At 44.1% G+C, this 72,089-nt stretch overlaps 1 protein-coding gene across 1 annotated transcript; it reads right to left on the bottom strand.

Moving 5' to 3' along the window:
- Positions 1-32,885: 32,885 nt before the first annotated feature.
- Positions 32,886-58,042, bottom strand: CYSLTR2 (cysteinyl leukotriene receptor 2). Its single transcript, XM_061434620.1, has 4 exons — positions 56,794-58,042; positions 38,737-39,035; positions 35,693-36,727; positions 32,886-33,578 (listed from the first exon to the last, which is right to left on the bottom strand). Exons 3-4 carry the CDS (start codon positions 36,724-36,726, stop codon positions 33,539-33,541), a joined length of 1,074 nt encoding a protein of 357 aa, XP_061290604.1. The 5' UTR covers position 36,727; positions 38,737-39,035; positions 56,794-58,042; the 3' UTR covers positions 32,886-33,538.
- Positions 58,043-72,089: the final 14,047 nt, after the last annotated feature.

Below are 72,089 nucleotides of genomic sequence, written 5' to 3'. Positions count from 1 at the left end.
TCTGGTATTCCCATGTCTTTCAGAATTTTCCACAGTTTATTGTGATCCACACAGTCAAAGGCTTTGGCATAGTCAATAAAGCAGAAATAGATGTTTTTCTGGAACTCTCTTGCTTTTTCCATGATCCAGCGGATGTTGGCGATTTGATCTCTGGTTCCTCTGCCTTTTCTAAAACCAGCTTGAACATCTGGAAGTTCACGGTTCACGTATTGCTGAAGCCTGGCTTGGAGAATTTTGAGCATTACTTTACTAGCGTGTGAGATGAGTGCAATTGTGTGGTAGTTTGAGCATTCTTTGGCATTGCCTTTCTACTCCAATGCAAAATTAAAAGTTTAATAAGAAAAGAAAAGACACTTTCAGCAGTTGTGAAAACAAGGACTAAGTGGTCAACACTACTACTCAGACTCATTCTCACCGAGTCGATGATGCCATCCAACCAGTGGGGTCTGCGGATGAGCAAAGTCGTTTCTTAACACACACAGCAGCCTTTACTTGGGAGACAGCTCCTCGGTGATGAGGTTTGGAAACTCCTGCAAGAAATGATACGTGTACCAACCAACACAGCACAAACCCTTCAGAAGGCAGAGTGGGAGAGACTCTGATCGTTAGAGTGCCCTGGCAGGCACTGAGGGTTCATGCAGAGTGCTTGCTCAGAGAAGGGTCAAGGGAAACTTGGCTCCCTGGAAGAGAACACGAAAGACTAGCTTCCCTGTTTTGCCTGGCACCCCACCCCAAACACACACATATTATCTAATTTAATCCCTGTTTCAATAAAAGGAAGCAGCGTCTCCAAGAGGGTTAGGAAATGAATTGTCCGGGTTGTACAGCTCCTCAAGAGCAGGGCCACGTGCACGGATGCTGGGCTAAGTTGCTTTGGTCGTGTCTGACTCTGTGCGACCCTGTGGACTACAGCCCGCCAGGCTCCTCTGTCCAGGGCTGCTCAGACTCAAGGGTTCTGTCTCTAGGGCTCAGGACTGCTCTGTTGCAGATGCAACACTTTTCAGAAGAACCTATTCACCCTCCGGGAGAACTGAAGCTGTGCCCTCAGCAGCCTGGGCTGGCTGGCTCTGAGGTGTGAATTTCAGAGACACTAGGGGGCTGCCTGCTGACCCCCTAGACTCCCCGCCCCGGCCCCCGCCGCACCCCCTATTACCAGAGACTTGGAATTAAAACCAAAACCAAAGAAACAAGTCTTCCCAGTCCTTAACTGGAGATGTTGCAAAATGCAAATACTGTTACAAAAGGTGGAAGCACTGATTTAAATTTGTACTAAAGGGAAAATAGGAAACACAGCCAAATGGGAAGAGCGTGGGCTTTGGAGTCAGAACTGAGTTCAAACCTGGCTCTCCTAGATGTGAGCTGTGTGGCCTTGGGTTTGTTGATTCACCTCTCTGAGCCTCAGATTCCTCATCTACAAAGTAAGAATTATACTACCTACATCTAAGGGTGAGCAGAGAGATTACATGAGAAGTGCACAGAAGTGACCAGTAGAGGGCCTGGCACATAATATATGCAGAATCCATGATAAGCGTTCTTTTTATGACTGTCACAACTTCTCAATATTTTTGAGTTCTGCAAAGTGTAATCTACAGAAGATAGAGAAAGGTGATCAGTTGACTTCAGTCCCACCATTTGGGAGCTCTGTAACCTTGGGCATATCACTTACCCTTTAAGCCCTAGATTCCTTACCGTAAAACCTGATCATTGTGAGGACCGAGGGAAATAACATGGTTTGTAACAGGAACATCTATGTCAATATGCAGGGAGGGTGGATATTTGAAAGTGAAGGGTAAACACAGTTATGTTTCATTTATGGTTATAACCTTACTGACTAGAGCACTAATTACAGGTCATAGAATGTTGATGGCAGAATCTTGCCTGAGTTGTAAAGAAATTTTGTGTTAATGCTTTGTCTCTATTAGTATGTTTATATATATAAATAGACACATAAATTGTATAGACATGTAATAATAAGTTGAGCAATGGTATCAGTTTGATTATGCATCACGTAAATCCAGCAATAATTTGTCCTTTTCTTTTGAACTTTTTATTTTGTATTGGGGTATGCAGAGAGCTGACTCATTTGAAAAGACCTTGATGCTGGAAGATTGAGGGCAGGAGGAGAAGGGGACGACAGAAGATGAGATGGTTGGATGGCATCACCGACACAATGGACATGGGTTTGGGTGAACTCCGGGAGTTGGTGATGGACAGGGAGGCCTGGGGTGCTGCAGTTCATAGGGTCACAAAGAGTCGGACACGACTGAGCGACTGAACTAAGCTGAGCTGAGCTAAACTGATAGCTGATTAACAATATTGTGATAGTTTCAGGTGAACAGTGAAGGGACTCAGTCATACATATACAGGTATCCATTCTCCCCCAAACCCCCCACCGATCCAGGCTGCCACATAACACTGAGCAGAGTTCCATGTGCTCTACAGTAGGTCCTTGTGAGTTGCCTATTTTAAATATAGCAGTGTATACATGTCCATCCCAAACTCCCTAACTGTCCCTTCCCCCTGGCAACCATGAATTCATTTTCTAAGTCTGTGAGTCTCTTTTTGTTTTGTAAGTAAGTTCATTCGTACCGTTTCTTTTTAGACTCCACATATAAGGGATGCCATACCGTATTTCTCCTTCTCTGTCTCGTTTGTCCTTTCCTTTTGAAGCACTTTCTAGCACTGCCCTCGGGCCAGTCTGGGAATAAGTGCTGCTGTACATGTTGACGCAAAAATACAGCCTGACACTGCAAAGCTGGGCCACCAGACACACACACAGATGGAGCCCTGAGGACACAGTCAGCTCTGAAGGCGGCTCATCCCTGAACAGATCTGAAAAGCCAGGATGGGTATGAACACATTCATAGACGTGGGTTCCTGTGAGGCAACCAGAAGCCAACTCTGAAAAAGCCATTCGAGAGTTTTCCCAGACTGCAGGCAGATGCTGGGGCTCTGGGGGTGGGGGGTGGGGGGTGTCCGGCAACCCAGCCCCTCTTTCAGGATCCTCACAGAGTCTAAAGGAAAAGCACCCTCTCTCATCTACCTTCTTCCATCTGCTGTAGCAAGGTGCTTAGTGTTCATCACTTTGCCACAAATCCCTGGGCTGTGTTTTACTAATGGATTCTCTTCCCTCCAGAGAATTTGCTCGTCTGGCCTGGCATCCCTCACAGTGTTACTCCAGAGAAGTGAATACAGTCTTTTAGGATGCAAAGAAGTGCAATGAGGGGAAACACAGATTGTTTTATGGAGCGATTGGCCAAGCAGATGTAGTTAGCAGCTATCAAGCCCTTGAAATATGAAAATTAATTAAATTCAATTTGATGAGTGAGAATAATCACTTCAACAGGTTAATTCGATAAATAACTCTTCACATAAGGGAAACAAACATTTCAATTTGGGGGATTATTTGGAGGATGGCTGAAATGCAAAACTATCCAAGTTTTGAAGAGAATGGTATTGACGATAATGAAGCGAGGCCTGAGGGTCAAACCAGCAGGACTCTTGCTTCTGACCACTGGGTGGGTTCTCACTTTCCACCAACTAAAAGTGTTCTGATCCCCCAGAGTGTATCCCCCTTCCAGTATTCATGTCCCCTTGCTGCTGGAACAAATTACCAGGAACCTGGTGGCTTCAAACGGTATTCACTTTTGTTCTCTTTCAGGTCCATAGATCAGAAGTCCAATATGGGTCCCACTGGGCTAAAATCAAAGGTGTCGGCAGGGTTGTCTTTCTTTTGGAGATTCTAGGGGAGAATCCGCTTCCTTGCCTTTTCCAGCTTCTAGAAGCCACTGACATTCCTGGCGAATGGCCCGCTCCTCCATCTTCCAAGTCAACAGCTTCCTATCTCTCTCCCTCCGACTCCTGCTTTCAGTTCAGCGCAGGTGCATTTAGCTCACATACATTTGTCAGAACCTACAGGAGTACAGCACCGAGTGAACCCTCAGGTGAGCTGTGAATTTAGGATGGTCATGATGTGTCTATGTAGGTTCATCCGTTGTAACAAATGTACCATCTGGTGGGAGATGTTGATGGCGGAGGAGGCTGTGGATATCTGGGAAAAGGAAGTATATAGGATATATCTGCACCTTCTGCTCAGTATTTGCTGTGAACCCTAAAACAGCTTTTAAAAATTAAATCTTGGGACTGAGACAGTCAATTTCTAGGTAGATTGATAAGAAGTCTGGTCCCTGAGGAGGAAAGAGAGTTCTGGGGCTCTCGAAGAGAAGACAGGAGTCTGGAATTCTAAAGGAGGAGGAAAGGATAAACATCTTTTTTTTTTTCCCCTCTACATTCCTTAGTCTTAGTCACAGAAAATGTTTTTTTCTTTAAACCCAGAACTAATGATTAAACAACAATACAACTCAGCTTAAACTCTGTATAAGGATTATATAACAACAATGTATCCTGCTTGAGGACAGTTTCTCCTTCCTGTTATCTTAAAATGTATATTATGAGAGTGGGTCTGGTTCAGTTCAGTTGAGTTCAGTCTCTCAGTTGCGTCTGACTCTTTGTGACCCCATGGACCACAGCACGCCAGGCTTCCCTATCCATCACCAACTCCTGGAGTCTACTCAAACTCATGTCCATTGAGTTGATGATGCCATCCAACCATCTCATCCTCTGTCATCCCTTTCTCCTCCTGCCTTCAATCTTTCCCAGCATCAGGGTCTTTTCCAACGAGTCAGTTCTTTGAATCAGGTGACCAAAGTATTGGAGTTTCAGCTTCAGCATCAGTCCTTCCAATGAATATTCAGGACTGATTTCCTTTAGGATGAACTAGTTGGATCTCCTTAAAGTCTAAGGGACTCTCAAGTCTTCTCCAACACCACAGTTCGAAAGCATCAATTCTTCAGCACTCAGCTTGCTTTATACTCCAACTCACAGCCATACATGACTACCGGAAAAACCACAGCCTTGACTAGACAGACCTTTGTTGGCAAAGTAATGTCTCTGCTTTTTTAATATGCTGTCTAGGTTGGTCATAACTTTTCTCCCAAGGAGTAAGTGTCTTTTAATTTTATGGCTGCAGTCACCAACTGCAGTGATTTTGGAGCCCCCCAAAATAGTCTGTCACTGCTTCCACTGTTTCCCCATCTGTTTGCCATGAAGTGATGGGACCAGATGCCATGATCTTAATTTTCTGAATGTTGAGCTTTAAGCCAACTTTTTCACTCTCCTCTTTCACTTTCATCAAGAGGCTCTTTGGTTCTTTGCTTTCTGCCATAAGGGTGGTATCATCTGCATATCTGAGGTTATTGATATTTCTCCTGGCAATCTTGATTCCAGCGTGTGCTTCATCCAGCCCAGAGTTTCTCATGATGTACTCTGCATATAAGTTAAATAAACAGGGTGACAATATACAGCCTTGACATACTCCTTTCCCTATTTGGAACCAGTCTGTTGTTTATTGTAATAACTAATTTAAAAAGTATACAGCTTCCTTGCTAAGACTAGCAGATAGGGCGCTCTCTGCTCCTCTGATGTCTGTGTCAGAAGCGTTCTCTGTCCCTTTTCACTATAATGAAACTTTTCCCACACAGGAGCCCTGAGTGGTCAAGTCTGGTCTCTGGTCCTGAAGCTAAATCTTCTTTGGAGATCGCGAATCCAACTTCGTTCACTGTAAGCTATCAGGACTTCCCTGGAAGTCCAGAGGTTAAGACTTCACCTTCCAATGCAAGCGGTGTGGGGAGCTAGGATCGCATCTGCCTCCTGGCCAAAAAAACCAAAAGGAATATTGCAACAAATTTGAGAAAGACTTGAAAAACGGTTCACATTAAAACAAAAAAACAAAAAAAAACTTTGAAAAATAAACTAAAGTCTTGGGAGTTCCCTGGTGGTGCAGTGCTTAGGATTCCACACTTCCACGGCAGGGGGCACAGGTTTGATCCCTGGTCAGGGAACTAAGATCTTGCAAGCCAAGTAGTGTTGCTAAAAAAAACAAAACTTTTTTTTTTTTAAGTCTTTTAAGAGAAGAATGAGCTGTGTGATGTTTGTGAAAACATTAGAAGGTACTGCATTAAATCTACCTTATTTCAACTTTATATCCTGAGAGCTGCACAAATCCCTGCCCCTGGTGGGAGCTGAATCTACCACAGAGACCATAGGGCAGCCAGGGTGTGGTGAAGGTTCATGCAACTCAAGGTCACCTTCCGTGTCAGCCCAGAGCAGAAGTAGGGAACCAGAGATGAGCAGTGTTCAGTGCCTTGTCAAGCACATTTGAACTGTCCCCCTGCAGGCCCACTAGAACACTACAAGGGAAATATTAACGTCTCCATTTTTAAAATGAGAAGAGTAGGGCTTGGAGAGATTAAGTAACTTGCCCAGCTACAGGTCGGAGGGCCTGGATTCCAACGCAGGTTTGTGTGGACCCAGAGCTTATGCCAGGCTTCCCCTTCAAGTCAGTAGAGAGGAGAAGACAGTCCTCTGTGGGTGTTCTGAGCTCTGGATGTGGAAAACGGGCAGAAAAATGGACCTGCAAACCAGGAGCGGCCCCAAGGGCGGGGTTCAATGCTGAAGGCTGCCTTTCATATTCGTATAAAAGTCTGGTTGCTACTGGAAGAATTCCCATCCCTTGAAAGATTCCGGGGGTCCTTGTGGGCTCTCGCCGGAAGCGGGAACCTGGGTCTAAGGCCGCCGCATGACACCAAGCGGTGCTGGAGCGGAGGCTGGCCGGCAGAGGGCGCTGTGCAGACACGGTGAGCTCACGTCTCAATCCAGGACCCTGCCCAGTTCAGACGCAACGAGTGCCCAGTCAAGGGTGGAGAGAGGTCACTTTGAATTAAGTTTGTTTCTTTCTCTTGAGACAAAATAACACACACCATGTTTTTCAGAAATCCTTTAAGAGTGAAGTTTGCCTCTTGCAAAATTGCTAAACGTTGTGGGTTTCTTTCTCTTCCATAAGACTTCCTTTTGCCACAGTGGATGTCAGCAGATACTGCAGAAAAGTGGGTGGAATAGAGAACTCGGGCATGTCCAATCCCAGATCTGCCCCTTGTTAGAAGTGAGGCTTTTCTCTGAACCTCTTTTGTGTCTTCTGTAAGCTGGAGAGCAAAGGCTTTATCTTACAGTCTGTTCTGAAGACTAAAGAGCAGGCACAGAGGTAAGTACAGTCTCTCAGTTTGCAATCATTTTGGTCTTATGACCTCTTTATAGCCTTAAAAAGTTATCACTCAAAGAGCTTTCTTTCTTTCTCTTTTTTTTGCCGTGCTGTGAGGCTTGCAGGCATCTCAGTTCCCTAACCAGGGAGCGAACCCTGGTGCCTGGCAGTGAAAACGCTGGACCTAACTACTGGACAGACTCGGAATTTCCTCAAAGACCCTTCCTTTATGTGGGTTCTATCTTATTTTGTTGTTCATTTGCTAAGTTGTGTCTGACTCTTTGTGACCCCATGAGCTGCAGCACGCCAGGCTTCTATCATATTTACTACATTAAAAACTAAGATTCCCTTTTCAATTCAATTTCTCATTAAAATATCTATTTCATTAGGAAAAAATATTAATTTAGCAAGAAAAACTGTAAAGCAAATATTAAAAAAAGAGGAACCTGAAACATGTATGCTGCTGCTGCTGCTAAGTCACGTCAGTTTTGTCCAACTCTGTGCGACCCCATAGACGGCAGCCCACCAGGCTCCCCGTCCCTGGGATTCTCCAGGCAAGAACACTGGAGTGGGTTGCCATTTCCTTCTCCAGTGCATGAAAGGAAAAAGTGAAAGTGAAGTCTCTCAGTCGTGTCTGACCCTCAGCGACCCCATGGACTGCAGCCTACCAGGCTCCTCCATCCATGGGATTTACCAGGCAAAGGTACTGGAGTGGGTTGCCATTGCCTTCTCTGAAACATGTATAAATATATATCAATTTTAAAAATATGGATCAATTTTTAAAGTAAGCAAAAATATATATCAATTAGCCCATCACATGCTGACTTAAAAATGTTTTTATGAAAAATAACTATATTTTCAAAATAAAAAATAGAAGAGAGATGTTTTCCATTTTTGCAAATGTCTTTAATGTCTGACATTCACACATATGTTGTACATGCAGACTGTTGTGATGTCACGTGTCAGTAATCTCTAGAAAAACTTATTGTAGATTAGTGAAACGATGGGAGTGCAAAATGCAAATAACATCCTAGTGAGGGCTTGCCAGATGGTGCTAGTGGTAAAGACCTGCTTGCCAAGCAGGAGACAGAAGAAATGTCAGTGCCATCCCTAGATCTGGAAGATTCCCTGGAAAAGGGCATGGCAACCCACTCCAGTATTCTTGCCTGGAGAATCCCATGGACAGAGAAGCCTGGTGGGCTACAGTTTCCGTTCAGTTCAGTTCAGTCACTCAGTCATGTCTGACTCTTTGCGACCCCATGAACTGCAGCATGCCAGGCCTCCCTGTCCATCACCAACTCCAGGAGTTCACTCAGACTCACGTCCATCTAATCAGTGATACCATCCAGCCATCTCATCCTCTGTCGTCCCCTTCTCCTCCTACCCCCAATCCCTCCCACCAATCAGTCAACTCTTTGCATGAGGTGGCCAAAGTACTGGAGTTTCAGCTTTAGCATCATTCCTTCCAAAGAACACCCAGGACTGATCTCCTTCAGAATGGACTGGTTGGATCTCTGCAGTCCAAGGGACTCTCAAGAGTCTTCTCCAACACCACAGTTCAAAAGCATCAATTCTTCGGTGCTCAGCTTTCTTCACAGTCCAACTCTCACATCCATACATGACCACTGGAAAAACCATAGCCTTGACTAGACGGACCTTTGTTGGCAAAGTAATGTCTCTGCTTTTGAATACGCTATCTAGGTTGGTCATAACTTTTCTTCCAAGGAGTAAGCGTCTTTTAATTTCATGGCTGCAGTCACCATCTGCAGTGATTTTGGAACCCCCCCCAAAAAAGTCTGACACTGTTTCCACTGTTTCCCCATCTATTTCCCATGAAGTGATGGGACCAGATGCCATGATCTTCGTTTTCTGAATGTTGAGCTTTAACCCAACTTTTTCACTCTCCACTTTCACTTTCATCAAGAGGCTTTTTAGTTCCTCTTCACTTTCTGCCATAAGGGTGGTATCATCTACATATCTGAGGTTATTGATATTTCTCCTGGCAATCTTGATTCCAGCTTGTACTTCTTCCAGCCCAGCATTTCTCATGATGTACTCTACATATAAGTTAAATAAGCAGGGTGACAATATACAGCCTTGACGTACTCCTTTTCCTATTTGGAACCAGTCTGTTGTTCCATGTCCAGTTCTAACTGTTGCTTCCTGACCTGCATACAAATTTCTCAAGAGGCAGATCAGGTGGTCTGGTATTCCCATCTCTTTCAGAATTTTCCACAGTTTATTGTGATCCACACAGTCAAAGGCTTTGGCATAGTCAATAAAGCAGAAATAGATGTTTTTCTGGAACTCTCTTGCTTTTTCCATGATCCAGCAGATGTTGGCAATTTGGTCTCTGGTTCCTCTGCCTTTTCTAAAACCAGCTTGAACATCTGGAAGTTCACGGTTCACATATTGCTGAAGCCTGGTGTGGAGAATTTTGAGCATTACTTTACTAGCATGTGAGATGAGTGCAATTGTGCAGTAGTTTGAGCATTCTTTGGCATTGCCTTTCTTTGGGATTGGATTGAAAACTGACCTTTTCCAGTCCTGTGGCCACTGCTGAGTTTTCCAAATTTGCTGGCATATTGAGTGCAGCACTTTCACAGCATCATCTTTCAGGATTTGAAATAGCTCAACTGGAATTCTGTCACCTCCACTAGCTTTGTTCGTACTGATGCTTTCTAAGGCCCACTTGACTTCACATTCCAGGATATCTGGCTCTAGTGATCACACCATCGTGATTATCTGGGTTGTGAAGATCTTTTTTGTACAGTTCTTCTGTGTATTCTTGCCACCTCTTCTTAATATCTTCTGCTTCTGTTAGGTCCCTACCATTTCTATCCTTTATCGAGCCCATCTTTGCATGAAATGTTCCCTTGGTATCTCTAATTTTCTTGAAGAGATCTCTAGTCTTTCCCATTCTGTTGTTTTCCTCTATTTCTTTGCATTGATCACTGAGAAAGGCTTTATTATCTCTTCTTGCTATTCTTTGGAACTCTGCATTCAGATGTTTATATCTTTCCTTTTCTCCTTTGCTTTTTGCTTCTCTTCTTTTCACTGCTATTTGTAAGGTCTCCCCAGACAGCCATTTTGCTTTTTTGCATTTCTTTTCCATGGGGATGGTCTTGATCCCTGTCTCCTGTACAATGTCACGAACCTCATTCCATAGTTCATCAGGCAGTCTATCAGATCTAGTCCCTTAAATCTATTTCTCACTTCCACTGTATAATCATAAGGGATTTAAGTCATACCTGAATGGCCTAGTGGTTTTCCCTACTTTCTTCAATTTCAGTCTGAATTTGGCAATAAGGAGTTCATGATCTGAGCCACAGTCAGCTCTTGATCTTGTTTTTGTTGACTGTTTAGAGCTTCTCCATCTTTGGCTGCAAAGAATAGAATCAATCTGATTTCAGTGTTGACCATCTGGTGATGTCCATGTGTAGAGTCTTCTCTTGTCTTGTTGGAAGAGGGTGTTTGTTATGACCAGTGCATTTTCTTGGCAAATCTCTATTAGTCTTTGTCCTGCCTCATTCCATATTCCAAGGCCAAATTTTCCTGTTACTCCAGGTGTTTCTTAACTTCCTACTTTTGCATTCCAGTCAACTGTAATGAAAAGGACATCTTTTTTGGGTGTTAGTTCTAAAAGGTCTTGTAGGTCTTCATAGAACTGTTCAACTTCAGCTTCTTCAGCGTTACTGGTTGGGGCATAGACTTGGATTACTGTGATATTGAATGGTTTGCCTTGGGAACAAACAGAGATCATTCTGTCGTTCTTGAGATTGCATCCAAATACTGCATTTCGGACTCTTTTGTTGACCATGATGGCTACTCCATTTCTTCTGAGGGACTCCTGCCCGCAGTAGTAGATATAATGGTCATCTGAGTTAAATTCACCCATTCCAGTCCATTTCAGTTCCCCGATTCCTAGAATGTCGACGTTCACTCTTGCCATCTCTTGTTTGACCACTTCCAATTTGCCTTGATTCATGGACCTGACATTCCAGGTTCCTATGCAATATTGCTCTTTACAGCATCAGACCTTGCTTCTATCACCAGTCACGTCCACAACTGTGTATTTTTTTTGCTTTGGCTCCATCCCTTCATTCTTTCTGGAGTTATTTCTCCACTGATCTCCAGTAGCATATTGGGCACCTACTGACCTGGGGAGTTCCTCTTTCAGTATCCTATCAGTTTGCCTTTTCATACTGTTCACGGGGTTCTCAAAGCAAGAATATTGAAGTGGTTTGCCATTCCCTTCTCCACTGGACCACATTCTGTCAGATCTCTCCACCATGACCCGCCCATCTTGGGTTGCCTCACGGGCATGCCTTAGTTTCATTGAATTAGACAAGGCTGTGGTCCTAGTGTGATTAGATTGACTAGTTTTCTGTGAGTATGGTTTCAGTGTGTCTGCCCTCTGATGCCCTCTTGCAACACCTACCGTCTTACTTGGGTTTCTCTTACCTTGGAAGTGGCGTATCTCTTCACGGCTGCTCCAGCAAAGCACAGCCTCTGCTCCTTACCTTGGATAAGGGGTATCTCCTCACCGCCGCCCCTCCTGACCTGGAGCATGGAATAGCTCCTCTAGGCCCTCCTGCGCCAGCGCAGCCACCGCTCCTTGGAGGTGGGGTTGCTCCTCCCGGCCGCCGCCCCTGGTCTCGGACATGGGGTAGCTCCTCTTGGCTGCCCATGCTAAGTGCGCCAGTCACAGCTGGCTACAGTTTATAGGGTGGCAAAGACACAAACAACCAAAGCGACTCAGTACACACACACACTTTCTGTGGAAATGGTTTTGATCCAGGTACTCATGAGTGATAGTGATTACATTGTTCCTGTGAACTAAAGATGCCTAACTTGAGAGTTTCAAGTTAAGTCTTGTTTGGGGCAAAATGAGGACTGCAACCTGAGAGATAGCACCTCAATTCTAGAGCCTGCTCCAAAGAGGTAGTAGGGAAAAGTCAATATATAAGATTTTGGTGAAAGGAGTGTTCAGTGTAGTCAAGCTCTTACTTTACAAGAGCTTTTCTGCTAGTCACGAGGATCTGATGTCATCATGCAGGGATTTAGTGTTTTTCTAGATGTGAAAACATGCAAAGATTGGGATCATGAAATCAGTTCCTGAAAATATTTAACTATCTAAAGACCTGTCCCTCCAGATTCCCTGGCGCACAGAGTGCCTCACTCCACCCTGAACTCCCTCAGGGGTGTTAAAGGTCAACAGCAGCAGCACAGGGTGCAGTCTCCGCAGAGGCAGATGGCAAATGCCCTTGTTGCAATTCTTCAGTCACTGGCAAATGTTCTTGCCAAGTGCCAATCTATAGTTGACCTTCCCCAAAAGAGTTCCTCCCAATCTGGGGTGACTGCTCCAGCATGTAACACAGGACACTCTGTTCACAGGAGGTAAGCTGGTCCTTGGAGAAAGTGTCTGACACAAGGGCTATGAGAATTTTCACTCAGCATGCAAAGAGCCTGATGAAAAATTAAGTCATGGATGAAATGACTCAGATCCTGCACAGCTGGAATAAGCCTGAGTTCAACAGTGCTCCCGGTGAGTGCCAAGGTGATATCTATCTTGAACTTACAAAATCCAGAAATCATAAAAAAGAAAGAAATTCTGCCATTTGCACCTAAGTGTTTGGACCTAGAGAATATTAAGTTTAGTGAAATAAGTCAGACAGAAAAGGACAAATGCTAAAAATAGAACTACCATATGACTCAGCAATTCTACTCCTGGGTATATATCTGGAAAAAAATGAGAACAGTACTGTAATTACCAGAGAAGGCAATGGCACCCCACTCCAGTACTCTTGCCTGGAAAATCCCATGGATGGAGGAGCCTGGTAGGCTGCAGTCCATGGGGTCGCTAAGAGTCGGGCACGACAGAGTTACTTCACTTTCACTTTTCACTTTCATGCATTGGAGAAGGAAATGGCAACCCACTCCAGTGTTCTTGCCTGGAGAATTCCAGGGACGGGGTAGCCTGGTGGGCTGCCGTCTACGGGATCACACAGAGTCAGACATGACTGAAGTGACTTAGCAGCAGCAGCAACTGTAATTACAAAAGATACAAACATCTCAGTGTTTAAAACAGCACTATTTTTAATAGCCAAGACATGGAAGCAATCCAAGTGCCCACTGACAGATGATTGGATTAAAGAGATGGTGTGTGTGTGTGTGTGTGTGTGTGTGTGTGTGTGTGTGTGTGTGTGTTGGAATATTACTCAGCCATAAAAAGAATGAAATACTACCATTTGGAGCACCATGAATGGATAACAGAGTATTATGTTTAGTGAAATAAGTCAGACAGTGTTTGCTGTATATCACTTACATGTGAACGGAGAAGGCAATGGCACCCCACTCCAGTACTTTGCCTGGAGAATCCCATGGACGGAGGAGCCTGGTGGGCTGCAGTCCATGGGGTCGTGAAGAGTCGGACACGACTGAGCGACTTCACTTTCACTTTTCACTTTCATGCATTGGAGAAGGAAATGGCAACCCACTCCAGTGTTCTTGCCTGGAGAATCCCAGGGACGGGGGAGCCTGGGGGGCTGCTGTCTATGGGGTCGCACAGAGTTGGACACGACTGAAGTGACTTAGCAGCAGCAGCAGCAGTCTTCTCTATAACCCTCATTTCTCACCGAGTGAGGACATGTATCAGGCCCACCTCCTTAATATCCTCCCAGCTCCATTGAAAAACCCCTTGACATAAGCGACCTCATTTTATTTCACCTTTCATGTGGGTGAGGTCTGTCTTCCTGACTTGTAGACAACTACCTTCTCACTGGGTCCTCATATGGCCTTTCCTCTGTTTGCATGGTGGGCATGTGTGTGTGTGGGGACCCCAGCTTGAATCCTTTCCACCAACTTCTGGCTCTCTCCCTGTCCAGCCCCACATCTCCACTTAAGCCCTTCTTACCCTCTCCTCTCTCCTCTGCTTGCAGTAGACTGCCCTTTGCATGTCAGGGCCATGCTGGGCTCTTGCATATACAGTAATTAAGATGCAAAGTGAGTAACATTTGTACCCATTTTCCAGACCAGAAAAATAAAGCACAAAGGAATTAAGTAATTTGCCCAGGTTACTTCGTCAAAGCTAAGTTTTTTCCAGTAGTCGTGTTTGGATGTGAGAGTTGGACCATAAAGAAGGCTGAGTGCTGAAGAATTGATGCTTTCCAATTGTGGTGCTGGAGAAGACTCTTGAGAGTCCCTTGGACAGCAAGGCGATCAAACCAGTTAATCCTAAAGGAAATCTACCATGAATACTCATTGGAAAGACTGATGCTAAAGCTGAAGCTCCAGTCCTTTGGCCACCTGATGCAAAGAACCGACTCATTGGAAAAGACCCTGATGCTGGGAAAGATTGAGGGCAGGAGGAGTAGAAGGTGACAAAGGATGAGATGGATGGATGGCATCACCGACTTGATGGACAGGAGCTTGAGCAAACTCTAGGAGATAGTGAAGGATAGGGAAGCCTGGCATGCTGCAGCCCATGGGGTCGCAAAGAATCAGACATAACTGAACAACTGTATAACAACAGCCAGGTTCCTATGGCCACTTACCACTGGGACCAGGCTGTGACCCTATGGCTGCCTGACTTTCCATTTCATCACGGATGCCTCTTTTAAGCAGCTCTTTCATTTGGGCACTGTCCATCTTCAATGTATTTACCGTGTGCCACCTTTGATAGGTCTCATCTCATACATACCTACCCAGTGCCCTCTAAACAAATCTTCCAACAGACTACAAGTTGATGGAGTCCGTGTGATGTGCCAGGAATTGCCCTAGGACCTGGGAGAGAGTGGTGAGCAGGCCTTCTCTCACAGAGCTTCTAATCTCTTCCTTTTTGCACTGATCCTGGGGCTCATTCAGGCACTTTCACTTCATCTGCTGTCTTCTGCCTTTTTATTCCAGAGGCACTTTTATCTTGGGCACATATGGACAGGACAATGGATTGCCTTGTGCTGTGTCTTTCGCAAACCCCTCCCAGCCTCTCCTCTCTCAAGGCAACGCCTGCCATTGCCAGTTTGGTTCCTGGCCTTTAAGAGGTCAGCTGGCCCTGAGCCTCCTGCTTTTCCTCATCCACCCCCCTACCCCCTACCATTTCAGGGGAAAGCCACCATTTTGGGGAATCTGGACTTTCTGGAACTTTCATACAACTCATGGCAGCCCGCCACCCATTGTCTGCAGAAAGCAGGAAGCTGACATGGCCCTAGAGGCTGTGGGGTGATGCTGGTCAAGGTCGGTCTGAGATGAGAGAGCTCCGTGAGGCCAAGGGCAGGCCAGAGGCCCCTGAGAGCAGCACCTAAGTGAGGAAGAGCCAGCTCAGGAAACAGGAAACAGGTTAAGTGCCTCATTCATTCATTTAGTGCCTTCTTTGTCTCAGGGACTATTCTAGGCCTGGGCTACAATGAAGAGAACCAACAAATCTGCCTTTGGGAGGTTTATAGTATACTGGGGAAGACAAACCATAAACCAATAAATATATACAAGAGTGTCAGGTGGTGATAAATACAAGGAGAAATAAAACAGTGTGTGGGGACAGAGCTGATGGACATGAGGGGAGGGTGTGGGTAGAGTGGTTTTGGGTAGTGTCGTAAGAGAAGAGCCTTTCTAGGGGGGAGGAGTGGCATTTAAGTGAAGTAATACATGAAGAAAGCTGAGCGACAAAGAATTGATGCATTAGAATTGTGGTGCTGGAGAAGACTCTTGAGAGTCCCTTGGGCTGCAAGGAGATCAAACCAGTCCATCCTAAAGGAAGTCAGTCCTGAATATTCATTGGAAGGACTGATGCTGAAGCTGAAACTCCAATACTTTGGCCACCTGATGCAAAGAGCTGACTCGTTGGAAAAGACCCTGATGCTGGGAAGGATTGAGGACAGGAGGAGATGGGGGCCGACAGAGGATGAGATGGTTTGATGGCATCGTCAACTGAATGGACATGAGTTTGAGCAAACTCTGGGAGATGGTGAAGGACAGGGAAGCCTGGTGTGCTGTAGTCCATGGGGTCACAAAGAGTTAGACACGATTTAGTGACTCAACAACAATAAATGAAGTAAGAGAGTGGTCCACATGAATACCTGATGGAGAGATTCCAAGCAGAGGAAATAGCTGTTGCAAAGTCCCTGTGGTGGGAGCGTGCTTGTTGGCCTCATGTGGAAGGAAGCAGGAGACCAGCATTGCTAGAGGGAGTTAGAGAGAAGAGGGGTCAGGAGTGAGGGTGAGGGAGGGCACGGAGTCAGAGCCCCAAACCTGGAGGGGCTTATGAGTTACAGAAGGCTGTTAGGATTTGAGCCCAGGACTTCTGTTCCCAGGTAGAGGGCTCTTTACACTGTGCCATGCTGCCTCTGCAAGAAGTTATCATGGGACTTCCCTGGAGGTCCAGTGATTGGGACACTGCTCATCCAATGCAGGGGCCATGGGTTCAATCCCTAGTTAGGGAACTAAGATCCCACATGCCTTGTGGTGAGGCAAACAAAAAAAAAAAGTCGTAAGAGAGAGTCTGGCTTTGAAGATCAGCAGAAATGATGCTTTGGACTCTGTATGTTCTTCCCTTCAGTTTGCTTGCAAACCAACCAACAATCAGAGTGAAAGTTATGCACAAGATCAAAAATACAAAGAACAAAGCTTCCTAACACCTTTCTTAGTCTTCATAGACTCAATAAACTGCATATCCCAAGCTCTGAGTTCATACAGCCCACGAGGAGAGTGGAATCTGCCATCAAGAAGCATCCAGAACCATTGGGCTGAGGAGGGTCCTGTTGCCTTCAGGGGCTTGGCCTCCACTTAGTTGTTGCATTCTCCTATGGATGAACTATGTCAACACCAAAATCCATATGTTCAAGCCCTACTGCCAATATGACTTTACTTGGAGACAGGACCTGAAGGAGGTAATTAAGTTCCTAAGGGTGGACCCTAATCTGATATGACTGGTGTCCTTATAAGAAGAAGAGAGCAGAGCCCCCTTCCCACCCTATTCCCCCAACTCCCTCACACTCTGTGCAAACAGAAAAGGCCATGTGAGGATACAGGCAGCAGGCAGTCATCTACAAGTCAGGAAGAGAGACCTCACCAGTGTGAAAGGTGAAATAAAATGGGATCACTTATACTAAGGGGCTTTCAGTGGAGCTGGGAGGACATCAAGGTGGGCCTGATGTATGTCCTCACTCGGTGGGACTACGAACTTTTGAGCTAGGCCAAGTTGCAAATATTCCAACAACTCTGCAAGAATACTTGCAACTTGCTCCAGTTAACAGGCTTCTGTCTAGTGACCGCCTTAGCAACCAAATCTTGTGTAGCCAAGGCAAGCTTTCTGCACCAACATCAATAAAATTTTTTTGTAAACAACTTATGCAAGCATTTCCTTTTGTATTTAAAAACACCCTGACTGTCACTTCCTTAGGGGACACTCTTTAGGTTTCTAATCAAATCTGTGTACCCTGAATTGCAATTCTTTGATCCCAGATAAACAGTTTGATTGATCATTGCCTCCTGAGAATATAATGTTGACACCAGGAACCAATCTTGATGGCACCTTGATCTTGGACTTCTATCTTCCAAAACTGTAAGAAAATGTAGTTTAAGCCACCCAATCTGTGGAATTTTGTTATGGCTGCCTTAGCTCATACACATCCCAGTGAGTTATTTGTGTATTCTGTTTATTATGCATCACTTGACCTCTGGCAGGCCTGGCAATGGCTTACCTCTCCATCAGATTAGAGAAGAAGGAACCCTCTGACTAATAGGAAATGCAGCTTTGCTTGCAGGAGGGTTGAGCAAGGGGCTGTTTGGAATCCAAGATACTATAACTTGTTTATGCTTCTATTTCTTCATCTGTAAAACTGGAGAAGATAATACCAGTGCTTTGAGGAAAGTTCTAAATATAAAATCCAGTTGAATAAATAGCTGTTGACATAATTTATGCATAAGGTCTTGTGCTGGGAAGGATGTAAGGGTAAATATGTACATTTCACTTGTGGGAAATTTTTCTTGATAGTAAGGTGCATTGTTCAGTAGCTGTAGAATTATTTTTTTAATTAATTAATTTATTTTAATTGGAGGCTAATTACTTTACAATATTGTGGTGGTTTTTTGCCATACATTGACATGAATCAGGCACTGGTGTACATGTGTCCCCCATCCTGAACCCCCTCCTACCTCCCTCCCCATCCCATTCCTCAGGGTTGTTCCAGTACACCAGCTTCGAGTACCCTGTTTCATGCATCAAACTTGGACTGGCGATCTATTTCACACATGGTAATATACATGTTTCAATGCTGTTCTCTCAAGTCATCCCACCCTTGCCTTATCCCACAGAGTCCAAAAGTCTATTCTTTATATCTGTGTCTCTTTGGCTGTCTCACATATAGGCTCATCATTACCATCTTTGTAAGTTCCATATATATGCATTAATTTGCTGTATTGCTGTTTTTCTTTCTGACTTACTTCACTTTGTATAATAGGCTCCACTTTCATCCACCTCATTAGAACTGATTCAAATGCATTCTTTTTAATAGCTGAGTAATATTCCATTGTGTATATGTACCATAAGTTTCTTATCCATTCATCTGCTGATGGACATCTAGGTTGCTTCCATGTCCTGGCTATTGTAAACAGTGCTTTGATGAACATTGGGGTACACGTGTCTCTTTCAATTCTGGTTTCCTCAGTGTGTATGCCCAGCAGTGGGATTGCTGAGTCATATGGCAGTTCTATTTCCAGTTTTTCAAGGAAATCTCCACACTGTGGCTGTACTAGTTTGCATTCCCACCAACAGTGTAAGAGTTCCCTTTTATCCACACTGTCTTCAGCATTTATTGCTTGTAGACTTTTGGATAGCAGCCATTCTGACCAGCATGAGATGGCTCCTCATTGTGGTTTTGATTTGCATTTCTCTGATAATGAGTTATGCTGAGCATCTTTTCATGTGTTTGTTAGCCATCTGTATGTCTTCTTTGGAGAAATGTCTGTTTACTTCTTTGGCCCATTTTTTGATTGGGTCATTTATTTTTCTGGTATTGAGTTGCATGAGCTGCTTGTATGTTTTTGAGACTAACAGAATTAATTTTTGACATTTTTAAAAGAGGAGGATTTTCCCCCCATAATGTTAACAATCTTATTACTTGCTTAGTGTAAACTTAACTGATTTTTAATCACTATGATACTTTAAATATTGTCTCTTAAGGTGTTAAAACATTTACAAGTCTAATATATTTGTGACTTCAACTTAACATTTAGAAGTATTAGATTAAATAGATTTGCAATGTCTAAATATTTGAAACAATTCACTTTATTAAATTTATATATTTGATTTATTAGTTATGTAATTAGCCTGAGGATATTTAGAGGATTGTTGATTATTTAACATTCAAATAAATGGTGGTCATTTAACACATTGCATGTGTAAGATCATTTCAGGCTTCCCAGGTGGCGCAGTGGTAAAGAATCCACCTGCCAATGCAGAAGATGCAGGACACTCAGGTTGGATCCCTGGGTCAGGAAGTTCCCCTGGAGGAGGAAATGGCAACTCATTCCAGTATTCTTGCCTGGAAAATCCCATGGACAGAGGAGCCTGGAGGCTACAGTCCATGGGCTCAAAAAAGAGTCAGACATGACTTAGGGACTTAACTACCACTACCACCCCAATGGCCTAAACCTAAAATTCCTGCAAAATGACTGTGTTCAAGTTGATTTATAGATAGAGGTTGATGGTATTTAGATCAGAGCATTTCACAAAAACCACAAAGGCTGGAACTTTCATCCAATGCTTGAAATGTTTCCCTTTTGACCTACAAAATGACCCCACACACTCACACACACACACACACACACACACACACACACACTGAGCTGGGATTCTTTATGTTTCCCTCTTTCATTACTATCTTACAATACTATGAAAGTTCAAATGTTCTGACCCTGCGGTTTGATGGAATTCAGGACACAATATATCAAAATATGGCATCTTGGCATATTGAATATTTGGAGCCGAGAAAATTTGAAAGAACAGCAAAAGCAGGAAGGTCACTCCAATGCTTTCCTTGACCCCTCTTCCCTGAAAACTCCTCACAAAACTTTCATGTTAGGGGTGCCCTTCTCATACCCACAGGAAAGAGGCATTCTTCTCTCCGAAGATAAAGGGACTCCAAGAAGAATCTGAATAGGACTTGCCAGGTTTCTCCAAGTTTACTCCACTCATCTCATATTCCTTAACCTGTCATACTTCTGCTAGCTCTTTATCAAACCTAGCATGAAAACACTCAGGTCTAAACGTTTCTTCCAGGTCTTCAATTCCTTCATTTCCTGTGACATGTAACAGTTATATTAAATAATTGTGTATATGCTCTTTCTTGTTTATCTGTTCTAATGTGTGTTTTTCCAATACCACAAAGCAGTAAACTCAGTTCTAAGCTAATAAAGTAATGCTCAAAATTCTCCAAGCCAGGCTTCAGCAATACGTGAACCATGAATTTCCAGATGTTCAAGCTGGTTTTAGAAAAGGCAGAGGAACCAGAGATCAAATTGCCAACACCTGCTGGTCCATGGAAAAAGCAAGAGAGTTCCAGAAAAACATCTATTTCTGCTTTATTGACTATGCCAAAGCCTTTGACTGTGTGGATCACAATAAACTGTGGAAAAATCTGAAAGAGATGGGAATACCAGACCACCTGACCTGCCTCTTGAGAAACCTATATGTAGGTCAGGAAGCAACAGTTAGAACTAGACATGGAACAACAGACTGGTTCCAAATAGGAAAAGGAATACGTCAAGGCTGTATATTGTCACCCTGCTTATTTAACTTATATGCAGAGTACATCATGAGAAACGCTGGGCTGGAAGAAGCACAAGCTGGAATCAAGATTGCCAGGAGAAATATCAATAACCTCAGCTATGCAGATGACACCACCCTTATGGCAGAAAGTGAAGAGGAACTAAAAAGCCTCTTGATGAAAGTGAAAGAGGAGAGTGAAAAAGTTGGCTTGAAGCTCAACATTCAGAAAACGAAGATCATGGCATCAGGCCCCATCACTTCATGGGAAATAGATGGGAAAACAGAGGAAACAGTGGCAGACTTTATTTTTTTGGGCTCCAAAACCACTGTAGATGGTGATTGCAGCCATGGAATTAAAAGACGCTTACTCCTTGGAAGGACAGTTATGACCAACCTAGATAGCATATTCAAAAGCAGAGACATTACTTTGCCAACAAAGGTCTGTCTAGTCAAGGCTATGGTTTTTCCAGTGGTCATGTATGGATGTGAGAGTTGGACTGTGAAGAAAGCTGAGCGCCGAAGAATTGATGCTTTTGAACTGTGGTGTTGGAGAAGACTCTTGAGAGTCCCTTGGACTGCAAGGAGATCCAACCAGTCCATTCTGAAGGAGATCAGCCCTGGGATTTCTTTGGAAGGAATGATGCTAAAGCTGAAACTCCAGTACTTTGGCCACCTCATGTGAAGAGTTGACTCATTGGAAAAGATTCTGATGCTGGAAGCGATTGGGGGCAGGAGGAAAAAGGGATGGCAGAGGATGAGATGGGTGGATGGCATCACCGACTGGATGGACGTGAGTCTGAGTGAAGTTCGGGAGTTGGTGATGGACAGGAAGCACAGGTAACAACTTGGATTTGCAACTGACATCTCACATGGGATGGAGGAGGGCAGTCTTGAGAGACTGAGCCCTTAATCTGGGAAAATAATAAACTCTTTCCTGGAGAAGCCCATGGACAGCGGAGCCTGGTGAGCTACCGTCCATAGAGTTGAATAGAGTCAGACATGACTAAAGTGACTTAGCTAACACTTTAGCAACTTAACCAAACTGAAGGAGGAGGTCAGGGGACCCTCCAATGTATAGCCAGGAAAGAATACTGCAGTGGGTTGCTATGCCCTTCTCCAGGGGATCTTCCTGACCCAGGGATGGAACCTCCATCTCTCATGTCTCCTGCATTGGCAGGTGGATTCTTTACCACTAGTACCACCTGGGAAGCCCATAATGGCTCACAAAACTAGGAGAAGCATTTACTTATATTTACCAGTTTATTGAGTTTCTCTGGTGTCTCAGTGGTAAAGGATCTGCCTGCCAATGCAGGAGACCTGGGTTCGATGCCTGGGTCAGGAAGATCCCTTTGAGAAGAAAATAGTAATCCACTCCAGTATTCTTGCCTGGAAAATCCCATGGGCAGAGGAGCCTGGTGGGCTACAGCCCATGGGGTCACAGAAGAGTTGGACAGGACTTTGAGACTAAAGAACAACAAAGAGTTTATTAGGGAATTCCCAGGTCATCCGAGTGGTTAAGGCTCTGAGCTTTCACTGCAGGGGCCCAGATTTGACCCCTGGTCAGGTAACTAAGATCCCACAGGCCTGACAGGGCAGCCAAAAAACAAAAGAGACAGATTTCTGATCATTTGGGGGAAAAAAAGGAAGAATATTAAAGGGTACAGATGAACGGCCAGATGAAGAGGTACAGAGGGATCCAGAAGGGTCCCAAGTGCAGAGTGTCTGTCTCCATGGAGCTGTTTGTGCACTGTCCTCTCCGCACGTGTCCCAGACACTCATCACCCTAGATGTTCATCAGCTTTCACTGTTCAAGGGCATTTCCGGTGTTTCATCTGTAGCCCCACCCACTCCACCCCCGCGTCTAGTGGATGGTGCTGAAAGTTCCAACCCTTAATCACTTTGTCTTTCTAGTGATTTCCCTCTGCCCCCCTCCCAGTCACCCCAAGGCTGTCTAGGGATCCTACTCTAAGGCACCTCGTAAGCATAAACTCTGTGTCCTTGAAAGGGGCACTTGTGAGAAACACACTCTTATAGCTCAGGAAATGGCAAGAGATCCCAGTTCGATTCCTGGGTCGGCAAGACCCACTGGAAAAGGGAAAGGCTACCCACTCCAGTATTCTGGCCTGGAGAATTCCATGCACTATCCAGTCCATGGGGTTGCAAAGCGACTGAGCGACTTTTCTTTCAAGCTAGGATCCAGGGACAAAAAACAAATAGATTTCTTATTTTACTGCATCCATCTTCAGTTTAATTAAAAAAACTCTCTTTTCTCCCCTACAGGTTCACTCTACTACAATAAGCACGACTCATTGAATGCCTCCTCTGTAGCCAGTACTTGGCTAGCTAATGTCATACAGATTATCATCTTCACAACACTGTGAGATTTCAATATTTTCAGTTTTACAGATTAGAAAGTCAAAGGTTCTAGAGATTGCCTTCCTTGCCCGTGAATCCAGAGCCACAGTTCAAATGCTGGTCTCCCAGACTGTGAGTCCACAACCTCCCTCCCCATCCCCACTCCCAACTCCTCCACCCTCTACCCACCCCCACTCCACCCACCTCCCCTGACTCCCCCATACTCCTACTAAACTGTTTTTGAGAACCTTAGCTTTGAGTCTTGTATGTGACCCATAGCTTAGTCCTCACTATTCTGAGTGCAGCCTTGTGGTAAAATGAAAAAAAAAAAAAAAGCAACACGAAATAAACCCCATAACCTCTGGTTTAAGGTTATGCATTTCAAGCTTCCCTAAAGAACCAATAGTCAGGACTGAATTCAGCCAGCTTTGGATCACTCTTAATTTCTAGCACACAGCTTCGAGAGTCTAACCTTTCTCGTTTGAGATTATGGCTCTATTGCCATATTTCTGGAAATGGCTAACTATATTTATGAAACAAGCTGTTTATAGATGCCTGCATTTGAGAAGAGGTTAAGGAGACTCAGAGTAGCTTTGAGTCATAATAAATTAAGCTCCCGTGACATAACTTCATACATAAAGAGGACAGAAGTCGTGTTCCAGGAGCCCTTGGGGGGCACGTGGAGGCATTCCGGGAGGCTTGCTGGTCACTCATCACATGAGCTGATGCCAACATCAGAGCTCCCTCTGTCCAGCATTGCATTACACTCAGCATAATCACTGCAATCTTTTAAGTAGGAACTCGAGTGTGCCCTATTTTCAGAACGCTCAAAATAGCAAAATTCAAAGAACAGAAAAATCAGGGACTAACGTCACAAATTAATTATTTACTTTAAGGAAAGATTCACTGCCTGGCTTCGTTTAAGGGGCAGACTCCCCAAAGGCATTTAACATGTAAGTTGATTAATATGAACTCTGTTTATGCAAAACATCTAGTAGCATAGAATAGCTGACATTTCTGCGGGGGCTGGTGGGTTTCAAAAGGATTTGACGTGGGTTTTCAAGTGACAAGGATTTTGTCATCAGGATCACTTTGCAAGATGGGAGTGAGTATTGTCGTTCCAGTGTTACAGATGAGAAAACCAAGCCAAGAGAGCTAAGTCCTTGGCCTGAGGTCACATAGCTGGAAAGTGTCTGAGATGATGTTAGACCCCAGGTCGTGGGACTCTTCATTAAAACACTCTTTCCTTTATAAGCACACTTCTTTTTTAGAGTTATTTTTCCCTTTGTAGCAGAACTCAGATACTTAAGAGCTATTTTGGAGTATATTAAAATTTTAAACGGAGAACTGTTTATAAAAAATGATTGACTTCCCAAGAGGGTAACTGGAGATCTGTGTGGTTCTGAAAAGAGGATCTAAAAATATGCTTCATCCAAATAACTGATGAAGCTTAAAAAAAAAAAAAAAAAAGACGATCATCCCAGACTACAATTATACTCAATAAGAATTTCCAGGTGTGGGTTTGTTTGTTTTTCTTTAAAGAGGTGAGTCAGCTACAACTAAAAAGCACAAGTTCAAATGTGGCCAGAGTGAGGAAATCTGAGGATAGCTGAAAAGACTGAGATTTTCAAAGTAAATGGCTCCTATGCTCGTAGATTTATGTCATTTCCTTGCAGGAAAACTTAATAAAATTAATTTGCACTTAACTCCTCTAGCAGAGAAGAATGAATCATTTATAATTGAAGACAATCAAGAATAAGTTCTGTTTAGCTTTAGAACATGGTTCTATATTTATGCTGAAGATCTAGCCTATAAGCTACTTCTAGAGTGACAGTTCTCACACACAGGTGGCTTAGTCATTATATTAATTAATACCACTTCTCTCAGAAGTTTGTCATGGTTTCCCATGGCCCCCTAAATACCTGTAAGTCCACCAGTCCACATTAGAGTGCTTACAATTTTCAAAAAGCACCAGATTTTATTTGTGTCTTTATCCATGTCCCTCAATTAAAATTCCCTTTACTTTTTTATTCCTCGGTGTCTGCCTGCTAATTTCTGTCTGTGGGTTGACTGGACTCAGCTGGGGAGTTCTCACTTGGGGAGTTTCCTGGGTGGTATCTGGAGGGAAGCTGGGGCTGGAGTCATCTGAAACCTCGGCTGTCCCCCGGGGAGGGCTCATTCATGTGGCTGGCAGTTGATGCTGGCTATTGGTTGGAACTTGGCCAGGGCTGCTAACCAAAACACCTTCATGTTATCTCTCCAGGTAGTTTGGTCTTCTCACAGAATGACAGTCACGTTCTAAGAGTGAGCATCTCAAGAGCAATTGTCCAAAAGACTCAGGCAGAAGCCTCAAGGCTTGTCATGACCGAGTCTTGGAAGTCCCAGAATGTCACTTCTGCTGTATGCTGTTGTCCAAGCAAATTACTAAGCCCAGACCAGATTCAAGAGATAGGAAATTAGATTCCACTTTTTGATGTGATGAACACTATGCAATCACAGATCAAGAAGGACTCAATGTTGACCTTTCTGGAGAAGGTCTACAATACCTTTAAATAAAGCTAGAACACTTCCGTAAGTGATGCCAGAACTTGGCCTCTGTGTGCCGGTGCCAAACTGAATCTCAGAGACAGAGTTTTGGGTGGAAGTAGAAAACAGTAGCTTTATTGCTTTGCCAGGAAGAGGGGAACATAGCTAACGCCCTCAAAACTGTGTCCCAACATGGGGGATTTGGTGAGGAGCTTTTATAGCAATGGTTCAAGTGGGGGTTGCTGATAAGGGTCAGGGTGTGTGCAGGGCCTACTTTCCTTTAATCTGGGCTTAGGTGATCTCCTGATGAGCTTCCGTGGTTTTCAGGATTATCAGACTGTGACCTTCTCTCTGGAATGAAGGGTGCTTCATCAAGTGGTTAACATCTTCCATTTGTTGGGGGTTTTAGTTTTGCAGAAGAGCTCAAAGATATTGTTATATTTATCCTTTGAGATGGGACAGGATCCTGTCCCAGCACTGTATTATTGTTTCTTGACTGCTCCTCCCTTGTTTCTGCATTGCCTTCCTTCCCTAATTAGCAGCCCTTTGAACTTGCTCTTTGGAACTCAGGGAAGGTCATGGAGACTGAAGCCTATTCCCTACAAACAAGAAACAGGGGACACAGAAAGGCTTTCATGCCCAGGATCCCCATAGGGTCTTACTTGGTTTCATAAGCTCCATTCTCAGTGTAAGAGCAAATAAGAAACAGACATCAGACAGAAGTAATAGACTTTGTCTGTGTGGACCCCTGAGGTGTAGGTGGAAAATTTGAATCACAAGCCAGTTCTTGGGGAATTATGGCCAGAATTTTCATTATCTGTGTGGTATAAAAAAGAAATCCAGTAATGAATTTAATCTAATGTGGTCATAGGATTGCAATGCATTCAAGAACCTGGCAGAAAATAAGAGCAAAACCTCTGTGGAGGAAAGTCAGTATGAGCCTCAGAATTTTTTCACTGGTCAAAATCCAAAGTATAGGAGCCCAGGGTCACTTCATCCCCCAGATAACTCCCTCTCCACTCCCATTCTCTACAAATAGGATCTCTATTTTCAACATCTTTTCCAAGAAGAAAAGTGAATTCTCTATAGAAAGCCATCTCCCTTACTGATATCCCTCCTAACACATCTTTGACTAGTTTGATATGATCTCTACTCCAGTTCCTGGTGGCTCAGATGGTAAAGACTCTGCTTGCATTGTGGGAGACTCAGGTTCAATCCCTGGATTGGGAGGATCCCCTGGAGAAGGGAATGGCTACCCATTCCAGCATTCTTGCCTGGAGAATTCCATGGACAGAGGATCCTGGCGGACTACAGTCCATGGGGTCTCAAAGAGTTGGACACGACTGAGTGACTACCACATCACTACTCCAGCCTAAATTACAAATCAGCTTAACTAAATAAAAAACAGAGAATTGGTCATTTAAAATAGTTACAAAACAGAATGCCATTTGCCTTTTAGGTCCCATGGTAAAAGCAGAGTCCCAGCATCATAATTCTACTAAAGTTTACACAACAAAAATCTTTACTCTCCATTGAACAATATATGTACTTATTTGAGGAAATACTTAACCTCTCAAATAAAAAGGACTGTATCCAAAACCCCAGACACTCTTGGCTTTCACTTTGGTAAATGAAGAGCTCCCTTTTATTTTACTGTTCAAGGACAATGTTCTTCACCCCACTGGGAAAAGGAAGTCTTGGGAAAAAAGAAAAGTAAATCATTAAGTTCCTCTCTCTTATAAACACACACACACCATAGACTTAAAGATACTAACTCACAACGCTTTCATCACTACTCATCCCAAGGCTCCTTGGTTGCTCCCAGTATCCCCGGCTTTATTTAGGCTGACCCTTGGAAAGTTATTGAGATTTCTGTGCTGTGTTGTGCTCAGTTGCTTTAGACATGTCCAACTCTTTGCAACCCCATAAACTGCAGCCCATCAGGCTTCTCTGTCCATGGGATTCTCCAGACAAGAATACTGGAGTGGGTTGCCATGCCCTTCTCCAGGGCATCTTCTCCATGAGGGGATCAAACCCATGTCTCCTGCGACTCCTGCATTGCAGGTGGATTCTTTACTGCTGAGCCTGGGAAGCCCGCATTGAGATTTTTAATTGCCATTTAAAAATCTCTAAGACTGTACAATAAAAACATGTGTTTTAGCTTTCACCCTTCTTTGAGAACATCATTCCTTCCACCCTGCTCAGTTGCTTGGTCTGTCAAATGGATTCAGATTATGTCCATTATGGATGGCTGGCTGGCTGGGGGTTCTCTTTCCACTTCACTTACAACACAGAATATGTGGTCTCTGTAAGCACCATTTTGACCTGTCCTCAGGGTCACAAAGAGTTGGACATGACTGAAGCCACTTAGCATGCAACCCTAATCCCTCTTTCTTTTTCCATTCATCTTTCTATTTATTTCTTTTTATTGAAGTATACTTGAGAAGACTCTTGAGAATCCCTTGGACTGCAAGGAGATCCAACCAGTCCATTCTAAAGATCAGTCCTGGGTGTTCTTTGGAAGGAATGATGCTAAAGCTGTACTTTGGCCGCCTCATGCAAAGAGTTTGATTCATTGGAAAAGACTCTGATGCTGGGAGGGATTGGGGGCAAGAGGAGAAGGGGATGACAGAGGATGAGATGGCTGGATGGCATCACTGACTGGATGGACATGAGTTTGAGTGAACTCCGGGAATTGGTGATGGACAGGGAGGCCTGGTGTGCTGCGATTCATGGGGTCGCAAAGAGTCGGACACGACTGAGCAACTGAACTGAACTGAAATGATATGTGATTTACATATTGTATAGTTTCAGATGTACAGCACAGTCATTCATTATTTTTATTTATTATACTCAATTTAAAGTTGTTAGAAAATAATGGCTATATTTCCCTGTGCTGCATAATACATCCTTGTTGATTGTTTATTTAGTACGTTCAGTTCAGTTCAGTCACTCAGTTGCGTCCAACTCTTTGTGACCCCATGAACCACAGCACGCCAGGCTTCCCTGTCCATCACCAACTCCTGGAGTTTACCCAAACTCATGTCCACTGAGTCGGTGATGCCATCTAACCATCTCACCCTCTGTTGTCCCCTTCTCCTCCTGCCTTCAGTCTTTCCCAACATCAGGGGCTTTTCAAATGAGTTAGCTCTTCCCATCAGGTGGCCAAAATATTGGAGTTTCAGCTTCAATAGCAGTCCTTCCAATGAACACCCAGGACTGATCTCCTTTAGGATGGACTGGTTGGATCTCCTTGCAGTCCAAGGGACACTCAAGAGTCTTCTCCAACACCACAGTTCAAAAGCATCAATTCTTCGGTGCTCAGCTTTCTTTATAGTACAACTCACATCCATACGTGACCACTGGAAAAACCATAGCCTTGACTAGATGGACCTTTGTTGGCAAAGTAATGTCTCTGCTTTTCAATATGCTGTCTAGGCTGGTCATAACTTTCCTTCAAGGAGTAAGCATCTTTTAATTTCCTGGCTGCAGTCACCATCTGCAGTGATTTTGGAGCCCAAAAAAATAAAGTCAGCCACTGTTTCCGCTGTTTCCCCATCTATTTCCCATTAAGTAATGGTACCAGATGCCATGATCTTCGTTTTCTGAATGTTGAGCTTTAAGCCAACTTTTTCACTCCCCTCTTTCACTTTCATCGAGAGGCTCTTTAGTTCTTCTTCACTTTCTACCATAAGGGTGGTGACATCTGCATAGCTGAGGTTATTGATACTTTTCCCAGAAATCTTGATTCCAGCTTTTGTAAGTAGCATCCCCTTATTTCTATCCCACCCCTCCACTTTTCCCTCTCCCCACTGGTAACCACTAGTTTGCTCTCTATACCATGAGTTGGTTTCTGTTTTGTTAAACACTTGTGATTGATTTATGGCTTCCACGTAGATAAGATCCCTTAATTTCTTGTAGGGTAGGTTTAGCATTGATGAACAACATTCGCTTTTGCTCACTTGAGAAATCTTTATCTCTCCTTCTATTCTATTATTTATTTGTTTTGCTGCACTGGGTCCTAGTTGTGGCATGCAGAATCTAGTTCCCTGACCAGGGATCGAACCTGGGGCCCTCTGCATTGGGAGTGTGGAGTCTTAACCACTGGACCACTAGGGACGTCTCTCCTTCTATTCCAAATGATGCTCTTGCTGGGTAGAGTATAGCAGGTTGCAGGATTTTCCCTTCAACACTTTAAGTATATCATTCCACTCCCTCTGGCCTGTGAAGTTTCTCCTGAAAAATCAGCTTATAACCTTTAGGGTTTCTCTTGTACATGATTCTGTTTTTTTCTTGCTGCCTTTGGAATTCTCTATCTTTTAACTTTTGCCATTTTAATTATTATATGTCTTGGTGTGGGTTTGTGTGGGACCATCTTGTTTGGAACCTTCTGTGCTTCCTGTACCTGGTTATCTGTTTCCTTCTTCAGTTTTGGGAATTTTTCAGCCATTATTTCATCAAATACATTTTCAAACCCTTTCCCACATTTCTTTCTGGAACCATTATAACATGAATATTGGTACACTTGATGCTGTCTCAGACGGTCCTCATTTTTTTAATTTATTTTTCTTTTTGCTGTTCTGATTGGGTGGTTTATGCATTCATTCTTCTATATCACATAGTCTACTCTTAATTCCTGCTAGTGTGTTTTATTATATTCTTCATTTCTGACTGATGTTTTTCTTTTTCTTTTTTTGACTGATGTTTTTCTATAGATTCTGTTTCCTTGTTAAAATTCTCACTGTTTTTATCTGTTCTGTTCCCTAATCCAGTTACCATACTTATTACTACTCTTTGCTTCATTAGTTGTCTTTTTAGGGGATTTTCTCTTGCTCTTTCAATTGAAACAAATTTCTCTCTTTTTCTTTTGCTTATCTTTCTCTGTCTCTGTGAAATTAGGAGAAACAGTTACCTACATGAAGGGGTCTTGAAGGGATATCCTAGTGTTGGGTCACACCTGTACCCACTGCATGTGCCACTGGCTTTGGTGGGAGACCCGAATCTGAACACGTGTGTGCTAAGTTGCTTCAGTAATGTCGTACTCTGTGTGACCCTATGGACTGTACCAGCCCACCAGGCTCCCCAGTCCATGGAATTCTCCAGGCAAGAATACTGGAGTGGGTTGCCAGTGCCCTCCTCCAGGGGATCTGAACACAAATTCCATCTTCCTCGGGATGTGCTGGCAGCTATCGTCTGGTCAGGCGGTGGGGCTGGAGGTGGAGGGGCGAGAGTCAGAGCCCAGTGTGTGTGTGTGTTTGTGTGTGTGTGTTGGGGGGGTGGTTCTTCTCTGCTCAGTGGCTGTCACTTCCCTATTGGGGGTTGGGGTGGGTCCCAAGTTGCTCGAGCGGAAGCCCTGAGGGTCGGATCCAAGCTGGCTCTAATCCCTGTAGGCGTCTGCTCTGCCGGCTCCCAGAACTAGCACCCCACCCCAGACGGGAGCAGAGCTGGAGCAACAAGGGCTTGTGCGGGCGCTCAGCATGGCTGGCAGCCTGGGCTGTGGGATGCAGATGCTTCTGCTTCTGCTGAGCTGCCTGTGGAAATAATGGCTGTGTCCCGCCCCCAACCCCAACACACACACACTCAGATACCACTGGGGGATCTGAGCCTCCTTTGTCCCTCACAGCCTAGTTCTCCTTTGACCTTGGCCACCCTGCGCCAGCACTGCAGGAGCCCTTGCCCCAGCATGGAGCTGCGTTGTGAAGCAAGCTGGGCTGGAGCAATCTGTGGTTCAGGCGGGGGCGACTGTGGAAAACCACCCAGTCACCTGTGCAGTTTCAACCCACCCTCTCTCTCCACCCTGATAAAATATTGTGTACATGTTTCTCACGAGTGGAGTCCAGTCTTCCCACAGTCCTCCTCTTAGTCTTACCAGGCCTCCAAGCAGCCAAAGGGATGCATCTTCCTGGTGTCCAACCCCAGGGCAGGAGTGCCTAATATGTGGTTCTAACTGCTCACTCCCCAGGGAGGGTCTCCACACACATAATCTCCCTTCTCTTCCGAGTCCCAGTAGCTTCTCTTCCCTTCCTACCTGTTTCCGCGTGGATCTTTCTTATAGCTTTGATTGTAGACGAGTGTTCCTGCCAGTCTCCAGTTAGTTTTCAGTCAGAATTGTTCCACGTGTGGATGAATTTTGGATGTGTTTGTGGGGGGAAGTGAGGTCTGCATCCTCCTATTCTGCCATTTTGATCTCCTCCCCTCAACGCCCTCTTGAGGTGTAGACTCTGTTTGTCCTCACTCGGTCAGAGCAATCCCTTATTTCTTGGTTTTTTAAGGAGCTGGTGTGTAATCTGAGTTGTTTAGTCACTAAGAGTCACGTCTGACTTGTTTTTGAGCCCATGGACTGTAGCCCACCAGGCTCCTCTGTCCGAGGGATTTCCCAGGCAAAAATATTAGAGTAGGTTTCCGTTTCCTTCTCCAGGGGATCTTCCCAACCCAGGGATCGAATCTGGGTCTCCTGTATTGGCAGGGGTGTTCTTTATCATGGAACCACCAGGGAAGCCCATGTAATCTGAGTAGGTCTATCAGAAGGAAGCTGGTGATTTTGTTAGATGACTTGGGCAGGAGATACTATTTCTTTTTTCTTTTTTTTTGAGAAGGAAATGGCAACCCACTCCAGTACTCTTGCCTAGAAAATCCCGTGGACCGAGGAGCCTGGTGTCCATGGGGTAGCAAAGAGTCGGACACAACTGAGCGACTTCACTTTCACTTTCCTGGATACAAGTAAGGCAGCATGCAGCCCCTGGCTGTTTTGCAATCAGCTTGTTTCCATGAGGTGATTCAGCCTTGGGACCAAGCCCAAACCTGAAGAGGAAGCCTCATAGACATCCTGACTGAATAGGACCTGAAGCCCAGCTTTCCTTTGTATGGTTCAGTTATGTAATATAGTGACTGTTTAAACCCTTGTAGTTGGGTTTTCTGTTACTTGTAACTAAAAAAAAATTCTAACATGCCAAATCACCCCTGACCCCAGACTCCCCTTATCTCAAAATGGAACTTCCATTGCATGGCAAGGCTGGGTGGGGCCCAGATCCAAATGTACTCCTTTTCTTCTTTCCTTTCTTCTCTCAGTGTTCAATTTCCATTTCTGGTAGCCTTTCTTTTCTTCCTTGTCTTTTTTATTTTTTAAGGAAAAATTAATTCTAATTTTAAATTTTAATTTTGACTTAATTTTTATTTTATTTCAGCAATACATAGTCACAAGTTAGACAGTTAAATAGTTATTAAAAGGAAAAGAGAAATCCCCACCCTACCTTCCCATATCCAACTTCTCTCCAAAGGCAATCCTATCAATTATTTTTACTGTTTATTCTGCACTTTAGCTTCTATTGTTAAATAACATTTTTATACAGGTAGTTATCATTCTTTAGCTTTAGTTATTATGCATTTTCTGTGATAAGGGCCATAGATTTCTTATACCCCTCCCTCCACATACACAACCTCTCTCCCTCATTTCCTGAAAAAAATTATACCACAGTATTTTGCTATTTATATTCTCTATGTAAATATTGTTCACAGCTGAACCATGTAGTGTACTATGGTTTTATTTCCATTCTTGAACATCAGTTTCTTTCCCCCTAGTATTTAATAATTGCTTTCTCTTTTAACTTGCTTATTTTCCTGTGTATTTTTACCAGTTCATCCCACGCTATCCAAAAAAGACATAAATCTCTCCAACACGTGTAAATCAATCAATTTCTTGTTTTTCTGCTACACACCAACATCCTAGGAATTTTCTTCATCTTTATCCTGTGTTGGAGTCTCTGCTTTCTAGATGTCATGTTTTCCTTTATCTTGGTTTACTCTCTTATTTTGGAAAGCAAACTCTCCTGTAGGGTTCTGTTAAAAAATGCAAAGGTGTTGAAAATGTTGAGACCTTTTATACTGAAAATGTTTCTATCTACCCTCTCATTTACTGTTGCTTTTTCATGTTCTGGCCCTTTTCTCCGATGTGTAGTAGTCATTGACTGCTGTCCTGTAGAAGGATCCTCCAGGCATGTGTCTTGATAAGGTGTGTGTCTGTCAGCATTCTGGTAGCTGAGTGACCAAAGAACTCTGAGGCTCCTCTTCACTATGAGGACTTCCCCTCAGTCTCTTCCTAGTTTCAGAACACCACCTCCTTCCCACCCTCCACTCTATCTTGGGGCTAATTCCAAAGAGAGAAACTTCAGCCTTCAGTCTTTTCATGAGAGTAAGAAGGGGTAGGTACCTGATGAGGGAAGAAAGCTTTCACTTAAGACAGTCAAGTAATGTCCCTGGAGGGTTGCCAGGGAAACGGTGGGTGAAGCACCTAGCCAACCCCTCTGCACAGATGTTTTTAAAATTCTTGTGGAGCTCTATAAACTTGAACAAAATTCTTAATTTCTCTGGGCTTTAGTTCCTTCATCTGTAAAATGAAAATACAGGGCTTTGGTGTGAGGGTTAAGTGGGATTAATGGATGAGTAGTGCCTTGCACAGGCTTCTCTGGTGGCTCAGATGGTAAAGAATCCACCTGCAATGTGGGAGATCTGGGTTCAGTCCCTGGGTTGGGAATCCCCTGGAGGAGGGCATGGCAATCCACTTCAGTATTCTTGCTGGAGAATCCCCAAGGACAGCGGAGCCTGGTGAGCTACAGTCCACAGGGTCACAAAGAGTCGGACATGACTGAGTGACGAAGCACAGCACAGTGCAGTGCCTTGCACAGTCTGCCCAGCACAGAGAGGGCACTCGATTGTTGACAGTACAGTGGTCATGGTGGTGGCAGTAGGTAGTCGACTTGGTTTTCCTTCAGTGGGCAGACAGGACCCCGCCTCCCACAAACCAGTGCTTTTCTACACTCTCTCAGAAGAAAGCCACCCTTCTCATGTTCTGTCAAATGTTCATCGAATTTCATAGAATTTCAGGGGTACCACAATCTTTGTAACTTGCCTTCCAGCTTACCCTCTCTCTGAGTGCCCAACCAAACCCTTAGCACCATCTCCTTTATTCTGGAGGTTTATCCCATCCAAATGGATTAACTTGTAGGATGAGAACTGCAGTAAACAGCCTGAACCCAAATCTCAAGAGTAAAATTGATCCCCTTCTTTCCTATTCTGCACATAATCCCTCCACCCCGAGGGCAATGCCCCGCATCCTTCTCCTAATTTTCCTGTCTTTCCTAAGCCCCTGACAAGAGAAAGGCATAGCTTTTGCCTTTGGATTTTCATTTTGCACTAGAAATCCTCTCCTAGTGCAAAATGAAATTCTTTTTCCCCTTTCTCTCTTGTCCCAGGGCTTCTCTCCGTTTTTCTCCCCTCAGTTCTTGTTGGGGACCTTGACTTTGCTTTGTTAGAGGGCAGATTTCCTCTTCACAATCTTTCCCCTGAATTCTAAGGATGCTTTTCTTATCTGTTCTGGGGCCTCCAATAGCTTTGTTAATTGGCTGTATCTCAGGAGAATGAGATGGTTATCATCACTGACTCAATGGACATGAATTTGAGCAAACTCTGGGAGTTGGTGAAGGACAGGGAAGCCTGGCATGCTGCAGTCCATGGGGTCGCAAAGAGTCAGATATATAATGACTGAACAACAATAACAACAGGAGATTGAAGAAGGACGAGGAACAAGAGAAGCTGGAAACGTTGGGGTTGTCTTAAAACTAAGCATTTAGAATGCCTAGTGGGCCAGAGATATGACTGATACAGAATTTGATGAGAAGCAGCAGCCACTGTGCTCAGCATATTCTCCCAGTCTGACATTTCTGGTTGCAAGACTCTAACGGGGATTTTTCCTGCTGTACTCCTTATTTAGGCTCAAACACTGAAGATACACCTAATGAAAAATTTGCAGTAGGTCTTATAATAAAATCATGGTCAATTAAATCTTGGGAATCAACCTTTGTTGGGAATGGTGTAAATAGATGGTCTTTTGGAGACCACATGTGAATGAAGGTGGACACAAGACGTAGGAACAGCCTCGCCCAAGAACCCCTTACCCTCTTGTTTCGTTTTTCAGCCACACACAGAAAGGAAAGCTGCACTTTGGTTCCTGTGGATGATCTTTCCTGAGTGCAGACTTTAGTCTGTCCTTAAAATTCTCCCCAGCAAAGTAATAAAGCAAAGGGTTGAAGCAGCTGTTGGCTGCCGCCAAAGCCAGTGTGATGGCCACAGCTTTATGCAGCGAGTCTCTGCATATATCCGCCTTCCACTGGAGCAGGTGGAGGGTTCTCAGTATATGATAGGGCAAGAAACACAGGAGGAAGATGACCAAGGCAATGATGATGGTGGTCAATGCCTTCCTGTGAGAAAGCCGCAGCCCTAATTCTGGGACCTCCACCTTCAACAGAGCTCGAATGATCAGCATGTAGCAGATGCTGAGTGTGCAGAAGGGCAGCAGAAAGCCCACCACCAAGGCAATGTAGTTCATGGTCTTCAGTTTAGGAGCTTTATTACGATTCAGCTCCAAGCACAACGTGACATTGCCCTTCAGCTCAGAGCCATTGTTCAGAAGCGTTGTTGAGGAAGCCATGATAAAGATCCATATGATGCCACAAACAATCCAGGCATTCCTGACGCTAGTGGCATGAAGGAGCCGGAAGGGGTGAACGGTTGCCAGGAAACGCACCACACTCAACACAGTCAGGAAATAAATGCTGCTGTACATGTTGACATACATAGAGTAAGACATAATCCTGCAACTCAGGTCCCCAAATATCCAATTGGACCCTCTGAGGTAATAGTCCACCCTGAAGGGCAGTGTGGCTGTGAACAAGAGATCTGAAGTAGCCAGATTGAGCATGAAAATGTTCACAGATGTGGACTTCCTATAAGGTTGCAGGAAAACATATATGGAAAAGCCATTTCCCAAGGCTCCCCAGATAAATATTACCAGGTACACGATGGGGTAAAATTCTCTCTTAAAGTCTTCAGCTGTGCAGTTCCTGTTGCTATGGTGATCGCTGAAGGTGCTGTTGGTTTCCATTTCTGATGCGGATATGGATGGAGATAAGGACACAAGTTTTCTTTCCATGCTGAATCAAAAAGAAACAGATACAAAAGGTTGCTTCCTGCTCATTGCGTACATTTATCCAGGTTTTAATGAAACAGAGAGAAATACTAGCTTTTCTTTGAAACTTGAATCAAAAAATACTGGCTATGTCTTACCATATGCTTATTGTTTTACCATCTGTCTTCACTATATGTTTCATTTCATTTCATGATAAACTTCTAGAATGCAGAATAACCATTCATTTATTTGACTGAAGCTGAAGTCTCAGACTAGGGGAACTCTTGCCCAGGGTCCAGATGAAGATCATCTAAAACTTGTCTGTGACCCTGGAGAAAGTCATCAATTACACATCTTCTGCTTTGGAAGCTGACAAAGATTCTCTTCTTGATGAAACTCTAGCCAGGCTCCTCTGAGCCCTCGTCAACCAGGTGTCAACCTTGGCTCACGCTGACTTGAATAACAACTAACATAAAAACACTAACATAGTTTTGAACAACTCAAGACTGCATCTCGAGGATGACCATAACCTCCCCTTCTTACATAGCCTGAGAAAACTCAAGGCTGTCAAAAGAATTCAGTGTTTGTTCCAGCCAACACCTGGACATAGGGCCTCTGCCTCAAGCCTGTGTGGGAGGGTAGGAGCCTAATCTCGTAAGCACCAGTTAGAAAACCCAGATATTTTCCACCTTGACCCAACCCCTCCTTCCTATTTGTAATTTTTTAAATTCCCTGACTCTACTGAGCCCCTGCTCACTCCCTTCTCTCTCCTTTTTCTCATTCTCTTTTAAAAACACCTAGGGACTTCCTTGGAGAAGGCAATGGCAAACCACTCCAGTACTCTTGCCTGGAAAATCCCGTGGACGGAGGAGCCTGGAGGGCAGCAGTCCATAGGGTCGCTGAGGGTCGGACACGACTGAGCGAATTCCCTTTCACTTTTCACTTTCATGCATTGGAGAAGGAAATGGCAACCCACTCCAGTGTTCTTGCCTGGAGAATCCCAGGGACGGGGGAGCCTGGTGGGCTGCCGTCTATGGGGTCGCACAGAGTCGGACACGACTGAAGCGACTTAGCAGCAGCAGGGACTTCCTTGGTGGTCCAATGGGTAAGAATCTTCCTTGCAGTGCAGGGAATGTGGGTTTGATCCCTGGTCAGGGAAGATCCTACACGCCATGGAGCAACTGAGCTTGCGCCCTGCAACTGCTGAGCATGTACGCCATGACTGGAGAGTCTAAGTGCAGCAGTGAGAGATCCCATAGGATCCAACAAGGATCCTGTGTGTTGCAACTAAGACTCGGTACAGCCAAATAAATGAATAAGTAAGTATTTTTTTAAAAAATAAATAAGATAAAACATCTAGTTACTTCTGAGTTCAGTTCATGTTGGACTAGTATATTATTGAAAAAATTGCAATAGTATATGATTGAATAAAATCTGTCTTACCACTCTTAGAAGTGTGCAGGTTTGTTTATCTTTGACCAAGCATTGCTTTAAATGTAAATTTACTAGGCATAGTTGTCATGGATAATCACAAGGTTCTTAATTTCTTCTTTTCTAGTCAAAGAGAAATTTATACTGAACACTTCTTGCCTTACCTATGTAAATACTACAGGACAGCCCATAACTGCAGAGGTAGGGGCAGACTTCTAGATATCTAGGGGAAAAAACAAGTGGCTTGGGGGGACATAATTTCATTGTCTGGGTATGGTAGTCTGGGTCCCTATGTTACAGTTTTTTATAAGAACTAATAACCATTTTTGTTTCTGCAAAGTCCTCCATTTTTAAATCTAAGCCCCAAATTACCTAACACAAGCACAATTCCTGCAATAATTCTTTTCCAACACCCTCTTCCTGAGATATTCTGATTTCCCATGGTGTGCATTCTCCTTGATACAACAAGTCAATAAACTCAATGGTGTCCAGCTACAGGGGTGTTCCTAAAGGCCTTTGACTAGAAGACACTGACCCTGAGAATTCACAGAATGATCTAAAGACTAAAAGGAGTATGGTAAAACATTAGTCAAATTAACCTACCCAAACGGATGCTTTGTAAATGTATTTCCGATACGGCAAATATGTTTTTCAATTCTCCTTCAGAGACTGATGTGAAGATGCAACTCAGAAAATACGGTTGGTATGTAAATGATGTAAAAGAAAAAAAAAAGTCTTTTCTTTAGTTCAGCGCTTCCCAAAGTATCTTCCACAAACTACGAATTCCATGAGATGTTCTGTGTAAGGAAAGGCTTCTGTGTTCAAATCAGCCTGAGAGACACAGCAAGCTTTAGTATCCCTCTCTTGGAGATTCATAACACATATCAAAGCTCAAGGAGGTCCTATAAGAAAAAAAACAAGTCTGATTAATACAGGGTGTCCCTCTATATTTTTTTTTACTCTGAAAACGTTTTTGCACATTGAAACATTCTACTATTCTACAGAACTAATGTTCTATAAAATCTTCCCTGTGAAATGCTGATGTTATTATATAACTTATCTAGAATATGATTTTGATAGATGAAGAAGATCCCTACTTAATGGGCCATATCAACAAGCCAGGGTTCAAATGTCTGAAATTAAAGAGCTCTAAGTTACGTTGGGGGCTTCCTTGGTGGCTCAGACAGTAAAGCGTCTGCCTGCAATGCGGGAGACCCGGGTTCGATCCCTGGGTTGGAAGATCCCCTGGAGAAGGAAATGGCAACCCACTCCAGTACTCTTGCCTGGAAAATCCCATTGGACTGAGGAGCCTGGCAGGCTACAGTACATGGGATCACAAACAGTCGGACACGACAGACTTCACTTTCACTTTCTACCTTTTATGTTAGAGTCAATGAAGTTTGGAAGCACTTACTATTGGGGCAATGAGCATTTCTAAGCATCCATTACTTTGTGAAATGAGAGTTGTATTAGTTTCCTAGGGCTCTTTAACAAAGTACCACAGGGAGTTCCCTGGTGGTCTAGTAGTTACAATTCAGCACTTTCACTGCTGTGTCGCAGATTCAATCCCCAAAGCCAATGTGGTGCAGTCAAAACAAACAAACAACAAACACACACACACACACAAAACACACACACGGGGCTTTGCTGGTGGCTCAGTGGCAAAGAATCTGCCTATCAATGGTCTTCCCTGTAGCTCAGACAGTAAAGAATCTGCCTGCAATGCAGGAGACCTGGGTTCGATCCCTGGGTCAGGAAGATCCCCTGGAGAAGGAAATGCCAACCCACTCCAGCATTCTTGCCTGGAAGATTCCATGGACAGAGGAGACTGGTGGGCTGCAGTCCTTGAGGCTGAAAAGAATCGAACACCGCTGAGCATGCACACACAAGGAGGAAAGGGGTGGAATGGGAGAAATTGGGAGACTGGGATTGATACACACTATCAATACAATGTACAAAATACACAACTGTTGGGAGCACAGTGTGTAGCACAGGGAAATCTAATGCACTGTGATGTCCTACATGGGTTGTTGTTATTTAGTCTCTAAGTCCTGCCTAACTCTCCTGAGACCCCATGGACTGTAGCCCCCCAGGCTCCTCTGTCCATGGGATTTCCCAGGCAAGAGTACTGGAGTGGTTTGCCATTTGCTTCTCCAGGGGATCTTCCTGACCCAGGGATCAAACCCACCTTTCCTGTACTGGCAGGTGGATTCTTTACCACTGAGCCACCTGGGAAGCCCATGTGTTCTATTACCAATGGACTTTTTAGAAAAGGACAGAGTCCTGTCCATATGGCCCTGACTTTGGAGCCAGAACTTGGACAAAATCTTAGGAAAAGTTGATATCAGGAAAGGATCTAAAATAGTAGAAATAGACTTGAGAGCAATCAAGTCCTTAAATGTTTTGACCATAAAAACCTTAAAACTGCTTCTTTCATCTCAAGACCAACAGGATCCCTGTGACTTGTGATGAGGAAGGCAGATCCCTGTGACTTGCGATGAGGAAGGCAGTCTGGCCCTCCACCCTGTCCTCTCCATCACTGGGGGTGGTGAGCCCACAAAGAGAGCCACAGATGCTGGGAGAGTCCCTTATCCCAGGCAGAGCATGGCACCCAGCAGGTATGAACATGGACAGGAGAGCAAAAAAAGATAGTAGCAGTTGCTCCCCAGGATATTGATGGCTATGAGGGAACCAACAAGAGCCCCTGGCAAGAGGTACTTTTTGAGCAATTGGGGAAGAAGGCAGAACTCAGGAGGCATTGGCAGGCAGCAAGGTGCTTGTAGTGCCAGGCCATCATGGAAAGAGAGGACTTTGGGCCTGAGAGGAGGCCTGGCCATTGCAGGCAGGCCCCAGTCATTGCGGGAGAACCTGAATGCCGAACAACACCTGGGTGCAGAGATTTGGGCCAGGGATGCCAAAAGAGGGGCCCTTTGCCTTTGTTGAAAAGGGGACCGAATCTCAGGAATGAGAGAGATGCTCAGTTTTAGAATCAAGGCACCAGATCAGGAAGAGATCAACCCCAAGGGTAAGGAGAGTCCCAGAGTTACTTCAAGTTCTCTGCCTCGGATTGGGATGTGTTCTGGGCCCCAGAGGGGCTGGAGGTGGGGGGCGGGGGTGGGGGTGGGCGCAGGCATGGCTCAAGGCTGTCAAACTGCCCCAGTGGGAAGAAGAGGGGCTGAGGCTACAGAAGCTGGGGCTTTGATTCGAAGAGCATCTTCATCCTTGGACATCTAAAGAAAGAAAAACACAAACCCCCCACCTAGAGGGTCTTCTCTGGTGGCTTAGCAGTAAAGAATCTGCCTGCAAAACAGGAAATGTGGGTTCAGTTCCTGGATTGGGAAGATACCCTGGAGGAGGAAATGGCAGCCCACTCTAGTATTCTTGCTTGGGAAACCCCATGGACAGAGGAGCCTGATGGGCTACAGTCCATGGGGTCGCAAAAAAGACACAACTGAGCAACTAAACAACAACCCCTCCTAGAAGCCTCATTTAACTAAGAGTCACAGGTCAAAAGCAGGGCCAGCTCAAATCCAAAATTCCATTCAGCGCATGGCTTTCCTTTAAGAAACCTTTAAAACACTTTGTTCTTTACTGCCCATAAAAACATGCATTTGACTACACCATATTGCTACCTTTCATGAAACTGTTAAAAAAAAAAAAAAAGGAAAAGAAAATCATCTACTAGATGTGGCTCTAAAAATCAGCCAGACAAATTAAGTATGTGACACGAAGCTGAGAAGAGGCAAATTCAAGGAAAATTAGGAAATAAATTGACAGCATAATTTGCACTGCCTTGGCAGCAGCAGCAGCAGTAGAGAGATAGGAGAGGTTTCCCGGGTGGCGCTAGTGGTGAATAACCTGCCTGCCAATGCAGGAGCTGTAAGAGACGCGGGTTTGATCCCTGGGTTGGGAAGATCCCCTGGAGGAGAGCTTGGCTTCCTCTCCAGTATGGTTGCCTGGAGAATCCCATGGACAAAGGAACCTGGTCCATATGGGCTCTGGGCCATAGGGTTGCACAGAGTTGGACACAACTGAAGTGACTTAACACGCGTGCACGCAGAGAGAGGAGGGTTTGAGTATGCGCATAGCTTCCTGGACTGAAAGGGGCCTCAGAACAAAGAAAGAATTGAGTCTTTGTCTCCTGCAGCTTTAATGGTACTAAAACGACAAAGAAGAAAGAGTGCAAAGCAGCAGCAGATGGAGATTCCGTGTCGCAGTTACAAAGAAAACCAAACATGCTGCATGCGCGCTGATGAGGACAAAGAGCTAACCTGGAGGACTGAAACGTCTTTATGGTCACTGCAAAGTTGCAACTCCTCAAAACCTCACAGAAGTTTATTTTTATTTATACTTGGGAAAAAAATATTTTATTTCTTTTTTTTCTTTGTTGGCCAACCTGCACCTCACAGCTTGCAGGATCTTAGCTCCCCAACCAGGGATCTGCAGTGGAAATCTGGAGTCTTACCACCGGTTTGACAGGGAGGTCCCCACCTCAGAATCGTTTACTGCTTTGCCAGGAGCTTGATAGACCTGTCTCACATCCTGTCCGCACTCTCAGCACTGACCAGGACAGAGCCCACAGGTGTGCTTACCTGTGTGTCTCAAGTACGAGCCTGTACCCGGCTGCAGACCCCAAAGACCGAGGCCCTAGGGCACAGTGACATAGTCTTCAAGCATTCTAGTCCAGCTGAGGCATGAAAGGGAGGGTCAGGTGGGCAGAGGGCGAGAAGAGTGACTTACCTCCACACGGAAGAGTTTGGGTTTTACTTTGAGGGCAGTGGGAACCCTTGAATGGTGGAAAGTGGATTTGCATTTTACAGGTGTGATGGAGGACAAGCCTAGGTCCCCAGAGACTCCCAGGGATGCTCTCGCGATTGTCCAGGAAAGCCGGTGTGTATGTGTGTGTGTGTGTGTGCGCGCACGAACATATTTGAATGAGACTGAGAATATAAAGAAATGAGACTGGAGTTGGGGATGGGTTCCAGCTTCCCTAGTGGCTCAGACGGTAAAGCGTCTGTCTGCAATGCAGGAGACCCGGGTTCGATCCCTGGGTTGGGAAGATCCCCTGGAGAAGGAAATGGCAGCCCACTCCAGTATTCTTGCCTGGAAAATCCCATGGACCTCAGAGCCTGGTAGGTTACCGTCCATGGGGTCGCGAAGAGTCCAACACGACTGAGCGACTTCACTTTCACTTTTCACTTTCATTATGGGAGGTTGGGAGGTCAGGAAAAGTTCGGGTAGGGGATGGTCAACATTCTCTTATTTTGTGAGAGAATGGTGTCTTATGTTAATAAAAAGAACATGAAAGGAATAAGAGGAAGCTGCTATTTGGGAAGGGCCATGTAAAATGAGTTCAACTGAGCATTTTGAATTTGAAGCATTTATGAAACACACAGAAGTGTCTGCTCTCAGTCTAGAGCCGGGGAGGAGGAGACAGGCAAGCCTGTTGGGTTTAGGGGCCACCAGCACTTGGTAATTGAAGCCAGAAGAGTGGACAAGCTCCTGTAGGGGTGTGACAGTGAAGAAGGAATTCATAGGGCCTGGACTCCACCTTAGGCCTGTTCATGCTGATCATGCTCAGCCACCTTTCCAATGGACTCTGAACTCTGTGTTTAGTGCCTATGAAAACAACAACAGAAGGATAAGACCCCCTCCAGACAGGGGAACCTTGAAGATCATATCTAGGTTACCCATTGCCTAAGAGAAAACAGACACTAATCACCCCTTCCTCCAGAGAGGCCATAAATTTTTCTGTATCTATCAGAATGTAACCTCGGGTTTATTGATTATTGGTTAATTGTTTGACTGTTTGAGCACATGAGCACATAGCACGTGGATGATGGGGTTATTGGGATTGTATTTTCCTTGGTTTATGTAAGTCTCAAGGAATTTGGAGTGGTGGGTTCAGACACGTACACATGGGGTTTAAAAGATTTTCACAAATGCTGGTCGGGGTCCTTGGCTAAGAGGAGACTCTGCCTTGGGCCCGCCGGTGTAATAAACTGCACTCCACTATCTGCATTGTCCTTCTGAGTGAGTTTGTTTCCTGGAACGCGTGGCTACAACAACAGCAGAGATGGGAGAAGATCAGGGACAGAACTTCGGGGAACATCAACAATTAAGGAACAGGAAGAGAGAACGGGAACCTGGAAAGACAACCAAGAAAGTGATTGAATGATAAGAGATGAATCAGAAATGCAACTTTGGGGCAGCCCTGGAGGTCTAGTGGCTAAGATTTCATACTGCCAATGCAGGGGACCTGGGTTCAGTGCTTGGTCAGGGAACTAGATCTCACATGCCACAACTGAGACCTAGTAGAACACCCCCCCCCCCCAAAAATAAAATCCGAGAACTTAAAAAAGAGAGAGAGAGAACACAACTTCAGGGAGGCCAAGACTGCTTTAAGGAGTTTAAGGAGGAGGGAGTGGTCATGGGGGATAAAAAGGGTTGAAAGATTTCATAGCAAGCTTATCAGTGCTCCTGGGGGAGAGCGGGTGTGGTGGCTTGGGAGCCCAAGGCCAGAGAGCTAATAAAGGAGCAGGGGTTAAATAAGTGGCTACTCTGAGAGGTGAGAAAGTCTCAGTCAGCTTCTGTGACGTGTTTGTTGCTGGAGGAAATCAGGGAGGAAAGACGCATTCTTTTCTCTGCAGACACCCCCTTAACTCTCAGCCCGTCTTCCAATGGGCTTCCATCTCTTCTTCTGTTCATTTCTTGTCCTATCTCCTCAAACTTCATACACCTGAACCAAGCTAGAGCAGAATGGACACTGAACCTGAAATTTGACTTCCAGCTCTCCCAATTTCTAGCTGTTAAGACCTTGCACCACTGGTCACAGTTATACCTGTATTTTTATAAATGAGAGTCAGCTAACGGAGCCATGCCACTAGGCCACAGACGGTGGAAAAAGCACAGAAGCCTGGGTCCTGCTCTGTCAGTTTCTAGATACATGTGGCCTTGGCTAACACATCACTTCGCTTATTTGGGGAAGTGTATCTGTGAAATGAGGATAATGCTCTCCACTGACTCTAACAGAAAAGAGCTCCAAGAGAAGCAAATGCGGGTAAAGCACTTTGCAAACCATGAAGCTGGCATTATCGCTATAATTTTACTGCTCCTCAGTGCCAGGAAGCTGGGGACTGGATTTGCACTTCTTCAGGTATGTACCCGTGCTGTTTACTCTGCTACTTTTTTTCCCTCCTGGCCATGTCCTGCAGCATGTGAGATGTTAGTTTCACAATCAGGAATCAAACCTGTGGCCCTTGCATTGGAAGCATGGAGTCCTGAACACTGGACTGTCTACTCTGTTCTCTCCACCTTTCCCCCTCTTCTCCATCTTCCTCCTCCCCAGTCTGCAAGGTACCCAATTCTGTGTGTGTGTGTGTGCTTAGTCACCCAGTCATGTCCAACTCTTTGCGACCCCATGGACTGTAGCTTACCAGGCTCCTCTGTCCATGGGGACTCTCCAGGCAAGAATACTGGAATGGGTTTCCTTGCCCTTCTCCAGGGGATCTTCCCAACCCAGGGATCGAACCCAGGTCTCCTGCATTGCAGGCAGGTTCTTTACTGACTGAGCCACCAGGAAAGCCCAACTCTAGTCAAACCAAATCTTCTTCTTTAACACCTGCATCACCTTCTGCGTGTCGCCTTACCCAACCGACACTTTTCATAGGTCTCTCTCATCACTCCTGCAGCTCTTGTAATGTCCTTGTTAAAGTTCACAGAAATGTCAGTGTAAGGAGCCAAATCTGCCACTTACAAGTTTGGGAATCTTGCACAAACAATTTATCTTCTCAGAGTCTCAGTTTCCTCATCTGTAAGTGGCATGATGACTTTAAAGTGTTTCACACTTTAAAGGTGAAGACTCAATGACATCAACTACCGTGATTAAATCTCAAAGTGTGGGCTTAGACCCATGATAAAGAGATGAAAAGGATCTCAGAGCATTAGTAAAAATATGAAAGGCTGGAAGTGAAAGTGAAGTCGCTCAGTCGTGTCCAACTCTTTGCGACCCCACGGACAGTAGTCTAGCAGGCTCCGTCCATGGGATTCTCCAGGCAAGAATACTGGAGTGGGCTGCCATTTCCTTCTCCAGGGGATCTTCCCAACCCAAGGATCAAACCCGTGTCTCCTGCATTGCAGACAGACGCTTTACCGTCTGAGCCACCAGGGAACCCCCATGAAAGACTGAGAGGTGATTTAATGATAAAAATGCTGAAAGGATGACAGGGGTTCCCCTCTACTGCAGGCAAGCAGTACTAGAGCAGCAGGTGAGAGCTAAAGCTTTGGTTTGAAACCTGGTTCTTTCACTCACCAACTCTGTGGCCTTGGACCTTATCTCACTGAGCCTCAGTTCCTTATCAATAAAATGGAGATAACTAAAACAATAGTCCTTACTTGTCTAGGTTGCTGTGAGAATTAAGCAAGATAACCCATGAGGTTAGAACCTGGGTCACAGGAAACCTTGGAGAAAGCAACACTTGTTAGTGAAACTGAGCTCCCAGTGGGGCTCCTGGGCATGAAAGTCTTTCTGTCATTCCATTTCTTGCAGGAAACAGACTCCAGCCTCCATAACCTTCCATAAAGCTGGTTTTAGAAAAGGCAGAGGAACCAGAGATCAAATTGCTAACATCTGTTGGATCATCGAAATAGCAAGAGAGTTCCAGAAAAACATATATTTCTGCTTTATTGACTATGCCAAAGCCTTTGACTGTGTGGATCACAACAAACTGTGGAAAATTCTGAAAGAGATGGGAATACCAGACCACCTGACCTGCCTCTTGAGAAATTTGTATGCAGGTCAGGAAGCAACAGTTAGAACTGGACATGGAACAACAGACTGGTTCCAAATAGAAAAAGGAGTACATCAAGGCTGTATATTGTCACCCTGCTTATTTAACTTATATGCAGAGTACATCATATGTACTCTGGGCTGGGCTGGATGAAGCACAAGCTGGAATCAAGATTGCTAGGAGAAATATCAATAACCCCAGCTATGCAGATGACACCACCCTTATGGCAGAAAGTGAAGAAGAACTAAAGAGCTTCTTGATGAAAGTGAAAGAGGAGAGTGAAAATTTTGGCTTAAAGCTCAAAATTCAGAAAACTAAGATCATGGCATCCAGTCACATCACTTCATGGCAAACAGATAGGGAAACAGTGGAGACAGTGTCAGACTTTATTTTTTGGGGCTCCAAAATCACTGCAGATGGTGACTGCAGCCATGAAATAAAAAGATGCTTAACTCCTTGGGAGAAAAGTTATGACCAACCTAGACATCATATTCAAAAGCAGAGACATTACTTTGCCAACAAAGGTCTGTCTAGTCAAGGCTATGGTTTTTCCAGTAGTGATGGATGGATGTGAGAGTTGGACTATAAAGAAAGCTGAGTGCCAAAGAATTAATGCTTTTGAACTGTGGTGTTGGAGAAGACTCTTGAGAGTCCCTTGGACTGCAGGGAGATCCAACCTGTCCATCCTAAAGGAGACCAGTCCTGGGTGTTCATTGGAAGGACTGATGTTGAAGCTGAAACTCTACTACTTTGACCACCTGATGGGAAGAACTGACTCACCTGAAAAGACCCTGATGCTGGGAAAGATTGAAGGCAGGAGGAGAAGGGGACGACAGAGGATGAGATGGGTGGATGGCATCACCGACTCAATGGACATGAGTTTGAGTAAACTCTGGGAGTTGGCAATGGACAGGGAGGCCTGGCCTGCTGCAGTCCATGGGGTCACAAAGAGTTGGACATGACTGAGGGACTGAACTGAACTGAACTGAGACCAGATTAGAGGAGTGTAGGCTCTGGACACACGCTAATCTTATCACCACTCCCACCCTTGAATCATTTGCTATAAAACTCCTCATCAAATCCTTCCGGGCTGGGATACACCATTTTGAGGGCAGGAGCCCATTGTGCCCCCTTTGCCTGGCAAAACAATAAAGCTATTCTTTTCTACTTCACCCCAAACTTTGTCTCCAAGATTCATTTCAGCACCAGTGCACAGAGGCTGAGCTTTCAGCGTTATTTCACCATCAGGAATACTGGAGTGGGAGGCTATTCCCTTCTCAGGGTAGCCTCCCAACTCAGGAATCTAAACCAGGTCCCCGGCATTGAGGGTAGATTCTTTACTGTCTGAGTGACCAGGGAAGAATTAAAGAATTAACATTGTTAGTAGTCAGTCATGTCCAACTCTTTGCAAACCCATGGACTGTAGCCCGCTAGGCTCTTCTGTCCAAGGAATTCTCCAGGCAAGAATACTGGAGTGGGTAACCATTTCCTTCTCCAGGGGGTCTTCCTGACTCAGGGATCAAACCTGGGTCTCCTGCATTTGCAAGCAGATTCTTTACCATCTGAGCCACCTGGAAAGCCCTTCTGTATCATTAGCTGTTATTACTGTAAAAGTTCATAGACTTAGCTCCCTGAAGTTGTACAAAGAGGACTCAACCCTCTGGATTGAAAGGTTTTACAGCCTCAGAATCCCAGAGGCCCCAAAGTGGTAGCTAATATACCCTCCAAAACAGAGAAGTATCAGTGAGTGCCTTGTTCTTGAAATCCAACCCTGCTAGCTCAGCCCTCAGTTGTAACAGGCTCCAAATGTCCAGGTGGAAATGTATAGCTTGAGACACTTCTTTAGCCTCCCAGAAACAGTCTTGTATTAATACTTATAGAGTTTTTCAAGGGCTAACGTGAATTAGATGCTTACAGATCAAAACAGAAATACAAATGAACAGATCTGAGATTACCGTATCTTTTGAATGAGGAGCTGGTTTCTGGGCTTCTAAAATAAACAGGGGGCAGATGAGTGAACCACTCAGAGCCTTGTTCTATGGAGTCAGCATCTTGGAGTGTTCTGCCACTCTGATTCTCTGCCCCATCTGTCCCATAGTGCCAATGCCTCCCATCCTTTCCCGTACCACCAGCCTAATGGTCCTTTGTCTGCCAAATGCCATTTACCTCCCACACTTCATAGCTATGATGTCAACCTGTCACTGAAAGAGGTGCTAGCGGATCTGCTATAAACCAGTAGGTGTTAAATAGCATTCAGGGCTTGGGAAGTTCCCCCAGGAGCAAATTCTCCAGTATGTGCTGCCAAGATCTCTTTAACAGATCTGGGGCCCAGCAGGACCCCTTAACCAGAGTCCTGGGCCTGATAGGATGACACTGAAGCTTCCCCTCCAGGGCCTGACTTTCATTGTCTCCTATCTGTCCTCTGCCTAGGAGTTCATGTGCACAAGTTACAAAGCTCGTAAGACCTGACCTCTCCTCCCAGATCCCAACCCAACTGTACCGGACTCACTCCAGGGCTTGGCAGACAGAGAAGTCAGTGTGCTCTTCATGAAATTTTCCAGGAATTCCTGGGGAGCTTGAAGACCCAAGGGACAGTCTTTGAATCTGGTCTCTGTCATCAGGGGAAGAGTTGAGTGAATTTTTGCAGCAAGGGTGGGAGTCCTTGTGGCAGAGGGCCCCTGTGGGAGACTGAATGCTCTGAGTAGTTTTCTACTTATAATTGCCTCCTCTCACTGGCTTCTTTTATAAGGAAGCTGCCTGGCCTGCCTTCATCTCTCCGCAGATTTCTCAGGAACCCCACAGGATTTGGCAAACAGGAACGGGGAAAGTGTTAGTCACTCAGTTGTGTTTCTGACTCTTTGCAACCCTCTGGACTATATAGCCTGCCAGGCTCGTCTGTCTGTGGAATTCTCCAGGCAAGAATAATGGAGTGGGTTGCCATGCCCTCCTCCAGGGGATGTTCCTGATCTAGGGATGGAAGCCCTGGGAGCCACCAGAACCTTTCTTGCCTGGACTCAGCCTCAGGCTGCTTGAAATACTGTCTGTCAGGCCCCATGGGGGTGGGGTGCATATGCAGTGCACAGGAGCTCTGGCCTGCTGCGACCAAAAGGAGAACCTGACGCAGATACAGAGTGTGTGGTCAATGACATTCACCACCGCAAATGCAGGCGGGCAGACGCAGGAAGAAGAACCTCGAGAAGAAGCGTGTTGCCAGGGCCACCATCAGGGCAAAGATCAGCACGGATGCATGAAAGGTGACAATCTGGAGAGCACTGGCGTTGTCAAAATGTCAGCTCTTTGAGTCGCAGCGTCTTGCTGATGGTTTAGCAACAGCTGCCTTTTCTCTCTCTTTTGCCGACCACTTGTCCCGGTCAGTTAGCACATGCTCTTCCAAAATTCCATTCTCGAGAATTTCCCCGTGCCCAAAGGTGCCCATGGGTTATGGACATATATGGGGAGAGCTACGCCTTAGTACTGGAGTCTCTGCACAATTTTCTTATTTGATGTGCTATTTGGAGGAGAAAATGCTCCCAGAAAACAGTTTATCCCAGGGGACTGAACCCTAGGGGAGGGTTAACACCCAAGCCAGAGCCTTTCTGCCTCTGACAGCGAGATGCTTGGCTCACATCAGTGGACTGATTCAATGGACACGAACTTGGGCAAACTCCGGGAAAGAGTGAGGGACACGGAGGTCTGGTGTGCTGCAATCCATGCGGTTGCAAAGTGTTGGATACGACTGAGTGACTGAACAACAACAACAGCAGCAAAGCTGATTATGGATTTAATTTCATAAAGAATCTGAGCATTTAAAAAGTTGTTTTCTAATGCACTTCATCAGTCTATGAAGATTGGAAGTATCTGTTATTAACCCAATTTCTGATCCAAGAAACATCCAAGAAACGTCGCAGACTCATTCTGCAGCTGAGCCTCTGATTTCCAAGTCTTCTGATTCCAAAGACAGAAAACCAGCAAGTGTGATCTCAGAGGCCATTGCCCTACTCACCTCAGTAATTTCACAGGGGTTGTGTCAGCATCAGGACTCTTGCTGTCCACAATCCAAGTGACTACGAGACACAACTCAGGGGCTCCCCTAAAGCCCACTTATTCAAATGAAAACTCCCTCTCTGTCTTTCCCCTTCCACCTTAGCATTTCACCTTCCATTATTAAATTCACTTCTTGGAGCAAAGGAATTATTGATCAAGGTAGGTAGTTAAGCATCATATGATTCCTGGCAGGATACAGTGGCGGGATGAAGTCATAGAAAAATCTGGGGAGTAAATCCCAACAGGATCTAAACCCTAGCTCTAGCTCTTAGCGGTGGCCTGAGCATTTTCAGCAAGTACTCAGCCTTTCGGCATCACTGAGAGGACCAGGGAGACAACACCGTGAAAGAAGCTGCACGGAGCCTGCACATCACACATTTTCAAGGCATCAGCAGCCTGTGCAAGCCTGGCTACTGCCAGGGGGAAGATAGTATGCCAGGTGCAGGATACCTGTAAAGAATGGTAAGAAAACTATAAGGCAGTGGTCTCCAGTCTTTCTTGCACCAGAGATGGGTTTCATGGAAGATAACTTTTCTGTGGACCAGGGCGGGGGTGATGGTTTCCGGATGATTCAGACATATCACATTAACTGCGCACTTTATGTCTATTATTATTATTACCTCAGCTCCACCTCAGATCATCAGGCATTAGATCCTGGAGGTTAGGAGATTAGGGTTACCCCTGCTGTAAAGGAAAGTAAGAAAGCTGTAAAGGATAAGAAGAAAATGTTTTCCTAGGTCTCAAAAAAATTGAAAATCAGGAGAATTGTCCAGGAAGGTGTCCTAACGAGCTGCCAGTAGCCTGGGGGACAGTGGACACAGGTGACCTAAAAGGGAGAGGTCAAAGGACAAAGCCCACTGCCGGCTCCCCCCACCCCTCAGCCCACAGCCCCAGCTCATTCTGCCACCCAATGTCTCCTTCAAGGAAGGCCTGCCTTGTTACCCAAGGTTCCCACTAGCCCCTCTTTCCACCCAGGGGCCCGCTCAAGGCCGCCCACGACAGGCTGTCATCTCTCCACCGCTGTCCTCAGAAAAATCCACTCCAGCCTCATAACTTAGTTCAATGCTCTGAACATACCAGACTCTGTCTTACCTACTTAGTCTGAACTCCAGTTCCTCACCTGGCCCTTTATTTGTGTGTGTGTGTGCTTAGTCATGTCTGACTCTTTGCAACCCTATGGACTGTATGTAGCCCACCAGGCTCCTCTGTCCATGGAATTTTCCAGGCAAGAATACTGGAGTGGGCTGCCATTTCCTACTCCAGGCTCTTTCTTACCAGCCTCAAGTTTCTTCCCAGAATCACTTCTAGAAAGAGCGTTCTCTGAGCCCTCTGGGTCTTGGCTGTTCCAGTGCTTCCTGTCTTCACACCACCCATGGGGCAGCCACTAGCTCCTGCTTATCCCTACCCCGCAGAGTGTTTGCTCACTGAAGCAAGAACACCTTACTTGTCACTGCTGTATCCTGGGTCCTGGCATAGCTTGTGGCCATAAATGTGCACAAAGAAATAACCAGTGAGTGAGCTAATGAAACTATGATTCACCCACTCCCTGCTCATTTTATGTTTCATGATAGATATCTTCCAGGGAAGAAAAATTCTCAACAGTCTTTTACAACAGAATTGAAGAACTGACTCACTGGAAAAGACCCTGATGCTGAGAAAGACTGAAGGCAAAAGGAGAAGAGGGCGACAGAGGATGAGATGGTTGGATGGCATTACTGACTCAATGGACACGAGTTTGAGCAAACTCTGGGAGATAGTGAAGGACAGGGAAGCCTGGCGTGCTGCAGTCCATGGCGTCACAAAGAGTCGGACACGACTGAGCAACTGAACTGAACTGAACTGATGTCCAGGCATTTTTCCTCACAAACTTTTTGTCTCTGAAGTTCAAATCTAAGATCTGGGGACAGGAATGCATGTGAGTGCTTAGCCCCTCAGTTGTGTGTCTAACTCTTTGTGACCCTTTGGACTGTAGCCAGCCAGGCTCCTCCATCCACGGGGATTTTTTAGACAAGAATACTGGAGTGGGTTGCCATTTCCTCCTCCAGAGGATCTTGCTCATCCAGGGATCAAGCACACGTCTTCTGTGTCTCCTGCATTGCAGGTAGATTCTTTACCTGCTGAGTCATCGAGGACAGAAATATATCAGGTCAATGGCCTATAGGCAAGAGGAAGGTTGCAGAAGACACCCAGACATCATAGGAGGTGACTCTCTTTTTATCTCTGAGGGTTGCAAATTGTCTTTCTGGCTCTGGGCCAATAACTTCCACTGCAACTAACAAGGGAAGTCACTTTCAAATCTCTCAGAAGTTGCAAGACAACAAAATTCTAGTTGAGGTTAAGATTCAAAATAAAAGGAAACAAACTTATTTCAAAGAATCTGTGATGCCTTCAAGCATTTTTTAGATGATTGTGTTTCCTGTACTAGAGGAACAAACAAGCTAAAACTATAATCCCACAGGAAGACACTTACTTGGAGAATGGTGTTTTGTTTTTTCCATGATAAACATATTCTTGTTTTCATAACATGCAATAGAAATAATAACCGTGGACTGGACCCTTTTCAATTCTCCCAGCTTGATGAACATCCGGAGCAAATAGACTCCCCTTCCTACCCCTTCTTCCTCTCTCTTCCTTTCGCTGCTCTTCCCCTGACTTATCCACATATCCCCCCTTCTTCTTGTTCTTCCTCAGATCTGCTTGCTTCTTTAAAACCTCTTCTTGAAATACTGAAGATGTAAAAAGCTTCTGCACTAACCCTGGCTCTTCCTGAGGATGCTCCAACTTTAAGATTCTTTGGTTCCAGGTTGCTGTTCCAGCTTCTATTACTTTCTCTGTCCAAGGAGTCAGCCCTTACTGCCACCAAGCCAGAGGAGAAGTTTTCCTTTAAAGATTGTCCAAGACTATACCCATTCTCCGTGGGTCAATTCACATAAAGAGGTTAATAGGTTCAATAGAGATAAAAAGAAGCTGTTAACAGAAGTTCACATTCATTGATGAATTAATGTATTTACACCTGCCCATTTATTCTTAGGGCTTCCCAGGTGACTCAGTGATAAAGAATTTGCCTGCCAACGCAGGAGATATAGGTTCGATCCCTGGGTTGGGAAGATCCTCTGGAGCAGGGAATGGCAACTCACTCCAGTATTCTTGCCTGGGAAATCCACAGAACAGAGGAGCCATGTGGGCTACAGTCTATGGCATTGCAAGAGTCGGACACGACTTAGCGATAAAAACATTTATTCTTAATGGAGCCCGTGTAGTGGGCTGTCTGCAGAGACTCCATCTTCAGCCATTCTTCATCCAGCAGAAGGAATGAGACTCACACATAAGTAATTCCAACACAAAGAAGTAGTGGGCAGTTCCGTGAGGACACCATAGATACAGTGCTGTGGGTTCTGTTGTGGATTTGATAAGGCTCCACAGAAAAGCTGAAAAACCTAGGCCAATTCTTGACTTTCTCAACATTGCCCAGCTTGGCTGCTGTATAAACCAGAGCTGACTGGGTCATTGCACAATCACTTGTTAGGCTTCTACTGTCCAGATTTAGCCTTGGGGGATTAGCATGCCTCAGATGCCTGGTGAGCAACACAAACTAGGAAAGCAGGAAGCCCTGAGTCTGGAGCACACATGAGATACTCAAATGCCCAAGGTGATCCTGACGTATAGAAATGTTGTTCAGTCACTAATCAGGTCCAACTCTTTGCAACACGGACTGCACGTTGCATGGACTGCAGCACGCCAGGCTTCCCTGTTCTTCGTTATCTCCCAGAGTTTGCTCAAACTCATGTCCATTGAGTCAGTGACGCCATCCAACCATCTCATCCTCTGTCGCCCTCTTCTCCTTTTGCCTTCAGTCTTTCTTAGCATCAGGGGCTTTTCCAATGCAATGAGTACACCACAAAAAATACATCACTTTCTTCCCAAATGAGTGATGTGTACGTGATGTGGGGTACCCTTGATGACCTCAGGTCAGGGAGGAAAGATGGTATCACGAATGAAAACATGTGTTTTGAGTTAGAGGGGAACTAGGTTTGAGCCTCAGCTCTGCCTCTTGGTCACTCTTACTCCTGTGCTTCAAGACCTTCATCCGCAGAGGGAAGATTGGGCATTGATGAGGAAAACTGATACAATTAACTCAATGCCTGACACTTGGTAAGTTTCCAGGTGATGCTAGCTGACAATGATAAGAACATGCTAGCTAACAACAACAGGAACATTTGTGACAAGTATGAACAAAACTCATCAAGAATGAAAAGAAAGGCTTCTTTATGGCCAAGTAAAATGAGCTGGTACCATTTCATCTGGAGAAGAGCCAACCAGAAAGACAAGAACAATTCCATTCAATTTACTTCACATCTTTATTACACAAGCAATGAATGTGGTTAAAAAAAATAGTAAAGTAATACCAGCTGAAATAAACTTAAATTATAAGATTTACCACCAACCAGACACATACAAATGTTTGTGCCTTTACTTCCTTTCACTTTTCTTCAAATATACATATTTTCAAACAAAAATGAGTCCATATTTTAATGCTATTTTGTAACCTTGCTTTTTTCTTCCTGTTAAATCATAATCATTGCCATGTAAATAACTATTACATGTCAATGTCATGTAAAGAGCTAAAAGAATATGCAATTATATAGACATAACAAAATTTGAACAATGTTTTTCTACAATAACCATTACTCAAGATGTATGTGCCCTGAACTGAACCAGATTGGGCCAGTTCTGGTTCGACCCTAGGAAAGATCCTGTGTCCTCTTGGCTGTACTTTCTTATTTTAAAGTAAGAGGTACACACTCCAGCACTCATGTGAATCAAATGAACGACTGTATGTGAAGGGATTTCATAGACAGTGAAGGCAGTATTGAAAGGGAGACTTAGACAGCTTGCTTGATAGTGCATCCCCTTTCCCTTAAAATGTATTGCTTTCAGGTATGGGTCAGAGAGAGAGAAATATTACAAATAACCTAGGTTGGTTGTCGTTATGCTTCTCACCCGCCAGAGCCACCTGAGAAATTTTTAAAAGTTAAAACAACAGCAACAACAACAGATGAGTGGCTCCTCACCAAAGTTAATTTTCAATTATTCTAAAGATAAGTTTCTAATCTCCCCAGAAGTGAATGATTCTGATGGAATGTACAGCCAGAGTTGAGAACCACTGGCTGAGGTCCCCAAAGGGTCACAAGCAGATTATAAGCACACGGTCTCATACACACCTTCCCTCCCACTGTGCCTCTCAGTAAAACTGAAACTCAGTAAAACTGAGAGCTGAAATCTACATCCTCAAGTTTAACCTCCTCTCCTCAAAAAACAAGACTCTGAAAGGAAAAAAAATATATCTTATGTTATCAAATGACCCACTCTATGAAAAAAGGAAAGATGCTATATGACCCTATATAGGGGAATGCTTGGGCAAAGTACAGAAAATTTCCTCCATGTAATACTATGCAGCAATTTTAAATTATGATCATAAAGCATTTACAGCAATGTGGGAAAATGTATGCTGTAATGGAAAAAAGGAATATAAACATATCTGTTGTGTACAAGCATGACTACAAAAATTAACTAAAATCATAGGTAGACGCACATAATAAATGGAAAGAAATAACCCCCAAAATATCAATAGCAGCTATCTCAGTGGTGGTTTTTGCTTCCTTCTACTTTTTTTGTACTTTCCCAATATTTTTTAAAGTACCATGTAGTAGAAAAAAGTTTATAGTAGAACAAAATAAACTTACTTTAAAAAATTCTTCTTCTTCCTATGAAACATAGCAAAGCACAATTTTTAACAAGTTAACAGGGCAAAGATGAAAATGCTCACCTGAGTTTTCTTTCTTTCAGCTGCCGTGGCTCTGTATCCTCTGTCTCTGCTGTCTTCCTCCTCCAAGTAATTCAGTTTGCTTGTTTTAAAAAAAAGTGAAACAGCAAAGTGTATTTTATGAACAATGTCAGCCAATGGCAAGAGAAGAAGGAACTCTGGTCAGACAGCCATTTGTGCTGTAAGGAACTTTTGTGTCAGAGATGGTGCTGGCTTCCTTCTCAAGATAAAGAGTGAAGATTTCTACTTAGGGACCACAGCTAAAGGAAGAAATCTGTATTAGCTCCTCCCCTCTCATTGTTTTTATTGGCATCTTTCACAAACAAGTCAAGGGGACGTGATGGGCTGGAGTCAGGAGTTTTAAGTGGCTTTAGTTCTCCGACATGTTTTTTGTTTCTATGACGACACTAAAATCAACACCACCTTATTAGTATAGCACTTCAAAGCTGTTCAGGGCAATTCCAACACCCACTTGCTTTTTCAACTTACTTGTACTTAGGCAGAGATATTATCCATTCTGGTGAAAATGCTGTCAAATGCTGTCATGGTATCCTCATTGCTCACTTAAAGGTCCCGTTTTAGTCCTCGTCTTCCTTCCTCAATTTGTTTTGCACAGTTAACCACTGTCCGTTTCTTGAAACTTTCTCCTCCTTGTTTCTCTGACTCTCTTGGTTCCTATTCTATTCCTTGGATTATTTCTTCTTTGCTTCCTTTCTGGTTCTCCTTCTTTTCTCCTTTTTCTAAATGTGAGCTTTAGAAACCGACTACAAGACCAGAAGACACAACAGTCTGTCTTCTGATCTCTTCTCATCATATTCTGCTTTTATCTATATTACCCGCCTGGATGCATGCTCAGTCACCCTGTCATGTTTGACTTGCGACCCCAAGAAGTGTGGCCTGCCAGGTCCTCTGTCCATGGGGTTATCCCAGCAAGAACACTGCAGTGGGTTGCCATTTCCTCCTCCAGGGCATCTTCTTGACCCAGGAATTGAACCTGCATCTCTTGTGTCTCCTGAATTGGCAGGCAGATTCTTTACCACTGAGCCACTTGGGAAGCCCGTATTATCCACATTCATGGATGTAATGTGTCCAAACAGAGCTTTTCTCTTCCCTACTCAAATGCACACTCTCTCATTTACCCAATCTAATGAAATGGCACCACAGTGATTCAGCCAGCCGATCTCACATAAAGCTAGAGGCCATCCTTAACTTCCCTCTTTCTCCCACAGCCAACACGCAAGCCAACAATTCCATTTGTTCTACCTGCAATATATGTTCTAAGTCTAACCATTTCTCACTTTCCCCATTTTGTTAATATCTTCAGCATTAATACTGCAATAACATTAGGCAAGAAATAAAACCCACACCTGTATTCTTGCCTGGAGAATCTCCATGGACAGAGGATCCTGAAGGGCTACAATCCATGGGGTTGCAGAGAGTCAGACATGACTGAGTGACTAAGCACAGCAAAAGGCATCCAAATTGGAAAGAAGGAAGTAAAATTATGTCTGTTCATAGATGATATAATCCTACACGCAGAAAATATTAAAGACTGCACATGCACAGAGACCTGACAGAACTAATAAAAAAAGTTTGCAAAATGGCAGGATACACAAAATCAATTGCATTCCTATGCACTAACAGTGATCAATCCAACAAGGAAATTTCATTTATAATAGCATCAGAAAATCCCCATAGGAATCAACTTAACCAAGGAGGTTAAAGATTTGTACACTGAAAATAAAACATGGCTGAAAAATATGAAAGACATAAATAAGTGGAAAGATATCCCATGTTCATGAATTGGAAGGCTTCATATTATTAGTATACTCCCCAAACTGATCTACAGATTCAGCACAATCCCTATCAACGGTGCTTTTTAGAGAAACAGAAAAAATCCATCCTAAAATTCATGCTGTGAAAAAAATTCCCTGAAAATTCCAACAGCAAACAAAACCTGATTGCACAACTAAAGCTAAACTAAAATAATTTTAATTAAGCTAATTTATTTTGCAAGATGAACTTAACCTGAGTAAAATTGTTTTGACAAACTTCCCAAAAGCAAATTGTAAACTGGAGTCTTTTGGATCTGGAAGCAAGTTGAGATTTTGTAGAAGGCCCCCAGAACATCACAAAAGATTTATCTTGTCTTTTAAAGGAGATAAGTTAAACTGATTAGGTTTCTTTAATATGTTATATTAAGCTTTATGTTGTATTTGTATAGTTACATGCTATGTGTTCTAGGAGAAGGGGGCAACAGAGGATGAGATGGCTGCATGGCATCATAGATGCAATGGACATGAGTTTGAGCAAACTCCAGGAGATAGTGAAGGACAGGGAAGCCTGATGAGCAATGGATGGAGGTTCATGATGTTGTACAGGAGACAGGGATCAAGATCATCCCCAAGAAAAAGAAATGCAAAAAAGCAAAATGCTTGTCTGAGGAAGCCTTACAACTAGCTGAGAAAAGAAGAGAAGCAAAAAGCAAAGGAGAAAAGGAAACATATACCCATTTGAATGCAGAGTTCCAAAGAATAGCAAGGAGAGATAAGAAAGCCTTCCTCAGTGATCAGTGCAAAGAAATAGAGGAAAACAACAGAATGGGAAAGACTAGAGATCTCTTCAAGAAAATTGGAGATACCAAGGGAACATTTCATGCAAAGATGGGCTCAATAAAGGACAGATGGTATGGACCTAACAGAAGCAGAAGATATTAAGAGGAGGTGGCAAGAATACACAGAACTATACAAAAAAGATCTTCATGACCCAGATAAATGACGGTGTGATCAGTCACCTAGAGCCAGACATCCTGGAATGTGAAGTCAAGTGGGCCTCAGGAAGCATCACTATGAACAAAGCTAGTGGAGGTGATGGAATTCCAGTTGAGCTATTTCAAATCCTGAAAGATGATGCTGTGAAAGTGCTGCACTCAATATGCCAGCAAATTTGGAAAACTCAGCAGTGGCCACAGGACTGGAAAAGGTCAGTTTTCATTCCAATCCCAAAGAAAGGCAATGCCAAAGAATGCTCAAACTACCGCACAATTGCACTCATCTTACATGCTGGCAAAGTACTACTCAAAATTCTCCAAGCCAGGCTTCAGCAATACGTGAACCATGAACTTCCTGATGTTCAAGCTGGGTTTAGAAAAGGCAGAGAAATCAGAGATCAAATTGCCAACATCTGCTGGATCATTGAAAAAGCAAGAGAATTCCAGAAAAACACCTATTTCTGCCTTATTGATATGCCAAAGCCTTTACTGTAGGGATCACAACAAACTGTGGAAAATTCTGAAAGAGATGGGAATACCAGACCACCTGACCTGCCTTTTGAGAAACCTATATGCAGGTCATGGAACAACAGACTGGATCCAAATAGAAAAAGGAGTATGTCAAGCCTGTATATTGTCATCCTGCTTATTTAACTTATATGCAGAATACACCATGAGAAACGCTGGGCTGGAAGAATCACAAGCTGGAATCAAGATTGCCGGGAGAAATATCAATAACCTCAGCTATGCAGATGACACCACCCCTATGGCAAAAAGTGAAGAAGAACTAAAGAGCTTCTTGATGAAAATGAAAGTGGAGAGTGAAAAAGTTGGCTTAAAGCTCAACATTCAGAAAACTAAGATCATGGCATCTGGTCCATCACTTCATGGGAAATAGATGGGGAAACAGTGGAAACAGTGGCAGATTTTATTTTTGGGGCTCCAAAATCACTGCAGATGGTGACTGCAGCCATGAAATTAAAAGACCTTTACTCCTTGAAAGAAAAGCTATGACCAACCTAGATAGCATATTTAAAAGCAAAGACATTACTTTGCCAACAAAGGTCTGTCTAGTCAAGGCTATGGTTTTCCCAGTAGTCATGTATGGATGTGAGAGTTGGACTATAAAGAAAGCTGAGCGCCAAAGAATTGATGGGTTTGAACTGTGGTGTTAGAGAAGACTCTTGAGAGTCCCTTGGACTTCTAGGAGATTCAACCTTTCCATTCTAAAGGAATTCAGTCCTGAATAGTCATTGGAAGGACTAATGTTGAAGCTGAAACTCCAGTACTTTGGCCACCTGATGTGAAGAACTGACTCATTTGAAAAGACCCTGATGCTGAGAAAGATTGAAGGCCGGAGGAGAAGGGGACGACAGAGAATGAGATAGTTGGATGGCATCACCAACTCAATGGACATGAGTTTGCATAAACTCTGGGAGCTGGTGATGGACAGGGAGGCCTGGCCTGCTGCAATCCATGGGGTCGCAAAGAGTCGGACACGACTGAGCGACTGAACTGAACTGAACTGAGGGAAGCCTGGCATGCTGCAGTCCGTGGGGTCACAAAAAGTTGGACATGACTGAGCAACTAAACAACATGTTCTAGAAATTAAAAAATATAAAATTCCTAAAATTCTGATATAATTGTCAACTACAAATTGGCACTTACCAATTGCCAATGACCGAACAACAGAGGCATTTGCCATCTGCTGTGGAGATTGAACCTCATGCTGCCATAGCTGTTGACCTGCAACACCCACGGAGGGAGTTCAGGGTGGAGTGAGGCACTCTGTGCTCCAGGGAATCTGGTGGGACAGGACTTTAGATAGTTGGATGTTTTTAGGAACAGATTTTATGGTCTCAATCCTTGCATCTCCTCATAGCTAGAGAAGCACTAAATCCCTTCATGGTGACACCAGATCCTCATGACTAACAAAAACCCTTTTGTAAAATGAGTGCTTCATCGTATTGAATGCACTTCACCAAAACCTTATATATTGACCTTCCCCCACTGCAGCTTTGGAGCAGCTTTCTGAGATGCTGCCTCCTGGGCTGCAGTCCTCATTTTGCCCCAAATAAAACTTAACTCACAGCTCTCAAGTTGTACATCTTTTTTTTGGTCGACATAATGTTATCAGTCATAATGTTTAAATGTATGTCACAGAAATAACTAAATTTATTTGTCAATTGCCATTTTTTGTGTGTGTCTGTTTGTGCCCTTTCACTCGATCTATAATCATGGCTGTTTTTTAGTCTTTTGTCATTTCTCGATGGTTATTGCTTTACCCTGATGCTTTTGCAAAAGTGTTCTTGCAAAATTGCTTCAAAGATATTGCAAAATATCCTTGAAGAAATTCACGGAGAAGACCCTGATAAGTACTTTAGAATGAGGTTTTCTGATAACTTGAAGATCATAATAATAAACAAAGTAAGAATTTCTAAAACTCTGATGGAAAACTGATGAATTTATAAAACTGCTAATAACAGATCAAGATAAATAATAATTAATTGCTGCTGCTGCTGCTAAGTCGCTTCAGTCGTGTCCGACTCTGTGCGACCCCAGAGACAGCAGCCCACCAGGCTCCCCTATCCCTGGGATTCTCCAAGCAAGAATTAATTACAGGCTACTAAATGAACTGATGAGGATGACTATAATTTTTATGACTTCATATAAAACACTGCTGCTTCTTTTATGTTTTACTTCTGGGACTCAGAGTACTCCCTTTTCTCCTCTCTTTAAAGTAATCTATCAATAACTTATGACAATTTGGTAAAGGGTATCTTTGCAACAAAAGTTAGCACACTTGCATTTTTCTCCTTACCTGATCCTTCCAGAATTTTGAATTTTTTATTAAAGATTTTTATTTTTCACGACAATGTTTGTATTTGTCTATGCTCAATAGAAATCTAATCTTACTGTTGGTCATGTCCAGCCCTTTTGCAACCCCATGGACTGTAGCCTGGAGAAGGCAGTGGCACCCCACTCCAGTACTCTGGCCTGGAAAATCCCATGGATGGAGGAGCCTGGTGGGCTGCAGTCCATGGGGTCGCTAAGAGCCAGACATGACTGAGCGACTGCACTTTCACTTTTCACTTTCATGCATTGGAGAAGGAAATGGCAACCCACTCCAGTGTTCTTGCCTGGAGAATCCCAGGGACGGGGGAGCCTGGTGGGCTGCCGTCTACGGGGTTGCACAGAGTCAGACACAACTGAGGCGACTTAGCAGCAGCAGCAGGACTGTAGCCTGCCAGGCTGCTCTGTCCATGGGACTTCCCAGGCAAGAATACATTTCAATATTTGGCAAAACTAATACAATATTGTAAAGTTTAAAAATAAAATAAAATTAAAAAAAAAAAAAGAATACTGGAGTGGGTTGCCATGTCCTTCTCCAGGATATCTTCATGGATCGGGTATCGAACACAAGTCTCCTGAATAGGCAAGCAAATTCTTTATCATTGAGCCAGGGCACAACTGGACAATTGTGACTTGCTTGACTTCTTAGCTTTGAGAGGTTTTTTTTTTTTTCCCCATCTTTGCTTTTATTTATTTATTTTGAGAGTCTTTCAAAAGTTCAAGCTGCAATTCCTGACTAAAGTTATAGCAGAGATTTAAAATAATATAGTCAATCACTATTCGTGCTGCACTTATATAAATAATCAGGCCAAGTTAATTGAAACTAAGCTTAATTTGCAAACAAATTAATCTTACTGTAATCAGCTGTGATTTAAAAAAGAGCGAAAGATTATAGAGAGAAAAAATTGTATTTTATTAATATACCTTTTTGGATATCAGATTCTAGTGCTGTCATCTTTAACGTTTTGTTTTCTACCTATTCACCGGAATGAAAACTGAATTCTTCTAGTTTCCTCCAATATTTGGCTGCTGCTGCCACTGCTAAGCGCTTCAGTCGTGTCCGACTCTGTGCAATCCCATAGATGGAAACCAACCAGGCTCTCCCATCCCTGGGATTCTCCAGGCAATAGTACTGGAGTGGGCTGCCATTTCCTTCTCCAATATTTGGCTAGAACTTCCCAAATAAACATTTCTGATTTTTTCCCATTTTGACTTGTAAACAAAAACTGTCATTTTTCCCAAAGTCATGCAAGCCAAAGCTGGACAAGTTAAAATAAACTTCAGAGGAATCATCACAACAGCTCATGTGTGGTCCATTTTGTTCCTGTTGCTATGTGATCACTTAGAAAAATCACCCAAGATATTCACACTGCAAACCAGGGAAACCTATTGCTGCTGCTTGCCCGCCTTCCACCTGAAGAAGGGCAAACTCAACATCTGGAAATTTTCCCAACTGGCTGCTCTCCAAACTCAGAAACTGAATTTATACTTTGCTCAGAAATGGAATTTATAATTTTATATTAACCTTTATTTTTCTTTTGTTTCCATGGAAACTACTCTCATTAAATTACCTGGTTGCTCACACTCTGTGCTGTATGCTCAGTCCCTTCAGTCGTGTCCAACTCTTTGTGGCCTCATGGACTGTAGCCCGCCAGGCTCCACTGTCCATGGGATTCTCCAGGCAAGACTATTGGAGTAGGCTGCAATAGCTCCTTCTCCAGGGGATTTTTCCGACCCAGGGATTGAACCCACATCTCCTGCAAGTCTCCCTCATTGTACGTGGATTCTTTACTGCTGGGCCAGTGGGGAAGCCCAGCTTACACCCTATAGAAGCTTAATCTTAGTGGAAACTCACCTTCAATACCATCTCTTGAATTACAACATCCTCATGTTCATCTTGCAACCATGAGAATATGAGGATATGTGTTTGCTATTACCTCATGCTGAGTCCATGCAAATAAGTTTAAAAATTTAAACCCAATTACATGTTATCCAAAAAATTGTAAATAGACTTAGAGGTAAAACTTGCATCTGATTATAACCCATTTGAATTATTTAATTGCTTAAATCTTGTCTCCTGGGGAATCTCTGCTTCAGGAAACTTTCCAATCCTTGGCTATTAGTTTCCTTGTGGTTATCATATTAACTTCCTGAGGACATTGCATTCTCTTGAGGATTTTTAAAGCCTGTCAGAGCCGCTCTCATGCAAAGTGGTATCCATCACAATCAGACAACCGGGTGAAATCAACAATAACCTCATAAATAATGAAGATGATGACCACATGGCCCTTTGGCCTTATGATTCAACTAATGGACACAGCGAATATGCTCTTCTTTGGCCCGACTATCCGCCAACAGTAGGTAAATGAGAGTAATGCTATATCAGTTGGTGATACTCTCAGCCTGCTGAAAGAATGACGAAAAGGACCATATAAAAGGCTAAGCATGGGAGAATTGAAGCTTTTGACTGTGTGCAGAAGAAGACTCTTGAGAGTCCTTTGGACAACAAGGAAATCAAATCAGTCAATCCTAAAGGAACTCAACCCTGAATATAAATTGGAAGACTGATGCTTAAGTTGAAGCTCCAATACTTTGGCCACCTGATGTGAAGAGCAGACTCACTGGAAAAGGCCCTGATGCTGGGAAAGATTGAGGGCAGGAGGAGAAGGGGACAACAGAGGCTGAGATGGTTGGATGGCATCACCAACTCAATGGACATGAGTTTGAGCAAACTTTGGGAGATGGTGAAGGGCAGGGAAGCCTGGTGTGCTGCAGTCCATGGGATTGCCAAGAGCTGGACACGATTTAGTGACTAAACAACAATTAAAATAAAAAATAAATGGAGACCAGCCTTGAAAAACAAAACCAGTTTAGTTATATAAAGCTTAATTTCATTTACTGGCAAGACTAACACTGCTAGGGCCATTTCTTGCTTATGTCTCTGGAAATCATAAGTAAAACTTGAACTATTTCCCAAGACTGGTATGAGTCAATTACTGAAAATTCTAATATTTTAACCAATCACTGTGAAAAATGAACCAATCACTCTGAAGAATGAGCAGTTACTACTTTCTCCCTATAGAAGCTACTTTATAACAATATACTTTTGGGCCTCATTCCAGGTTTTGATTTGAATCCTCCCAGTCTGTAGTATCTTTTCAATATGTGCACAATAAACTTTTACTAATTACTACTTCAGGGATTCATTGGCTTTGCTTCAGCTATTCCTGAATGTTCAAAATGGAGAATTTAAAGGGACCCCTAAAGAGCCAAAACAATGTTTAAAAAGGAGAAAAAAGTTGGAGGTCAAACATTTCCTGATTTCAAAACTTACTACAAAACTACAATAATTAAAAAAAATGTTTAGGGTTAGCATAAAGACAGATATATTGCTTACTGGTGCAGCTTAGAGAGCTGAGAAACAATCATTTTTTGACAAGATTGCCAAGACCACACTTAGGCCTGTGGACACTCCAGCCTTCATGTCTGTTTCACTGCCCCTGCGAACAGCCACTCTTGGCCGCCCTAGGCCACAGAGATACACAAGATGTATGCGCCAATGCATCCAGGGAAAAGCGCACACAGCCCGTGGGAATATTTGACTGCGGGATTCTCAGGAAGGGGGCCGAGGGGATGGGCACATCCTTTAGCCCCACAGACTCCCAGCCCCCTTCTGACAGAAAGGGCTGGGAGAGGTCCAGAGCGGGGTGGATCGAAGCCTGACACCCAGGGCAGTGTCTCTCCATGCCCGAGGCTACCAGCAGTTCGGCCCTCAAGGTCCCACTTCAGCCTTTCCTTCTGGTCACATGTCCTGTTAAGGAGCCCTCTTGCTCCTTACCCACACTCCAGTCAAACTGAACTATTTGTTCATCTCCCAAAATAAAAAGCACTATTTTCAGGCTTCAGAGGAGTGCAAAATGGTAAGGAGTTTATTGTGTTGGGTAAAAATAAATAACAAATCCTTCCTTGAACTGTAAGAAGGCTTTGGTTGTTTTGCTTGTTTATAGTTTATTTGCTGGAACTATAAAAGATCTGGGGGAAAAAAAAAAGATCATGATCCATATGAAGAAACAGAGGCTCAGACCTGCTGAACCCTTCACTTCCTCTCCAGTCCCTGCACACAGCTAGTAAATATTCCTCTAGGCCTGGATCCCAGAGCAGGGGTCTGAAAAGCTGCTGAGTCCATGATGCCTGCTTCCCCTTCTGCCCTCTGTTGACCTAGAGGCCGTAGGAAAGACAAGCTATCTCTGGATACACGCTCATCCTTGGACTCCTCCGTCCTGGAAACCAGTCAATTCAGTACTCAGCCCCAGTCCTTCCCAGCCCTGGTCTTGACCTTCCTCATCCATTCTGTAGCTCCCCCAAAATGACAAAAATCTTGAGACTTACATAGTACATAGTGGTACATGGTGTTAGTTGCTCAGTCGTGTCTGACTGTGTGACCCCAAGGACTGTAGCCCGCCAGGTCCTCTGTCCATGGGATTTTCCAGGCAAAAATACAGGAGTTGTTGCCATTTCCTTCTCTAGGGGATCTTCCCAACCCAGGGATCGAACCCAGGTCTCCCACATTGCAAGCAAACTCTTTACCACCTGAGCCACCAGGGAAGACTTAAGGCAATGAAAAATAAGTCTTCCTTGAGAGCTCTGGGCTGCTGCTACAAAGATGGAGAGGGAGGAGGCTCTTGGATCTGTTGCCTGAATGTCCCATTGCTCTCTGGCCATGACTGTGGCCAGGACAGTGCAGTGGTCTGATCCTCACACTGAAGAACTGAGTATGAGGGCAGGCAGTTCTCTGTGCTGCTTCTTCGTGGAGCTGTGGAGAGGGGCTGAGGCCAAGCCTGTTGCTCTGAAAATAAGATTCTTCCTGAGCCTATGACTCTATTTCTAATATTTAATTAACTCACGTGGAAATTCACAGTGTATAAATACTGCAACATTACTGTTCTTACTCTTAGGGGAAAAAAAAAGCTTGAAAAAATAATTCTATAATTGACCACTATAGATTTTCATTCCTTTCCCCTAAAGTCCAATAGATTGACTAATTTTGTTGTTCAGTCACTAAGTCATGTCTGACTCTTGCCACCCCATGGACTGCAGCACACCAGGCTTCCCTGTTGTTCACTATCTCCTGGAGTTTGCTCAAACTCAGGTCCATCAAGTTGGTGATGTCATCCAACCATCTCATCCTCTGTCATCCCTTTCTCCTCCTGCCTTCAATCTTTCCCAGTATAGGGGTCTTTCCCAGAGTCAGTTCTTAGAATTAGGTGGCCAAGGTATTGGAGTTTCAGCTTCATCAGCAATCCTTCCAATGAATATTCAGGATTGATTTCCTTTAGGATTGACTGATTTGATCTCTTTGCTGTCCAAGGGACTCTCAAGAGTCTTGACTAATGTACATCTCATTAAAATAAAGTTAAAAGGAAATTCAACCCTCTACTTCCAGAGCTAGCTCTGCATGCCAGGTTTTCAAGGAGCAGAACAAGACTCTCTTTAAAGAATGATACGGAGAGAAAAGTTTCTTCTTCGTTTTTTTCCTCCCTACCTCAACATGTTAACCTCAGGGAAAGGAGAAATCTCTTCAAGATTTTATTTTTAGAATAGCCTAGGATTTCGAATAGCTATATAGACAGGATGAAAGGTACCCATTATAAACTCTTTCCTTGTACAACTTGATCTGAGGACACAAAGAAATAAAATCTCATTTTAATCAGATTTGCCAGGATGAAAAAATGAAATTGTTTGCAGTAGACAGGAAAAGAGTCCATGGCTTTAAAGAGAAGATAACCCTTAGACAGCAGAGAAATGAATCAACACATTTTTCAACTTGTTACTCCTGATGACCTTGAGAAATAAATAGCAACAACAAAAATGGCAACATGTTCAATATACACAGTGCACAGAGAACTTCTCTGAAACTCTAAAGGGCCCAAAGAAGTCATCAATGATGAGAATCAACTCTAATTTTGAAGGAGATCTTTAAGTTTATTCCTGGATGACAAAGTAAGTTAAGGAGAAATGGGGCCAATTTCTTGCTGGTTACACTAAAACACTAGTCACAGGGTTGTTGACTCAGACTTTTAGACATAAGCTTGGCTCAGTTGGTAAAGAATCTGCCTGAGTTTGATCCCTGGGTCTGGAAGATATCCTGGAGACGGAAATGGCAATCCACTCCAGTCTTCTTGCCTGGAGAACCCCATAGACAGAGGAGCCCAGCAGGCTACAGTCTATGGGGATCACAAAAGAGTCGGACACAAGCGATCAGCTAAATCAACACCACCACCACCACCAAGCTTGACTCTGGCATGCATGTTCTCACAAACACAAATCTGGGATTTCCAAATAATCAGAACCAGAGAGAGTAGCTTATTTTCAGAACACAAGGAAGAAGTAAACAGGAATCATGTTTCTATTTCGGTCATTTGTTTTTGTTCAGTCTAAGTTGTGTCCAACTCTTTTTGACCCCACTGACTGCAGCACACCAGGCTTCCCTGTCCTTCACTATCTCCTGGAGTTTGCACAAACTCATGTCCATTGAGTCGGTGATGCCAATCAACCATCGCATCCTCTGTCACCCTCTTCTCCTCCCACCTTCAATCTTTTCCCCGCACCAGGTGGTCATTTCCAATGAGTCAGCTCTTTGCACCATGTATTGGCCAAAGTATTGGAGCTTCAGCATCAGTCCTTCCAGTGAATATTCTGGGTTGACCTCGTTTAGGATTGACTGTTTGATTTCCTTGCTGCCCAAGGGACTCTCAAGAGTCTTCTCCAATACCACAGCTCAAAAGCATCAATTCTTCAGCACTCAGACTTCTTTATGATCCAACTTTCACATCTATACATGACTGCTGGGAAAAAAAAAAGCTTTGACTATACACATCTTTGTTAGCAAAGTGATGTCTCTGTTTTTAATATGCTGTCTAGTTTTGTCATAGCTTTTTTCCAAGGAGCAAGCGTCTTTTAATTTCATTGCTGCAGTCACCATCCTCAGTGATTTTGGAGCCCAAGAAAATAAAATTTGTCATTGTTTCCACTTTTTCCCCATCTATTTGCCATGAAGTGATGGGACCAGATGCCATGATCTTTGTTTTTTCAATGTTGAGTTTTAAGCCAGCTTTTTCACTCTCCTCTTTCACCCTCAAAAAGAGGCTCTTTAATTCCTCTTTGTTTTCTGCAATTAAAGTGGTATCGTCTACATATCATATTTCTCCCGACAATCTTGATTTCAGCTTGTAAGTCATTCAGTCTACCGTTTCTCATGATGTACTCTGCATAGAAGTCCAGTAAGCAGGGTGACAGTATACAGCCTTGATGTGTTCCTTTCCCAATTTGGAACCAGTCCGTGTTCCACATCCATTTCTAACTGTTACATCTTGACCTGCATCCAGGTTACTCATGAGACAGGTAAGGTGGTCTGGTATTCCCATCTCTTGAAGAATTTTCCACAGTTTGTTGTCATCCACACAGTCAAAGGGTTTAGCATAGTTAATGAAGCAGAAGTTTTTCTGGAATTCCCTTGTTTTTTCTATGTTGCCAATTTGATCTCTGGTTTCTATGCCTTTTCTCAGTCCAACTTAGGTAATTAGCAAAGGGAAAAAAATGAAAGCAAAACTTGAAAACTCATGCAATTTAGAAAACAACAAACTCCATGTGCAGTTGGACTCATTCCGTGATAAGAGAAAAGAATTAGCCAGTGTAGTGGACTGAACGGTGCCACCAAAAACGTAACATCCTAACCCCAGAATCTGTACATGTTTTGGAGAGATGTTCTAAATTTATTCTGAATCAGATTAAATTATGTTCAGTATGGCTCAGTGCTTTGCAAATCAGAAGTCTTGGATATGTGTTAAAACACTTAACTGGTTTTGATGTTTATTCCTTAGTTATACCTGATACTCATCAGTTTAGTTCTACAAAAGGCGAGGCTGGTGTGCTATACTGTGATGCGATGTGTGGTGAGGAGACCCTGAGCCAGCAATTGGCGAGTGAGGAATCCACAGAAAGCCTTTAGGACCTCCTTCCTCCCAGGCCATCTCTTGAGTGCCCACTCTTCAGGCATCCCTTGATGTTGAAGTAGAACAAAATCTACAACCAGAGTTTAATATTGCAGTGACTGGGCTTGTCCCAGTAACTTAAAATTTAAAAAACAAAAGCAGCAAAAAGTAAGCATACTGACAGTTAGAGTACTTCATCCTTGGGACTTCCCTGGTGGTCTGGTGGTTAAGACTTCCACTGAAGGGGGTGCAGATTCAATCCCTGGTCGGGGAACTAAGATCCCATATGCCACACGACACGGCCAGAAAGTTCAAGTTCTTCATCCTCTCCAGTGTGGCTTCTCTGATGTTCAGAAAGATCACCTAATACTGCCTTCTATGGCAAAAGTTGTGACTGATATAAGGATCCCAAGAGGAGGAATCACTCCTGGATTACTCAGGTGGGCTCAAAATGCAATCACAGGGATTGTTGTAACAGAGGGGCTGAGGGACTTCTGACAGAACCCCACAGGGGAGAAGGGCCCCTGAAGTGGACAGAGTGGATCCGCTGTCCTTGATTCTAACGGGAAGCCACAGAAGCTGGAAAAAACAAGGAAGGATTCCCCTGGAACCTCCGGAGGGTGCTTTCCCAACACCTTGATGTCAGAAAACTAGTTCCGGAAGTGTGAGAGAATAAATTTTTTGTTGTTTTAAGCCAAGCTAATGGCAACTTGTACGACAGTCTTAGGGAGCTCATACACCTACCTTCTCCAACCTCGAGGACCTAAAATTCAGGAAGAAAGTGGTCAGTTGCCATGAACCATCCAAAGGTTTAATCCATAGAGGACTTAGTTTTTATTAAGATAAAAATTCTCTTATTTTAATATTTTGATTTTCAGTCTTTCTTGATTAATCCTCCCTTCAGAGACACAACTTTGCTTTCGAAAGAGGGCTGGCTCCGTGGAGAGATGCTGAGGCTGGAGGGAGCATTGTGTGCTGTGCTAAGTCACTCAGTCATGTCCCACTCTTAGCAACCCCATGGACTGTAGCCCTCCAGGCTCCTCTGTCCACAGGATTCTCCAGGCAAGAATACTGGAGTGTGTTGCCACACCCTCCTCTAGGGGATCTTCCTCGCCCAGGGATTGAACCCGAGTCTCTTGGGTCTCCTGCATGTCTCTTGTGTCTCCAGGCAGGTTCTTTACCATGAGCACCACTTCGGAAGCCTGACATGAACATTAACAGCCACTATAGTCCAGCCAGTCAGAGAGCAGGAAGAAGGAGATGGAGGAGAACCATGCTGCTGGCCAGTCACGTGACACATTACAGCGCCCCCTCCCCACCCCCAACACATACACACTTATCCCGTTGCAAAATACTTTTTTTTTTTTTTAATTATTTATTCATCTTTAACTGTGCTGGGTCTTTCTCGCTGCACTGTTCTCTAGTTGCCGGGAGCAGGGGGTTACCCTCCAGCCGCACTTCAGGGGCTTCTCATTGCTGTGGCTTCTCTTGTTGCGGAGCACAGGCTCTAGGGCACAGGCTCAGGACTTGTGGAGCACAGGCTGTGCTGCTGTGAGGCATGTGGGATCTTCCCAGGGTAGGGATCAAGCCCATGTCTCCTGCACCTGCAGGCAGATTCTCTACTACTGAGCCACCAGGGAAACCCTGCAAAGTGCTTTTTAAAAAAACGTTGAGCAAATTGGTGA

The sequence above is a fragment of the Bos javanicus genome, chromosome 12, assembly GCF_032452875.1.
Source record: "Bos javanicus breed banteng chromosome 12, ARS-OSU_banteng_1.0, whole genome shotgun sequence".
NCBI classification, from domain to species: Eukaryota; Metazoa; Chordata; class Mammalia; order Artiodactyla; family Bovidae; genus Bos; species Bos javanicus.
Note: the sequence above shows the minus strand (reverse complement) of the source record. Positions and strands in the feature narration are given on the sequence as shown.

Bases quoted from the DNA above. Each gene is read 5' to 3' on its own strand.
- CYSLTR2 (XM_061434620.1), bottom strand. From the start codon at position 36,726: ATGGAAAGAAAACTTGTGTCCTTATCTCCATCCATATCCGCATCAGAA. The intron at 33,579-35,692 runs GTAAGGGGTTCT...ATTTTTTAACAG, and splicing joins CTGAAAAACGAAACAAGAGG to AACCCTACAGGAGAGTTTGC.